Raw genomic sequence first — 72,089 nt, 5'->3', positions numbered from 1 at the left:
TGAGTATTCCGCGTGTGCAACTGTTTTGCACCCGTTGTATTTGAACGTAGAGCCTATCACACCCGATCATCACGTGGTGTCTCAGCACGAAGAACTTTCGCAACGGTGCATACTCAGGGAGAACACTTCTTGATAATTTAGTGAGAGATCATCTTATAATGCTACCGTCAATCAAAGCAAGATAAGATGCATAAAAAGATAAACATCACATGCAATCAATATAAGTGATATGATATGGCCATCATCATCTTGTGCTTGTGATCTCCATCTCCGAAGCACCGTCATGATCACCATCGTCACCGGCGCGACACCTTGATCTCCATCGTAGCATCGTTGTCGTCTCGCCAATCTTATGCTTCCACGACTATCACTACCGTTTAGTAATAAAGTAAAGCATTACATCGCGATTGCATTGCATACAATAAAGCGACAACCATATGGCTCCTACCAGTTGCCGATAACTTGGTTACAAAACATGATCATCTCATACAATAAAATTCAGCATCATGCCTTGACCATATCACATCACCACATGCCCTGCAAAAACAAGTTAGACGTCCTCTACTTTGTTGTTGCATGTTTTACGTGGCTGCTACGGGCTTAAGTAAGAACCAATCTCACCTACGCATCAAAACCACAACGATAGTTTGTCAAATAGACTCCGTTTTAACCTTCGCAAGGACCGGGCGTAGCCATACTTGGTTCAACTAAAGTTGGAGAGACAGTCGCCCGCAAGCCACCTGTGTGCAAAGCACGTCGGGAGAACCGGTCTCGCGTAAGCGTACGCGTAATGTTGGTCCGGGTCGTCTCGTCCAACAATACCGCCGAACCAAAGTATGACATGCTGGTAGGCAGTATGACTTGTATCGTCCACAACTCACTTGTGTTCTACTCGTGCATATAACATCAACATAAATAACCTAGGCTCGGATGCCACTGTTGGGTTTCGTAGTAATTTCAAAAAATTTCCTACGCACACGCAAGATCATGTGATGCATAGCAACGAGGGGAAGAGTGTTGTCTACGTACCCAACGCAGACCGACTGCGGAAGCGATGACACGACGTAGAGGAAGTAGTCGTACGTCTTCACGATCCAACCGATCAAGCACCGAAACTACGGCACCTCTGAGTTCGAGCACACGTTCAGCTCGATGACGATCCCCGGACTCCGATCCAGCAAAGTGTCGGGGAAGAGTTTCATCAGCACGACGGCGTGGTGACGATCTTGATGAACTACAGCAGCAGGGCTTCGCCTAAACTCCGCTACAGTATTATCGAGGTATATGGTGGCAGGGGGCACCGCACACGGCTAAGGAATAGATCACGTGGATCAACTTGTGTGTCTAGAGGTGCCCCCTGCCTCCGTATATAAAGGAGCCAAGGGGGAGGGCTGGCCGGCCAAGGAGAGGAGGCGCAGGAGAGTCCTACTCCCTCTGGGAGTAGGATTCCTCCCCCCAATCCTAGTCCAACTAGGATTCCTCGGAGGGGAAGTGAGAGAGGGGGGCCGGCCACCTTCTCCTAGTCCTAATAGGACTAGGGGAGGGGGAAGTGGCGCAGCCACCTTGGGCTGGCCCTTTCTCCTTTCCACTAAGGCCCATGAAGGCCCATATGGCTCCCGGGGGGTTCCGGTAACCCTCCCGGTACTCCGGTAAAATCCCGATTTCACCCGGAACACTTCCGATGTCCAAACATAGGCTTCCAATATATCAATCTTTACGTCTCGACCATTTCGAGACTCCTCGTCATGTCCGTGATCACATCCGGGACTCCAAACAACCTTCGGTACATCAAAATGCATAAACTCATAATATAACTGTCATCGTAACCTTAAGCGTGCAGACCCTACGGGTTCGAGAACAATGTAGACATGACCGAGACATGTCTCCGGTCAATAACCAATAGCGGGACCTGGATGCCCATATTGGCTCCTACATATTCTACGAAGATCTTTATCGGTCAGACCGCATAACAACATACGTTGTTCCCTTTGTCATCGGTATGTCTTGCCCGAGATTCGATCGTCCGGTATCTCAATACCTAGTTCAATCTCGTTACCGGCAAGTCTCTTTACTCGTTCCATACATCATCTCACAACTAACATATTAGTTGTAATGCTTGCAAGGCTTATGTGATGTGTATTACCGAGAGGGCCCAGAGATACCTCTCCGACAATCGGAGTGACAAATCCTAATCTCGAAATACGCCAACCCAACATCTACCTTTGGAGACACCTGTAATGCTCCTTTATAATCACCCAGTTACGTTGTGACGTTTGGTAGCACCCAAAGTGTTCCTCCGGTAAACGGGAGTTGCATAATCTCATAGTCATAGGAACATGTATAAGTCATGAAGAAAGCAATAGCAACATACTAAACGATCGGGTGCTAAGCTAATGGAATGGGTCATGTCAATCAGATCATTCGACAAATGATGTGACCTCGTTAATCAAACAACTCATTGTTCATGGTTAGGAAACATAACCATCTTTGATTAACGAGCTAGTCAAGTAGAGGCATACTAGTGACACTTTGTTTGTCTATGTATTCACACATGTATTATGTTTCCGGTTAATACAATTCTAGCATGAATAATAAACATTTATCATGATTATAAGGAAATAAATAATAACTTTATTATTGCCTCTAGGGCATATTTCCTTCACCTTTGTCATCGGTATGTTACTTGCCCGAGATTCGATCGTCGGTATCATCATACCTAGTTCAATCTCGTTACCGGCAAGTCTCTTTACCCATTCCGTAATGCATCATCCCACAACTAACTCATTAGTCACATTGCTTGCAAGGGTTGATAGTGATGTGCATTACCGAGAGGGCCCAGAGATACCTCTCCGACAATCGGAGTGACAAATCCTAATCTCGATCTATGCCAACTCAACAAACACCATCGGAGACACCTGTAGAGCATCTTTATAATCACCCAGTTACTGTGACGTTTGATAGCACACTAAGTGTTCCTCCGGTATTCGGGAGTTGCATAATCTCATAGTCATAGGAACTTGTATAAGTCATGAAGAAAGCAATAGCAATAAACCAAACAATCGAAGTGCTAAGCTAATGGATGGGTCTTGTCCATCACATCATTCTCTAATGATGTGATCCCGTTCATCGAATGACAACACATGTCTATGGCTAGGAAACTTAACCATCTTTGATAAACGAGCTAGTCTAGTAGAGGCATACTAGGGACACTCTGTTTGTCTATGTATTCACACATGTACTAAGTTTCCGTTTAATACAATTCTAGCATGAATAATAAACATTTATAAGGATATAAGGAAATATAAATAACAACCTTAATATTGCCTCTAGGGAATATTTCCATCAATGACCAACCGAGTGGCGACGCGCGGGGCGGCCGAGTGGTGATGAGGTGACCAACCAAGTGGCGACGCGCGGGGCGGCCGAGTGGTGATGAGGTGATCAACCGATTGGCGACGCGCGGGGCGTCCGAGTGGTGATGAGGTGACCAACCGGGTGGTGATGCGGGTGAGGGAGTCCTGGATTAGGGGGTCCTCGGACAGCCGGACTATATCCCTTGGCCGGACTGTTGGACTATCAAGATACAAGATTGAAGACTTCGTCCCGTGTCCGGGTGGGACTCTCCTTTGCGTGGAAGGCAAGCTTGGCAATTCGGATATGTAGATCTCCTCCCCTGTAACCGACTCTGTGTAACCCTAGCCCCTCCGGTGTCTATATAAACTAGAGGGTTTAGTCCGTAGGACAACAACAATCATACCATAGGCTAGCTTCTAGGGTTTAGCCTCTCCGATCTCGTGGTAGATCAACTCTTGTAATACTCATATCATCAAGATCAATCAAGCAGGAAGTAGGGTATTACCTCCATCGAGAGGGCCCGAACCTGGGTAAACAATGTGTCCCCCATCTCCTGTTACCATCCGCCTTAGATGCACAGTTCGGGACCCCCTACCCAAGATCTGCCGGTTTTGACACCGACATTGGTGCTTTCATTGAGAGTTCCACTATGCCGTCACGATAAGGCCCGATGGCTCGTCTTGTTGTCAGGGACAACGTTACCTCTGGGGGAGCCCTCGCTGTAGGCCAAACCCTCCGATTAGGCGGCTTCGTCGTGACCGCCCCGTCGGTCGTCGCGCCGATGATGACTTCTCGGGTCATCAAAAACAGCCTCCACGTCGGCTCGGGATTCACCGAGCAGATGGATCCAATGGAGCTCTCTTCTTTCAACGAGCTCTTGGATCGCATCGCCGCCTTGGGAGTCGCTACGGACTATGATCGGATCGGGCTTAAACCCGACCAAAGGGAGATTAACTCTCCGCAGGTTACCCATCAGATAGCGGTGGTGGAGGAGCGATGCAGCGATTCTTCCTCTATTTTGAGGACAAACTATGTCCAGATTCCCGAGCTCTCCGAACCGGATACCCGTCTACGGGAGGACATGGCCCAAGCTTCGAACCTGGAATCGAACAGTGGGCTAGTACCATTGGGCAACGTCCCAGAGCCCGAACTACCAAGCTCGGAAACTCATTTGGTTCTCAGACTGGGTCAGGGTTTGGACTTAAATCTACCCACCCACCCTCATGTAAGTGATATTTCCCATATTAGACAAGAGCCCCAAGAGACAGTACATCACTATTGCGCCAGATTCCTCCTTGCAATAAGCAAGGTGAAGGACTGTCACGAAGAAGACGCAATTTCATTCTTTTGCAAAAAAATGCACGGACAAGGTAATCCTCAACGCCATAACTCGCCGTGATATAACACACTTCGCTGACTTGGCGTCCATAGTACGGAAGTACTGTGCAATGGAAAGCACTTGGAAAACCCAAACATAATTCTGGGATCCTTCGGCTCTAACTAAACCCTCTGTCGGAACTAAAAGGGTGTACTCTCGTAAGTCACCCAATCTAATTACAAAGAAGCCAAAACCCACTACAGGGCGCGGAACCGTATTGGAGGGATGGCTCAATGGGCCATGCAAAATTCACAGTGCATCGGATACCATGCCAACACACAGCCTTAGAGCATGTTGGATACTCCGGAAGGTGGCCAGGAGCGGCGAGGATCTCTTCGTCAACAATACCGCAGAGCACCCTCCCGCGGAGAATAACAATACAGTACTGACAGTCTTCGAGACTTTCGCCTCAAACAATAGGCGCAAGTGGGTACTTCGCAGCCTCGCCGAAGTCTGCCATGTTGTAACGATAAATCCATGGAACGACACGGCCATAACCTTAAATGCCAGTGACAAACCTCAATTCCGCACGGCCCGAGCTCCAGCCGCTTTGGTCCTTAGTCCAATTGTGGACAGCTTCCGGCTTACTAAAGTACTCATGGACGGTGGCAGCGGATTAAACCTCATCTATGAGGAGACTCTTAGAAAAATGGAAATAGACAAGAGCCGCATTGAGCAAAGCAACACGACCTTCAGAGGAATCATCCCTAGTCGGGAGGCACGATGTGCGGGAAAAATCACACTAGATGTGGTATTCGGCACGCCGGAGAATTACAGGTCCGAAGAAATCATATTCCAAGTGGCCCCGTTTAGCAGCGGATACCACGCCCTTCTAGGGAAAGAGGCATTCACGATCTTCCAAGCTATACCCCATTATGGGTACATGAAGCTCAAGATGCCCGTGCCCAATGGAATCATCACTCTAGCTAGTGATCCGGACATAGCACTCCGCGCCGAAAATAAAACCGCCGCACTGGCCCTCGAAGCGTTATCCGAAGCCCTCACAGCCGAAGAACTAACTGCGCTGCGCTCTATAGTGGACAGAGATGATGTGATACTCGACAAAAGACCCAAGTCCACCTCCTTTAAACCAGCGGACAAAATAGTCAAATTCCAGGTCCACCCAACGGACCCTACAAAAACAGCATCTATCGGGGCACAACTGAACCCCGCAATAGACGCCCCACTACGAGAGTTCTTACGCGAGAATTGGGACATCTTCGCCTGGCATCCTTCAGATATGCCAAGCATCCCACGCAGGCTGGCTGAGCATAGCCTAAACATTCTAAAGGGATACAAGCCGGTCAAGCAAACTCTTTGGCGTTTCTCCGAACCCAAGCGACAAGCCATGGGAGAAGAACTAGCCAAGTTACTCGAGGCCGGATTCATTAGAGAAATAAAACATCCGGACTGGCTAGCAAACCTGGTGATGGTACAAAAGAAGGACAAATCCTGGCGCCTATGTGTTGATTTTAAGGACCTTAACAAGGCTTGCCCCAAGGATCCCTTCCCCCTCCCCCGCATCGATCAAATTATCGATGCTACCATGGGACACGACTCGTTGTGTTTCCTTGACGCATACTCCAGATACCATCAAATCAAGATGGCGGAGCCCGATCAAGCCGCAACGGCATTCATTACTCCATACGGCCCCTTCTGTTTCAACACCATGCCTTTCGGGCTCAAAAACGCCGGTGCGACCTATCAACGCATTATTCAGACATGCCTGGAAGCACAAATCGGCAAAACAGTGGAGGCATACGTAGACGATGTGGTAATTAAAACCAGACACGTCGAATCCTTGATAGACGACTTGAGGCTCACGTTCGACAATCTCCGAACATATGACATTAAGCTCAATCCGAAAAAATGCGTTTTCGGTGTACCCGCCGGAAAGCTCTTGGGCTTCATCGTTTCCAACAGAGGATTTGAAGCGAATCCGGCTAAAATCCAAGCTCTGTCACAATTGGCTATCCCAACAAACCTCAAGCAAATCCAGAAATTAACTGGATGCGTGGCTGCCTTAAGCCGCTTTATCTCCCGATTGGGAGAAAAGGCATTACCTCTTTATCGCCTTCTCCGGCACACCGAACACTTCGAGTGGACGGACGCGGCTACGTCTAGATTGGAAGAAATAAAAGCTTCTTTGGCCAGCAACCCAATCTTGGCCCGTCAAATATCGGCGAACCAATGTTGTTATATATAGCGGCAACACACCAGGTTGTAAGCGCAGTGCTCATCGTCGAACGAGAAACGGACGGACATAAGTTCCCGCTTCAAAAGCCGGTATACTACGTATCTACTGTCCTCACTCCATGCAAATCCCGGTACCCACATTATCAAAAGATAGCATATGCGGTCTTCATGGAATCCTGAAAACTACGACACTACTTTCAAGAGTGTTCAATTACGGTGGCCTCCGAGGTTCCGCTCAACGACATTGTAAAAAACCGCGATGCCATGGGCTGGATTGCTAAATGGGCTATTGAGCTCCTCCCATTCGACATATCATACAAACCACGACGAGCCATTAAGTTACAAGTACTGGAAAATTTCATCGCCGAATGGACAAAAGCCGAACTCCCTAAAGAGTACGGCACATACTCCAATTGGATCATGCACTTCGACGGCTCTAAAATGTTGGCGGGTCTGGGAGCAGGCGTCCTCCTGACATCCCCAACTGGAGATACAGTCCAATACATACTCCAAATATTATACACAGACTCCAACACCACAGCCGAATATGAGGCCATGTTGCATGGTCTCCGGATGGTAGTCTCCATGAGCATTCAACGCCTAGAGGTGCGTGGGGATTCGAACCTCGCAATGTCTCAAATAAATGAAGATTTTGATGCCAAGGACCCAAAAATGGTGGCTTATCGCAATGTCGTCCTCAAAATGTCAGCTCGATTCGAGGGGCTCGAATTCCACCATGTGGTCCGAGAAAACAATCAAGCGGCGGATATCCTCACCCGAATCGGCGCTAAGCGCGACCCTGTCCCACCTAATATCTTCTTGGAGAGGCTGTTTAAGCCATCCGTGGTGTGGGAAGGGGAGACCGGCAACAATAGTCCAGATCCTGCCACAACACCAGACCCCGAACACTCTGACGTAATCGGCGGCTCCGCCACCGAGATAACACCTTCTGCCCACGTGATTATGGTTGTCATCGCCCCATGGACAGAACCCATCTTGGCTTACCTAAATAGGCAAGAACTCCCTGAGGACCAAAACAAGGCACGTTGCATTGTGTGGTGGTCAAAAGCCTACAAGGTACACGAGGGAGAGCTTTATAAGAAAAGTGCTACCGGAGTACTGCAAAGGTGCATCTCCGAGGAGGAAGGACATCAACTTTTGGCAGAAATTCATGCTGGACTCGGCGGCCATCACGTCGTAGCTTGGGCCCTTGTAAGTAAGGCCTTCCGTACAGGTTTCTACTGGCCGACAGCTTGAGCAGACGCACAGGACCTCGTTCAACATTGCGTCGGTTGCCAGCTCTTTGCAAACCAAAGCCATATGCCACCTACCGCCCTCCAAACAATCCCCATTACTTGGTCCTTCGCGGTCTGGGGGCTTGATATGGTCGGACCCCTTATTAAAGGAGGAAGCCATAAGAAAAAGTACCTAATGGTCATGGTGGATAAATTCACCAAATGGATAGAGGCCAAACCAGTTAAAACGGCCGAATCCGGACCGGTGATAGATTTCATATCCGGGGTTGTACACCGCTATGGTGTCCCCCACAGTATTATCACCGATAACGGCTCGAACTTTATAGCCGATGAGGTAAAAACTTGGTGCGGCAACATGGGCATTAAGCTCGATTATGCATCCTTCTATCACCCTCAAACTAATGGTTAAGTCGAACGAGCAAATGATCTTGTAATGAGCGGCATTAAACCTAGACTAGTGTGGTCCTTGAAGGAATCAGATACGCACTGGGTCGAGGAGCTCGACTACATACTATGGGGGCTGCGGACCACGCCAAATCGCAATACCGGATACACACCTTTCTTTATGGTGTACGGCGCAGAGGCGGTACTGCCCTGTGACATCATTCATGACTCACCTCGCGTGCGCATGTACAAAGAGAAAGAAGCCGAGCTAGATCGGCAGGACAGTTTGGACGCCCTGGAGGAGGAGCGTGACGTGGCAAAATCCCGATCCGCATTCTATCAACAACAGGCTCGACGATATCAAAGCAGAGAAGTACGGGCCAAAACTTATAATGTTGGCGAACTCGTTCTACGCCTACCAGAGAAGAAAAAGGACAAGCTCAAACCCAAATGGGAAGGTCCCTTTGTTATTGACAAAGTTCTGACCGGTGGACCGTACCGTCAGCGGGATGCATCGAACAATCGACTCGAGCCAAACCCATGGAACGCGGCCAGACTCCGAAGGTTCTACGCCTAGCGCCGGACTCTGTGTTTGTCTCCTTACCTCCATCTATTTGTTATATATTCGTTATCTATATTTTTCTGTCTTTCTTCCTTTTCTTCGCGGCCTTCAAAGGTTAAAATGTGTCTTGTCTGCACAATTTGTACGCGCTAAGCGCACTCATTATACCTGGGGGCTTCTTATACAGAAGCTTAATATAATTATGATCCGGGCTCTATGCCTGCCGCACATGTGTTATTTTTACACATGCACCTTTTCTTTGCCATTATATGCATCGATATGACTTAAGTTTTGGCCAAGTTGGGTTGCCTGGCTCTTGTGTTTATGCCTTACGTTCCTGTTAATTCGGCTAGGGCATAAGGGGAGCACCTCTGCGGTTGTTACTGTCGGGTCAGCCAGATGTGTACCTCAGACTGGGTGAAGCCAAAAGCTAGCGTTCTTAAGGGAATATTCGGTCAGCGAACAAAGGATGACTTTTTTACTTATTAGAATACATACCCCCAGATGTTTATATCCTGCGTCTATGTCGCAGTTCGGACATGCACATTAATGCATGCGTACCCAGGGAAAGGAACCCTTAACGGAACTATTCACCCTGGAAGATGTTTCTTACTATCCATGTAATATAACATAACTAGTTGGCTACTTGTCTGTTCAAGCACTTATGACCCCTACGCCTGGTTTCCATGCGTACCCCGGTTTTTACATAACTGAGCGGGTATTTGGATACACTCCGGACTGTCGGGTCCGGAGGTCGAAGCGAAAAGGTCTGCCATGACAAATGATTTACAATCTGGCTAGGGACAATATATGTCACTCAAAGTACACAGTCACTTAGACTGACAAAATTCTTCTTCTATACCATCCAACAGGCTGTCTAGCCTACAATCCTGTTGGGAATACTTTGCGGCTAATTTCACCTGGTCATACACCAAGCTGACGGGGATCTCTTTCCCGTCAGGCCCTACAGGTCCGACCTCGGCCATATGGTTCGGGTCATCCTTGGTATATCGAGTCTTCACCATGGCCCAGGCTTCCCTTGCACCTTGTCGACAGGCAGATATCTTCCATAATCGGAAGCGCCATCGCGCTCCCTTGAGTATCTCTACAAGCTCCCCCATGCCTCCTGGTAGGGAGGCGGATGGCCACAAGGCCTGGGCAAGGTCCCGCATCACCTGCTGAACTTGTTTGTGCAGTTGTGAGAGCTCTGGCGGAAGATCTCCCGCAGACCCGGGCATCTCCTCTCCGGGACGGCCCGTCAGCATACCTACAGATATAGCTCTGTTAACTGGTTTCTTCGCCGAACTCTATAGAAGTTTGCTCAAGCACTTACTGAAAATGCCACATCAAAGCCTCTTATTCTCCTTTACGGAGTCAGCCAGCTGGGCCCGAACATCTTTCAGTTCAACATCTAGCCGGGTATTGGCATCTTGGAGATCGTTTTTCTCCCGCCTAACTTGTATAAGCACGCGCTCGCCAGCCTTCACCTGTCGTTGAGCATGTTGCTCCTCCGGATTCACTCCGGGATCATCTACAGAATCTATTGATTAGATTAGCATGCAAGCCAAATATTAACTGGTATATCTCGTTCTTTTCGATAGGAACAAGTGTTACCAGATGGGGCCTTCTTGGACTCCTCCATTTTGGCAACTGCGGCCCATAGCTGGGCTTTGCACTCCTCCAGCTCTTGAGACAACTGGGTATTCTTCTCAATAAGAACCTATGCAAAATAATGATCCTTAAATCAGTTGTGCCAACTGTTTCAAGTCTCAGGGGCTACTGGTATATATATAATTATCAGATTTTCTTACCTGTATATCCTTTACATACTGGTCCGTGGCTCTGGCAAGACCATTTTGAGCAGCTCGGATGTACGCGTCCCTTGAGTTGAAGGCATCAAACGCCTCTTCAGAAAAACTGGGGTCGCGGAGTATGGCCGGTGACGCCTGTGCTTCATGGCACTCTCCACTTTGGAATTTGTAGCGGACAGCCTATCCGCATCCTCGGCAGGAGGAATATCCGGCGTTGTCCCCACGTTAGCATCTGCCTCGAAGTCCGGCTCTGGAGCCCGGCTAGTGGAGGCATGGCCGGCAGGCTCTCCGGATACGGTCCAGCGAGCGTTTTTCCTGGTTTTGACCACGGACGTTATTATATTTTAAAGACAATAACCACGGAGCAGGGTTCTTTTTCATACCTCTGCGACGGCATCTCAGTCCTGACCGCCTTCCTTTTAAGCCTACCCGGTTTCGGTGCCCCTTGTTAGTGAGTCACTGCGGGTTCGGCATGGCGTCCCGAGGGCCTTCCCTGCAAGACACCATACATGTGAGGTGGGTGAAGTGCGAAAAAGGGGATCCTTCTTGGAATTTGGGACTCCGGTTTTACTTACATGCGATGCAGGGAGCAGCCCGGGATAATCGGCGGTGATGGCCACCAAGGCACTGTCGCGGCTTAACTGATAAAACGTCCTTTCGATGAGCTCCACGAATATGTCCGGATCTTCTTCGAGTCCGAGATCAAGGGAACGATCGGGGTCCTCTGGCTGTGGAGATGGGTTGTGAATCTCCCTCACAGCTTTTCGTAGTTCCTGCTATGAAATAGCAAGGTAAATATTTATGACAAAGAAAGCAGGAAGGTTTGGAGTAAAAAGCAGCAGCTCACCCAGTTTGGGGGGGTGTACATGGAGAATCCATCCCGCGGCTTAATACGGATGAACTCCTCTTCCTCTCCCTTATATAAATCGGACAGTATTTTCGCCAGAGCGTTGGCGGAGTCCGGACCTTTCCGGCCGCAGCGGGTGGCATCGTCTTCTCCATTGAAGTGCCACATGGGTTGTCCCCGATATTGAAGTGGCTGCACCCCCCGTATTATACATATTGACATAACCTCGATTATTGGCAGTCCTGATTCGGCCAGTGTCTTTATCCGGCTCATCAGGTAAAGGACCTCTCTGTTATCTTCCTCCTGGGGGCTCTGAGGGCGCCAGCTACGGGGTTTCTTCAAAGGGGCGTTGTTGAACTCAGGAAGGCCCATCCGAACAGGGTCTGGAAGGGGAACGTCCTCCATATAAAACCACTTCGAAGGCCAGTCTTCGGATGTCTTCTTCGGAGTACCGGACAGGTATCCGATCCCGGCGATGCGCCATATTTCGGCTCCGCCCACTTGAAATATTGACCCCTTCTGTGTACGGAGCACGAGGCAGAATAGCCTCTGCCATAGCTCAAAATGAGTTTCGCAGCCCAAAAACAGCTCACAAAGGGCAACGTAGCCTGCGATGTGTAATATGGAGGCGGGAGTGAAGTTATGTAGCTGGAGGCCATGGAACTCCAGGGGCCCACGGAGGAATGGATGGATTGGAAATCCGAGTCCCCTCGGTAAATAAGGGATGAGGCATACCCGCTCCCCCGTGGATGGGTTGGGAAAGCTTTCTGCTTGTTCCCCGCCATTATAAGTAGCAAGTCTGGTTCGGATGGGGACCATGTACGCAGGAGGAAGAAACCCCTGGGTCTGCAACTCTACTAGTTGGCTATGGGAAATAGAACACTTCTCCCAACTACCTAGCTTAGGGATACGGGGGCGAGAGGAGGAGCTGCGTGGCCGGCCATGATGGGATGGATTTTTTTTCGGGCACGCTCCGATGGATACTCGCTGTGGGAAGGTGGTGTGATCTAGATCTGAAGATCCCCGACTGTTTAAATAGAGGATTCATCTGCCTGGTTAGGGTGGTAAATGTAAAAACAACCCGACCTCTCGCATTCGCTAGACACGTGGAAGATAGCCATTATTAATTCACAGAAGCCGAGGAGTGCAACATTCATGGGAGGCCGGACACAACTCGTTACGACAGGTACTTAGGATTTGGAGGAGAACCCGCCTTGCAATGCCGAAGACAATCTGCGTGCCGGACTCATCGTCATTGAAGCCTGGTTCACGGGCTACTGAGGGAGTCCTGGATTAGGGGGTCCTCGGACAGCCGGACTATATCCCTTGGCCGGACTGTTGGACTATGAAGATACAAGATTGAAGACTTCATCCCGTGTCCGGATGGGACTCTCCTTTGCATGGAAGGCAAGCTTGGCAATTTGGATATGTAGATCTCCTCCCTTGTAACCGACTCTGTGTAACCCTAGCCCCTCTGGTGTCTATATAAACCGGAGGGTTTAGTCCGTAGGACAACAACAATCACACCATAGGCTAGCTTCTAGGGTTTAGCCTCTCCGATCTCATGGTAGATCAACTCTTGTAATACTCATATCATTAAGATCAATCAAGCAGGAAGTAGGGTATTACCTCCATCGAGAGAGCCCGAACCTGGGTAAACATTGTGTCCCCCGTCTCCTGTTACCATCCGCCTTAGACGCACAGTTCAGGGCCCCCTACCCGAGATCCGCCGGTTTTGACACCGACAGCGGGGGCGACCGAGTGGTGATGAGGTGACCAACCACGTGGCGACGCGCGGGGCGGACGAGTAGTGATGAGGTGACCAACCGAGTAGCGACGCGCGGGGCAGCCGAGTGGTGATAACTTGACCAACCGACTGGCGACGCGCGGGGCGGCCGAGTGGTCATGAGGTGACCAACCGACTGGCGACGCGCGGGGCGGCCGAGTGGTGATGAGGTGACCAACCGATGGCGACGCGCGGAGCGGGCGAGTGGTGATGAGGTGACCAATCGGGTGGCGACGCGCGGGGCGGTCGAGTGGTGATGAGGTGACCAACTGGGTGGCGACGCGTGGGGCGGCCGAGTGGTGATGAGGTGACCTACCGGGTGGCGACGCGCGGGGCGGCCGAGTGGTGATGAGGTGACCAACCGGGTGGCGACGCGCGGGGCGGCCGAGTGGTGATGAGGTGACCAACTACGTGGCGATGCGCGGGGCGGCCGAGTGGTGATGAGGTGACCAACTAAGTGGCGACGCGCGGGGCGGCCGAGTGGTGATGAGGTGACCAACCGATGGCGACGCACGAGACGGTCGAGTGGTGATGAGATGACCAACCAAGTGGCGACGCGTGGGGTGGCCAAGTGGTGATGAGCTGACCAACGGATGGCAACGCGCGGGGCGGTCGAGTGGTAATGAGGTGACCAACCGAATGGTGATGCGCGTGGCAGCCGAGTGGTGATGAGGTGAGCAACCGGGTGGTGACGCGCGGGGCTGCCGAGTGGTGATGAGGTGACCAACCGAGTGGCGATGCGTGGGGCGGCCGAGTGGTGATGAGGTGACCAACCGAGTGGCGACGCGCTGGGCGGACGAGTGATGATGAGGTGACCAACCGATGCCGACGTGCGGGGCGGCCGAGTGATAATGAGGTGATCAACCAATGGCGACGCGCGGGCGACCGAGGTGATGAGGTGACCAACCGAGTGGCGATGTGCGGGGCGTCCGAGTCGTGATGAGGTGACCAACCAAGTGGCGACGCATGGGGCAGCCGGGTGGTGATGAGGTGACCAACCAAACGGCGACGCGCGGGGCGGCCGAGTCGTGTAGACGTGTCCCGCGGAGTGACGATGCGCAGGGCGTCCGAGTGAAATAGACGCGTCCCGGGGAGCGACGATGCGCGGGGCGTCCAAGTGAAGTAGACGCGTCCCGCGGAGTGAGGGGCTTCCGAGTGAAGTAGAGGCGTCCCGCGGAGTGACGATACGCGGGGCGTCCGAGTGAAGTTGACGCGTCCCGCAGAGTGACAATTCCCGAGGCATCCGAGTGAAGTAGACACGTCTCGCGGAGTGAAGATGTGCGGGGCGTTTGAGTGAAGTAGACACGTCCCGCGGAGTGAATATGTGCGGGGCGTTCGAGTAAAGTAGACGCGTCCCGCAGAGTGACGATGCGCGGGGCGTCAGAGTGAAGTAGATGCGTCCCGTGAAGTGGCTATACGCGGGGCGTCCGAGTGAAGTAGACACAGCCCGCGGAGTGGCGACACACGGGGCGTCCGAGTGATGAAGACGCATCCCGCGGAGTGGCGACACACGGGGCGTCCGAGTGATGAAGACACATCTCACGGAGTGACGACACATGGGGCGGCCGAGTGATGAAGACGCATTCTACGGAGTGACGATGCATGGGGCGGCCAAGTGATGAAGATGCGTGCCATGGAATGACGATGTGCGAGGCGTCCGAGTGGCACGTATCCAGCTGAGCAACGACGAAGCACGAGGCGACCAAGTGATTGCTGGACCAAAACATCCCTGTCCGACTGTCATAGCGGTTTGTTAACCACCGTGGAGGCCGAGAACACGAGGCGGAGTCGGCAGCCGGGCATGGGGGCTCAACGACAAGGTTGAAGATGACAATGAAGCGGACGACGCCGACGCTCGTGCGTGACGACGACGAGGCTGATGGAGCCGGCGGCCACGCGTGGAGGCTCAACGATGACATCGCATACGAGGTGCAATCGGTTGTGCGGAGGCCGGAGACGACGACGACACGGACAATGTTGGTGGTCGCGCAAGCACTCGCTTTACTGAGGTTGGAGACGACGACAGGGCGGACGGCACCGGTGGTCGTGCACGCACTCGGCTGTACCGATGTTGGAGATGACGACAGGGCGGACAGCGCCGATGGCCGTGCGCAGAGGTGCAGCCGGTTTCCTGTAAGTGATTGGATTGATGCCTGTTTCCTTCAGCGGGAATCGGTCTGCCGCCGGTGGTTGAAAAATAACCATATGCATCATGGCTCGATAGGCACCATGCCCCACGGTGGGCGTCAACTGTCGTTGGAACGATTCCGACAATAAAAAAGGATAGGGTAAAGGAGCATGATCTATCGAGATGCAAATGGGTGACACGGTGGTTTTAGCGAGTTCGGTCCTCTCACGGTGGAGATAACAACCCTATGTCTCGTGCTCTGGAGAGGCTTTGTTTTATCTGAGTATGTATCCGGAGATTACAATGTGTGTGGAGAGAGGGGAACGGATCCCCATGCCTGAGCTAAGTCCTAAGACTAGTGACGAGAGAGAGAGAGAGCTAGGAGGAGAAGAATGAGGTCCTGTCCAAAGTCTAGTGGTGGGGGTGACTTATATAGAGTGCGCCACCCCCTTACCTCCTATGTTATAAAGTGGGGCATTGATGTCATAATGTCATATGATGCTTCGACTGCCTTGTCGACTGTTGATCTTCGCATATCCGAATGAGCCATAAACTGTCATCCAAGTGAGGCATACAATCGAGTGGTTGACTGTCTTCCGAGTGGACAGTTTGTCGATATGTCCAAGTGGAGAGTATGTTTGTATGAGATTTATCTAGACCCACATGATGTGTGGACCTCATGCTTTATGATATTTCGATCCTTCGTGGGCCTACCTGTTATGTGTGTCCCCAACATAAAGCACTAGCCAATGCCACAGCAGAGGTTATATGGGTTCAGTCCATGTTGAAAGAGCTTGGCGTGAAGCACACTCGAATCCCATGTCTATGGTGTGATAACCTTGGTGCTACTTATCTATCTGTTAATCCAGTTTTTCATGCCAGGACAAAATACATTGAGATAGACTTTCACTTTGTTCGAGAAAAGGTAGCTAATAAGCAATTGAAGATTTGTTTTGTGCACTCACGAGATGAGGTTGCACATGGATTTACAAAAGCATTACCCACAAGAAGTCTTGAGAAATTTAAGCATAATCTCAACTTGACTAAGTTGTGATTAAGAAAGGGTGTCACCCGGCTTAGCCGGCCTCCTTTCCTTGTACCAGAAGACTAGAGATTGTAATCTTAACTACTTGTAGGCAATTCAGGGTGTCGCGCCCCTAGCTATATAACACGCAGGAGTCGCCCGAAGCTAGGGTACGACGTTTCTCACAGACCGATCCTGATAAGTTGACGTCGTAGCGCATAACGTATCTATGTACACGCTAATGTGTATATGTGTCCACCTTCAGGTTATTTTCAGGGTGCAAGCATTTATATACTTATCAGTGAAAGGTGACATTTCCATCAATAACGAAGTGCATGTCGTGACTTCATCACCGCCGGCTTATTCTCTCAAGGTGCTCATGGTGTATGTAAATGTGTTCATGAAAATGAGTATATGTGTGTACGTCTGTGCCTGTATAACTGTATTGCGTTTAAAAAAATATTTATATAAAATTTCATTTAAGCGGATCATTCATATACAAATGTTTATCAAAGGTCACAAATGTTCTATCTCGCCTACAAAGGGTTTCCCTTGGTGGCCCGGCCCAATCGCACAGTTTTTGGAAAGGTTCTGTCCATCCGTGTGAACTAATTTTGGAAAGCGTTTTTTTTTGTTTTTCTACCAGTTTTTAACGGTTTCTTTTGGACTTTTTCAGTACATTTTTATATTGGTTTTATTTCAGTTTTTGTTATTTTTTTCTGCTTTTAATTTTTTTTCATTGTTAATTACATGTGGAGTTTCCTAATACAGCTTGTACATTTTACATATACACGCTGATTTATTTTTGGTACAAGTTTAATATTTTTTAAATAAATATTTGAAAAAAATACTCCCTGCGTCCCTTAATATAGGATGTTTTTTTGACACTAGTGTGGTGTCAAAAAACGTCTTACATTATGGGACGAAGGGAGTATTTGTTAAACATTTTTTAAGTACATGTTGAATTTTTTTAGTACATGTGAAATAGTTTTTAGATATACCTTGAACACTTTTTAATACATGATGCACATTTTCTCAAATAAAAGTTGAACATTTTTCATGCATTGCACTTTTTTCTTATACATGGTGAAATTTTTTCTGATATATGTTGTACATTTTTCAAATACTTGGTGAATTCTTTAGTACATGTCAAACATTTTTTATATACACCTTGGATATTTTTTTAAATATATGATGAACACTTTTCAAATACACATTAAATTTAAAATAAATACACTTGTACATTTCTTGTACACACGTTGAACATTTTTTGAATATATGTGAAATATTTTCTTGAATGGTACAAACATTTTGTAAAGAATTGCACAAACAAATTTTTAAATGTGATGAACAATTTTTTTAAATGATATGAGCATGTTTTACAAATTACAAGGACAATGCAGTCGGTTGGCTTGGTGAACACCTTGTGTGGGCTTGGCTTTTATGTGGGAGCAGCTAGCTAACGGGCACCCCTTTGGACGCAATCGCAGCGGTAACTATTCTCGCCTCTGGAACGTGCCAAGTTGTTCAACCTTAGGGATTTTGTTTTTTGCTGCATGCATTTTCTGGTTTATGTGGTTTTATTTTATTTTAAAAAATTGGTGGAGGATCCCCCTTTATGGTTTTTGACTGATTTTTCCTAGGTTTTGCCGAATTTTTTCGGGGAAGGAGCGCTTTTTGCGAGAAGCACGGTTGTGCTTCCAGAAAAGGGAAAAGTACACAGTTGTGCTTCCGCGAGAAACACAACATGTCCTTTCACGAGAAGCACAATTTAATATAATTGTACTTCTCGAGAAAAGGAAAAAGAACACAACCATGCATTCGGGTTTCAAATTTTTTGGTTTTGTATTTTTGGGCATTCTTTGTTTTTTATTTCTGGTTTTTTCATGAAAAAGGTTTGTCGTAACCTATTACCTTGAGATCTAGTTTCAAAGATCTCGACGCGAGGAATCCAACCATGAAAATGGTTCATAAATTGTACGCATGGTTCCAGAGATAAAACATTTTGAAAAAAAGGAATCTACAAAAAAAAGGAAAAACTCTCATGTTGTGACAATTGACGAACATGCAATGTTTCCTTGTCAACACCTGAGAAGGTGGAAGTGACCTTTGCAAAGGTGCCCATTAACACTGATTTCGGTTATATGTTTGATTTTCTTTATTGGCAGGCCATGGGGATGAGGTTTTACATGGTTCATCAACATATAAGCGCCCCACTATGGGCCAAGTCCAGCAGCGCAAGGCGCGCTCGTTCCAGTGTACTCCCTCCATTCCAAATTACTCGTCGTGGTCCGTTCCAAATTACTCGTCCAACCATGACGAGTAATTTGGAACCGATGGAGTACAAGCTAGGCGCTCAGAAACAAATGTATGTGTGATCTGCAATGGGGCTGTGGACAGTTGGAAACACGCCCTTATAGATTGTCACATGGCAAAGTGTGTTCAAGGCATGGTGGATGAGGAGCTAGTCTGGCTTATGGTAACAATCAAAATTGATGATGCTCGTCTTTGGTTGGTTGAACTTGCCAGTGAAGAACAGTTCATCAAAGCCAGAGTAACACTGGTTAATATGGTGGGTTCGAAAAAAGGCATACACGAACAACAATATCAATCGCTGCATTCAACCATGTGTTTCATCAACAATTATATTTCTGACTTGGTGCTTGTTCCGGTGAAGCAAAAGTTAATGCACCCGCCTAGGCGGGATCTGATCATGCAGCGCAAGAAGAAGTGGATGGCACCACAAGCTGGTTGGGCACAGGTGAATGTTGACGCGACGCTAGCTCGTCAACATGCTAGAGGAGCAATTGTTGTGGTATGCCGTGATTACACTGGACTTCTCCTCGGTGCTTTAGCTGTGGTGATTGATGATCTAACTAAACCAGAGATGCTTGAAGCCATGGCATGTAGCAAAGGTCTGTCTTTGGCGCTCAATTTAAATCTTCAGAAGGTCCAGATTGCAACCAATTGTGTTGCTACTCTCAGGCACAAGCAAAGTGGTTGTGGAGGAGATCAAGACGAAAATGTAGATGTTCACATTCTCGGAGCTAGTCCACGAGAACCGCAGATTTAATCATGAAGCGCATATGCTCGCTAAAGTTGCTACTAGTTTAGCCTGGACGCCATCTTTGGCTCACAAGAACCCCATATATTATTTGTATTCCTATGATTGTCGATTTTGAATAAAGCAGCTTTCAGCCCTAAAAAAGCTAGGTTAGCGCAGAGTTCTTTTCTATTTTTTCACATTCTTTTTGTATCACTTATCTATTTTTAGAAATGTTCTAGAAAACATATTTGGATAATTCCCGAAGAGCTATATACTCTTTTTGCTGATCAAGGATGATCACAATGTCTGGCAATCTCATCATATATTTGATCCCGCCAAGATACCTTTGCAAGGTAGATAATTTTCTCTTCAAGATTGCCACATATACTCATCAAGTTTTCATGCATTTTTATTGTTCACATAAATAAAGGTTTTGAAAAGTGGTCCATATTTAGAAAAGTATCTATCTAAATAAAAAGTGCTCGCAAATGTTTATTTAAACACGATGCATATTTTATAATAATAAGGATTTTCTTAAAGTACCAGTCGAAACGGTCTGAAACATGACTGATGAACATTTTTTAATTCGCAAAGAACATATTTTGAAATGCACAATGAATGTTTGTAAACTACATGGTGACCATTTTGTAAATATGTGATGAAACACTTTTCTAAAATGCATGATGACTAACTTAGAAAATACACTATGACCTTTGTAGAAGTTCTGAAAAGGAATTTTTTTCTGTGTTTTTCTTTCTTTCGGTTTTATGTTTTATGTAGAAACGTTTTTCCATATGTCATGAACATGTTTTCCAATATTATGCAAAATGAAGTTTTATATTTTCAAGAACATCTTTTATAAAAGTATGAACATTTTTAAATACACGTCGACATATCTTTGTTTACGGCTTGCTGTTTTTTCCTTCCGTTTTCCTTTCCAATTATTTATTTATTTTTCTTAGTTTTGATTTTCAAATTCATGACATTTTTAGCTCACAGAGTTTTTGTGTAGGAATATTATTTTTATAGTATATTATTAAAAAATTGCAAAATTGCGCAAAGAAACTTATATATTTTGATGAACCATTTTTAAGGTATGAACATTAATTTTTATATACACATCAACAAATTTTGAAGTACCAGCTAAACTTATTTTGCTAAATATTTTCAAATAAACTTTGACTTATTTCATAATACACATGGAATATTTTATGAATACATGTTTGAACATTTTTTTTACTTTTTTCATGATATTTTAAACATATTGACATTTTTGTGTATTATGAACAATCTTTGAAATGATACAAGCATTTGTTTTGTACTATGTCTGTTCATTTTTATAAGACGTTCTAGACATTCAGACATTGTTTAAAACAGTACAAAGCAACCTGTCTGAAACATCTTGTAAAAACAAACGGAGGGAGTATTTCGTAACGTTTTTACATCAAAAACTAAAATAAAGTTAGTCATGAACATTTTTCTAAATGTGCTAAAATTTTATAAATGTAATAAACATTTTTTGACTGGTAAGGTATGAATTTTTTTTAAAAGTGCGTGAATAAAATTTTAAATTACATGGAAATTTCCTAAAAGCGTCATGAATAATATTTTCCGTAGGTATGAACATTTTTTAATCGTTACAAACCTTTTCTTCTGAATGGTGTGTAATTTTTTTATTGTGTGAACAAATTTTGACATTTCATGGTCATTTTTAATGTGTAGTAACATTTTGAAAACACAGGAAACTATTTTTTTTCATATAGTAAATATTTCAGAAATATAAATAGAGTGATAAGAAAACAAGAACAAACTTCAGAATGGGACATGCACGTGTAGTGGATGCGTGGCAGAAAAGAACGCGCGCCATAGAAAGCACCGAGCAAGGCGCTCGTTCCTGTACTGGGCCTGCCCATTTAGGGAGGCATGTAGTCGCCAGACATACTGATTCATAATTATAATTGGCTCAAAAAAAGGTTGATAATTATGAGCCTGTGATATTGGAGAGTGATTGCGCGGCTCTTCAAATGCCGCTATATCATCAGAGTCTGGAACGTGATTTATGATTGGCTTGGGGATGCAGTCTGCGACGCACTTATGAAGTGTTATTGTTACGTGGCTGCTAGAAGGAAGGCGCGAGAGGGCCGGTCAGGGGTCTTTTGCCTACGGCCGGGCAAGACGGAAAGGATTTACTTCTTAATTCTTGCTTGATTAGATTGATACATCTTCTCTCCTTATATAGAAAGGTTTACTTAACCTCTAAGCAAGTGACCCTTATCTCTAATTAATCCTGAGACTAACGGACTATACCGCCAGCCCAGGCCCATTAAACTCATTACATACTCTAACACTCCATCAAGTTCCCGGATTCGATCATGTCCAGCCCTCCACCGAGTTCTTTCCACCCGCCGCCGCCGCACACCTATCCGCCGCCACCAGCGTCTTCATCAGCGTTGCTGCCCCACACAGCAGGCGCGCCGGCATTGGGCGTGTTGGCGTCCTCAGGGGCGATTGCACCCCTGGCGTCGTCCGTCCTCGTCCTCACCCCAGAGCAGATGACAGCCGCAATCCTGGAATTACGGCAGGCTGTGGCGGGCATCAGGACCTTCCTCGTCGGGCCCCATGCGCCCCAGCCACATCCCCAACAGCCACCACCTCCGCCGCCAGACCAACAGCAGTTACCCCTGCCGCCGCCACCCTTGGACGTGACCACGGCGCCGGTCATATCGTACCAGTATGGGATGCCTACGACGGGACTGCGACGACCTCGTTCCCATCAGCGCCGCCGCCGTCCCAGGGCGTCCCCATCCAGCAGATCAAGTTCCCGCCGTCGACGTCACCACTTCTGGCTTGGATTGCTACCCGCCACATGTCGGCGGCGGTGAGGCTGCATGCTGCTGCGAGCGGCCTCCTAGCGCGTCGGCGTGCGCGGGAGATGTGTGGTCTGCAGCTGTCGCTCCTCCCAGTTGCGCTTTGCTCTGCAAAGGACCTCGATCTTGTCCGTTGCGTCGGGGATCTTGGGCATACTGCTTTCCCCATGGAGAGCAACTTCAAAGTCCGCGACATCGGCGGTTGGGGGACGCACCCCTCCTCGCCATTCTCCATCGAAAGCCCTCCACTCTTCTCTGTGCGGTGAAGACCAACTGTCGTCTGGCGGGGAAAAGGCATGGTGTCACCGACAGGAGCGCACCGCATAGCACCATTGCATTCCGCCGCCGGCCGGCGTGAGGGCGCCTCTGTTGGTCGCTCTTGCGACCACTTCCGGATGGCCATACACATACACTCCTTTTGTCTAGATGGTGTCCGTGGATCCAGGTGGTTGTACACGTGCACGTCCGACATGCGGATGGTGTCCACTTTATGTTCAGGGTCCAAAATAAAGCGTCCCAGTCCATTTCAAGTTGAAGTAATAAAACAAGTCGAGATGTAAAAGGCTTGTTTTTAGGTGTTAGGTCTGTGTTGCGTCGAGTCATGGTTATAAGTTGGTTAGGTTGCAGCTCGAGGACAAGCTGCATGTCCAGGTGGGGTGTAGTGTTAGAGTACGTAATGGGCCTAATGGGCCTGGGCTGGTGGTATAGTCCATTAATCTTAGGATTAATTAGAGATAAGGGTCGCTTGCTTAGGGTTAAGTAAACCTCTCTGTATAAGGGGAGGAGATGTATTAATCTAATCAAGTAAGAATTAAGAAGGAAATCCCTTCCATCTTGCGCGGCCATGGGCAAAAGGCCTCCGGCCGGCCCTCTCACGCCCTTCTTCTAGCAGCCACATAACAGATATACAGACGGTCAAGCAATGGTGGTCTGCCACGACCTGGCTATTCTAGAAAGGCGAGAATCTCCTTGCAAATGCTTGTCTGCTGGGAAATCAGGAACGAGAGAAATGCTCGAGGCTTTCGCGACAAGGAATCTCGGCCAACGAAAGTGGTGACAATAATCAAGGAGGAGGCCAAGACATGGGTGATAGCCGAGGCTAGATCTTTAGGCAATTTAATTCCAGGAGAGTGATCCCTTTTGTTTCCATTGGACCTGTGTGGTCCTGTAAGCTTGAAACCTTGTCTAAACCTTTTGAGGTTAGTGTTAGAGCGTGTCCAATGGGTAGCCCCAGCCCTGCTGCCCCGCAGGCCAGCTCGGCTCGGACGCCATTCTGGCAGCTCAGCGGGTGCCTTGTAGATGGGACGGATGCTTGTAGAAGAGGCGGCTTTCTCGATTGATAAAGTGAGGAGAGAGATGAAAAGGCAACAGAGATATGAGAAAAGGAAGATACAGGGAGCAGACAAGGAGAGACAGGGAGCTCTCTACCTCGCACATGGTTGTCGCTCATGACGACGTCACGAAGCCATGGATGCATTGGGTAGATGCAAAACTAACCAGCGGCCTCAACTTCTTATGTGGATGGGCCGGGGCATCACCAAGGTGATGCCACCGTTGATCATGCCCTTACTGGCCACTCACGGCGTTGGTTGACAGCTTTTTACATAACTCTTGAACATAAAATACGTGACACCACCCGCACACCGTATCACTTGTTTTTTATCAATGTCCGAGAAAGTCTTCTAGTAATTTGGATTGCTTACCACATGTGTCACGTGGTAACGCCTTCTAGTAGTGTAACCCACAAGACCCATACGTTGGTGGGACACTCTAATCTGATGAGACCGTATATGGTTGTGAGACATGAATCGGCCATGACTCCGCTTCGGTAAAGCTATGTTTATGCTCTCGCTAAGAAGGCGCACAGTAACAACAGCTGCATCAAAAGATACAGCAACGTATGTACTGACTGAGTCGTATATCACGGGTACGCCGGTGTAATACAGACATATTCGGGCGGTCACGGCTGCTGCGGAACAGCCAAGCAAAAACGAAAGTATCAAATGGAGTTCAGTCCGTAGTTCCTGACTTTGTTGCGTGAGGTTCAGCGCGCGTGGTGCGTCTCCTCCACGGACTCTCAGATAGAAAAGTCCAAAGAACCTTCATCCCTCCAGCAGATTAACTATGTGAGATCCATCCAGGCGTACGTGTGAAGAAGTCTAGCTAAGACCATCCACATCCACGTCCACCCGTACGTACGTACTCTACGAGCTTTGCTCATTTTATACGGATTCCAATCTACATGGAGAGGTGGCATCAGTTAATTGGAAATTGGAGAGGGCCACAGCTAAAATCAGGGAGGAGAAAGTTTATTAGGGGAGGACACGTAATCCCGTAATGCCCTCCGTGACACCACAGCTAAAATCAGGGAGGAGAAAGTTTAGACGTGACATGCTTAAAAAACATCTAGATGTGAATTAGACAAACTGATCCCGTAATGCCCTCCGTGACCCTGATTTTAGCTGTGGCCCCCTCCAATTTCCAATTAACTGATGCCACCTCTCCATGTAGATTGGAATCCGTATAAAAATGCCCATGAGTGTAGCAAAGCTCTCTACTCCGTGGGCTCGGCCGGTCACAGGAGAGATTGACTTGTAAATCACTCGAAGATGATGATTGAACCAACACGCAAATTTATTAACGAACCACCTAACCAGTTTCGCCACTACTCTCTCGCTTTCCCAGCCATTGCCATTCGCACGCTGAGCATCCAGTACGTACGTCGTCCTCAGCGCTTTCGGTCGCACCGTCACCTTCTTCTAGCTCTAGCTAAAGCTTCCTCGCTCCGGACGGTGCGCGAACCACATCATCCTCCACTACGTACAGAACTTATCTATCACCATCACCGCAAAGACCCCTGCTGCTTTTTCTTTACCAGAAGATAAATAGGAGTAGTCAATCTCATCTTGATCGATAAGTAATATGTTACCAAACATGACAACAGCCTTTCATCTACCTTTGATGTACAATGGACGTGCGTGCACAATCGTGTTTGTTGATCTCTCGTGTAAGATAAGAAGAATGTGTTTTTTGGTGGAGAAAAGAAAAATGGCGGCCCAGACGAACGAACACCTCGATCGCAAGTTCAGAGACCGGGGACAAGGCGCGTACGTAAGCTTTTCGTCCTGCTCTGCTCTGGGACGTGGACACGTATGGTGGGTTTCCGTTCCGCTGGATGCCTCGCGGGAGTGCGTGGCAGGCCCCGCCGGTGACGGCGACAAGCACGAGCACGCACACCGGAGAGACCGACCGAGAGCACGCGCGCGTCACCGGCCGTCGCCGCGCGGCTTCGGGGAGAGGATCCAGTGCTGGCCGTGGGGCCGGACGGTGAGGCCCTTCACCCTGGCGAACAGCGTCACGGCGCGCCGGACGCCGCGGTCGTCGGCGGCCGTGAAGTAGTCGTGGCCGAACATGACGCCGCCGGGGCGCAGCACGGCCCAGGCCAGGTTGATGTCCGCCCACGCCGAGTGGAAGTCGTGGCCCGCGTCCACCTCGATGAGGTCCGCGTACACGCCCCATCGGCACAGCGCCCCGAGCGTGGACGCCGTCGAGAAGGGCAGCGGCAGCACCGCCTTCGCGGCCTCGGGCCCCGCCGCCAGCACGTTGGCCATGAACTGCGGCAGCAGCAGCGCGTCGCCGTGGCGCTGCTGCGGGACGTCGCGGCGGAAGCGGCCGCGGAACGCCGGCCAGCCGCGGAAGTCGTCCACGCAGAGGATGGCCGGGGACAGCGACAGGTTCCTGGCCACGGCCGCCATGTGCAGCGCCGAGGCGCCCAGGAACGCGCCCAGCTCCACGATCACGTCGGGGCGCACCTCCTCGATGAGGTCCGCGAACACCGCCCCCGTCGACCCCCACCCGCGCGGCCGCGCCGCCGCCGGGTGCAGCAGCTTCGCGGTGTGCTCCGGCGGGAAGCTCGCGTACGGGCTCTCGCCGTCGAACAGCTTGTCAAGAAGCGTCTTCACCACGTCCTCGGCCGGCACCGCCTCCCCGCACTTGTCCCCGAACCTGAACAGGTCATGCGGCGGCGAGCGCGGGTAGGCCGCGCCCGCGCCCGTGCCGTTCGACGAGGCCGTGACTCCGACGGAGGCCGCGGTGAGGTGCGCAGCGTGGGGCCGTATGACGGTCTGCGACGGCTTGGGCGTGGACGGGCGGGCGGACGACGAGACGATCCCTAGCGAGTAGCCGACGGAGAAGACGATGAGGAAGGCGGTGACGCGCGGGAGGTGCGGCCGGAGCCTCGCCGGCACACCGGCCGCCGCCGCCGGAAGCCCGCGCGGCTTCATGATCACCACCGGCACGCACGCGCACCTTCCTGTTGTAGGCTCTAATTCTGAACCGGGAAAATCTCAACTTTCTATTCCGTTGGAGATCAGGATCCTGGAGGTTGGTTCGGGACGTCGCATTTATAGATGGATAGAGAGCGGGAGCCGAGGGGCTGTTAGCTGGACGCTGTGTGCTCCCCTTGTTTCGGGGGAAGAGAGATGAGATGAGATGAGATATGATATGCACGAACGAAACGAGAGATGGGGAGAAAGTTTTGATCTTTTGTGTGTGTGTTGGTGAGGGGTGACTGCTCTGCTCTGCTTGGACGGGTTGGTGAGGTGTGGGTGGTGAATCTGATCACGGTTAGTTTAGGAGCAGCGGCACCTGCATCAGAAAAAGCATCAGGTAGTGGAATTGCGTGCATGCGCGGGGGGGTGGCAGGGGCCTTTCTGTTGGCAGGAAAAGAGAATGTCAGTGTGGATACTCTGTCACTCACTGACTCTGCCCTGGTCCCTGCAGAAACTGGTTCACCTCACTGCCCACGTCCTGCCTCAGTGAAGGTGCAACTAGCTCATCTGAATGTACTTCTTCATTGACCTCACTGCCCACTGAAGGTGCAACTTTTCATTTTTGGAAGGAAAAACTTCCCAACTATTCATAAAAAATAATAGAAATTACATTTAAATCCGTAGACCACCTAGCGACGATTATAATCACTTGAGTGAGCTAAAGATGCCCGCCATTATCACCCCTCCCTTACCGGAGCTGGGCAAACCTTTTATAATAGACAGTCGGGTAGTCATCGTACTAAGGCTCGGCAGGACTAGCGAACCAAAATAGCAACTGTCGCTGATGAAAAAAAGTGTAGATCGGAAGGATCCAACCTGTAGTCACACCAACATAGACGAACGAAGACCGGATCCATCAAAGACAACACCGACTGAATTCCACGATTCCACCGGAGACACACCTCCACAAGCCCTCCCACAACACTAGACGCACCGCCGGGACGGGGGCCATGCGGGTAGGATCTTATTATATCTTCAGGAACAACTACCGCATCGCCTTCTTGAGATGGACACAAACCCTAACCAACCTAAAAAATACCTAAAAGGGACCAGGTGCCCCTCCCCCCTCCCAGCAAGAGTTGGGGTCCACTACGCCTCCATGGCCCTAAGGACACGAAAGATGAGGCAGACCGACGACAACGCCGCTAGAAGGCAGGAAGATCGCCTAGGAGTCACCTTTCTTGGGGAAGGTGTGCATAGATTAACCACAGTGCGATTTGGCAAGGTGTGGCGTTGGGTCATCGGTTTGTGGTGGCAGACCAAAAGCCCTCTTAGGGTTAGTATTTTGCACAACGCGAGTTTGTGGTTGCATTGCATCATGAATTCATATGTGACTAGGTGGCCCGGGTCGGTTGCGGGCTTCGGTGTGCAGGGCGGCCGGTGAAAGCCGTGCTTCGGCTATGCCCGAGGCCCGTCAACGGCGGCGTCTCCTGGATCGGACGATAGTGATGCTATAAGCTTTGCTAGGTGTCACGTTCTCTCTTTGGGAGCATTGTTGTAGATGTATCCGGTCGTACGGACTCATGGTTCGAGGTGGTGGTCGTGGGCGGCTGTGTGACAATATCGATGGGGATGAGCGAGGTCGAGGCCACGACAAGGTTGTGGTAGTCGCCTCTTCGGCATGTTTGTGCTGTCATTGGGGTCTGTTTGCGAAGGAGTCAGAGTTGTGATGGTGATGCCTAAGTTGTGACGATGACTTATAGTGGGTGTTCTGGCTCGTCGATCCTTCACAGCGCCAACCTTCCATATTTCTTCGTTGTAGCTCGCCTTCGGACTTGGAGCTGCCTTGCCACCGGCGCTTGTGGCCGATCGTTTGGCATGGCCCAGGTGGCCAGGTCTTGTGTGCTCGTGGCGAGACGTCATTGATGGTCGAATGCACTAAAGTTGGAGTCGTTGCTCAATGAGAAGTGGTGATAACCTCAACATAGTTCTCTTTCGGTGATGCGTGGGAGTATTGTGGGCAGCCAGGTCGGCTAGTGATGCCCTGTGTGGGCGTGTTGTTCCGGTTTTTGCCCAAGTTTTCATAATTAACCAAACAATTCTATCTTTCTTAATTAAATGGATTGAGTCTCTTTCTAGTCCGGTTTCAAAAATTCGCCTGTGAAGTGTACATGTGCGGAATGTGTATGCACAGTCGTATGACCAGGCATATGAAAAAGAAAATCTGGATTTCAGAGTCTCGAAGGAACCAGGCAGTTGCTGGTCAACTACGGCGCCCTTCCCCGCTAGGAAAAAAAACACACACGGCGTCCTTCCCTTCCGGTGTGCGCTCCAGTTTGCCCGTTCTTATCTGAATTTTCGTCTGAACATGGTGAGCATACGTACGTGACAACACAACCATCATGTTTTATCAAATTGTCAACATTAGAGAGAGCCTCACCTTCAAGCATGTGTGACTTAGGGCTCAAGCATGCGTGGCTAGTAGTCAAGCTTTACCTTCAAAGTAGTGGTGCGAGTGTCAAGGAAGGGTGACGGCAGAGTGAGCTGCTAAGTCAGTGAGGGCCTGTCATGATTAAGTAGAGTTAAGTGGCTACCGGGTGTGTCGGTAGGTGGGCGCGTCGGTTCGAACCGAGCTGTCAGGCGAGCGAGCCGCACTGCTCGCTCGCTGCAGCTGCACCAGCAAGCACGGAGCTACAACGCCGGACACTCAGTGGCTGCTGAGCTCCATCGATCGGGTATCTTCTCTGCTTGAGCAGCTAACTGCCCCTCGGGTTTAAGCTCCGTTTTATTCTACTCGATCCACTGCATTCGGTCCAGAATGTCTTTACAAGTCGGTCCACCGCGCCAATTCAAACGGACGCGCGTTCGCTTTTCATCCATTTTTTGACCTATTTCCGGTCCAATTTTGAGTTGATTTACATTCGCGTGGACACAAAATGGATGTGCGCGACACACGCCTACTCCCCCCCCCCCTAGCCCGCTAGTCGGTGGCACATTGACCATCATCTTTCACCCATATCGACAGCAAAACCTCGCCCGCCCTGTCCCATCGCCGCCGCCGCCCATTTCCTGTGCCTCTGCTAGCAGCCCGTGCCGACACACCTGCCCCCAACGCCGCCACCTCCCACGTCGCTGCCACCACCGCCTCGCCGTCGGGGCACCGCAGCTTCCCCCCTCCCCCTCATCCCCACTCCGATGTCGCCACGAGCAGGAAGCCGCCTCCCTGCCCCAGCTAGCTCCTTCGTCCGACACTGCCCGCTATCCTGACGTCGGCATGCTCGTCGGACGCCGCCAAGCCAGCCACCTAGTCCAAGGGAGGCGCACGTCTCTTCGCCGGCCAGCTTCTTCGTCGACGCCCGCAAGTTGTTCAACAGTTTGCCTCAAGATACAAAATGGACTCCGCCGGTGAGTTCTTTTTCCACAATTTCTTGTGGGACTCCGACGATTCCTCGACCGATGAGGAGGAGGAGATGTTGGCTGCCGTGTTGGTCCATGACCACCTTAATAGGCAGCAACCGTTGTCCCGAGGCACATTCCGGCGTTAATCGCAACCGAGAGAGCGTTCATTTCCTTCTTTGAAAGGACTACTTTGACACAAACAACCCGCTGTTCAAACATCAGAAATTCCGGCGGCGTTTCCGTATGGCTAGGCATCTTCAACCGTATTAGAGAGAGGGTGGTCAGATACGATAATTATTTCGAGTGCAAAGAGAATGCCCTTGGAAAGATTGGCTTCTCATCTTATCACACTGCAGCCATTCGGATGCTTGCATATGGAGTGCCCGGTGATCTTATTGATGAGTACGTCTGTATGAGCGGGTCTACATGCCTAGAGTCCATGTACAGGTTCTGCAAGGCTGTGATTGTTGTGTTGATCCTGAGTACATGAGAGAGCCGACTGCTCAAGATACAGCCTGCTTGTTGGCGATAAATGCCAACAGGGGCTTCCAGGGATGCTTGGCAGCATAGACTGCATGCACTGGGAGTGGAAGAACCGCCCTTCTGCTTGGCAAGGGCAGTATAAGGGCTATGTCGGGGCTTGCATTATCATACTTGAGGTCGTGGCCTCACAAGATCTCTAGATCTGGCACTCTTTCTTCAGCATGGCGGATCGCACAATGATATCAACGTGCTTCAATGCTCGTCAGTGTTTGCAAGCCTTGCTAAAGGCAACAACCTGCCGGTGAATGTTACCATCAACGGCCACAACTACGACAAAGGATACTACCTAGGTGACGGTATCTATCCTCAGTGGACCACTATTGTGAAGACAATCCCCAACCCTATCGGAGAGAAGAGGAAAAGATTTGCCCAAGAGCAAGAGAGTGCTAGAAAGGATGTCGAGAGTGCCTTTGGTGTTCTACAGTCTTGATGGGACATCGTTCGGTATTTTGCTAGAACTTGAAGCATCAAGAAGTTGTGGGAGGTGATGACTGCTTGTGTGATCATGCACAATATGATCGTAGAGGATGAGCACCTGAAACGTATTTACAATCAAGGGTTTCAGTTTTAAGGTGAGAATGTTGTGCCTGGGCATGAAGGAGGAACGACAACGTTTGCACAGTTCACCCAATTTCATCATAAAATGCGTGATTGAGAAACTCACATGCAGCTACAAAATGATTTAGTTGAGTATACGTGGGCTCATGTTGGCAACCAATAGATTCATCTTTTTTAAATATATATGAGATAATTTAATTTTTATTCGGCTTGTAAAACTATGCTAAATTAATTTGGTTGTGAAACTATGCTATTTTTTGCTTGTGAAACTATGCAAAATGTGTGTATATTTGTTCAAAAATGGCGGCAAGCCGGTCACGCGGGCAAATATGGGTCATCGCGATGGGTACACTGCCGACTTAAATTATGAACAGGACGGATGCCGAACGGACGGCTGGCCCAAACGTACAAAAAGCGGACAAAATCACCGTCCATTTGGGTCAGCACGTTGGAGTTGCTCTTAGTACCTCTAATAATTCAATATTAGGAGGTATTCCTACACAATATATGGTGTTTGTTTATCGAAATTAATGCATTTACTTATTTCATCATAGTAAAAGTTATCATATTAATTTTCACAACTAATGCATTAAATCGGCCATAGGTGTTGTTCACACAAAAGATAGGAGTATTTGTCAACCAAAGATTTATTTGAGGATCAAAATACTGATATACTATCTCTGTACCAAAATATAAGACATTTTGTCGACACACATCTATATAACGCCAAGACAGATGAGCAATACAATGCACAAAAATATAAGTATATAAGAGCAACTCTAGCAGACCCCGCAAAACGCCCCGGCCCGCAAAATAACCGCCAAATTGCGGGTCGGGGTCAGAAAATCTGCACGAGCAGACCCTGCATCCCGCCCCGGCCCGCAATTTTTTTTGCGGGGCGCGGCAAATCTTCTCCCCCAACCTCTATATTTTTTTGCCAACCCGAGCTCAACCCCTATCCCGCGTGAGATTTGGCGGGAGGGACATTTCCGTGCGGCCCTTCCCGCTCCCCGCACCCTTCGCCACCATTGCCCCCATTCCGCAAGCTCCGGCTGCTCTTCCCCGGCCGTCCGTCGCCACCATGGACGACCTGAAGGAAATATGCCCTAGAGGCAATAATAAACTTATTATTTATTTCCTTATATCATGATAAATGTTTATTATTCATGCTAGAATTGTATTAACCGGAAACATAATACATGTGTGAATACATAGACAAATATATTGTCACTAGTATGCCTCTACTTGACTAGCTCGTTGATCAAAGATGGTTATGTTTCCTAATCATAGACATGAGTTCTCATTTGATTAACGGGGTCACATCATTAGGAGAATGATGTAATTGATATGACCCATTCCGTTAGCTTAGCACCCGATCGTTTAGTATGTTGTTATTGCTTTCTTCATGACTTATACATGTTCCTATGACTATGAGATTATACAACTCCCGTTTACCGGAGGAACACTTTGTGTGCTACCAAACGTCGCAACGTAACTGGGTGATTATAAAGGTGCTCTACAGGTGTCTCCAAAGGTACTTGTTGGGTTGGCGTATTTCGAGATTAGGATTTGTCACTCCGATTATCGGAGAGGTATCTCTGGGCCCTCTCGGTAATGCACATCATTTAAGCCTTGCAAGCATTGCAACTAATGAGTTAGTTGCAGGATGATGTATTACGGAACGAGTAAAGAGACTTGCCGGTAACGAGATTGAACTAGGTATTGAGATACCGACGATCGAATCTCGGGCAAGTAACATACCGATGACAAAGGGAACAACATATGTTGTTGTGCGGTTTGACTGATAAAGATCTTCGTAGAATATGTGGGAGCCAATATGAGCATCCAGGTTCCGCTATTGGTTATTGACCGGAGATGTGTCTCGGTCATGTCTACATAGTTCTCGAACCCATAGGGTCCGCACGCTTAACGTTACGATGACGGTTATATTATGAGTTTATATGTTTTGATGTACCGAAGGTTGTTCGGAGTCCCGGATGTGATCAAGGACATGAGGAGGAGTCTCGAAATGGTCGAGACATGAAGATTGATATATTGGAAGCCTATGTTTGGATGTCGGAAGTGTTCCGGGTGAAATCGGGATTTTACCGGAGTACCGGGAGGTTACGGAACCCCCCGGGGACTTAATGGGCCTACATGGGCCTTAGTGGAAATAGAGGGAAGCAAAGGGAGTGTGGGGCGCGCCCCCCAAGACCCAAACCGAATTAGTTTAGGGCAAGGGGGGCCGGCCCCCTCTTTCCTTCTTCCCCTCTCTCTTTCCTTCTCCTGAATCCTATTCCAACTAGGAAAGGGGAGGAGTCCTACTCCCGGTGGGAGTAGGACTCCTCCTGGCGCGCCCTCTCCCTGGCCAGCCGCACCCCCCTTGCTCCTTTATATACGGGGGCAGGGGGGCACCCCATAGACACAACAGTTGATCAAGTTGATCTTTTAGCCGTGTGCCATAGTCCACCTCGATAATACTGTAGCGTTGCTTAGGTCAACTTTATCTTTTAGCCGTGTGCCATAGTTCGCCTAAGCACCCCATACGTAGGTAAGAACGGTTCTTGCGAAGCCCGTAGCAGCCACGTAAAACTTGCAACTACAAAGTAGAGGACGTCTAACTTGTTTTTGCAGGGCATGTTGTGATGTGATATGGTCAAGACGTGATGCTATATTTATTGTATGAGATGATCATGTTTTGTAACGGAGTTATCGGCAACTGGTGGAGCCATATGGTTGTCGCTTTATTGTATGCAATGCAATCGCCCTATAATTGCTTTACTTTATCACTAAGCGGTAGCGATAGTCGTAGAAGCAATAGTTGGAGAGACGACAACGATGCTACGATGGAGATCAAGTTGTCGCGCCGATGACGATGGTGATCATGAAAGAGAGAGCAAGAAGCATCAAGATTGAGGGAGAAGATTGATGCCATGTTGCAATCCAACGAGTCGATGTTGTTGAAATCGTTGGAGATCAAGAAAGAGTTGGCCGAGAAGAAGGCGAAGGAGAAGCAAGAAAAGTGGCAGTTGCTCAAGGAAGAGGGGCTGCGGAAAGCTGCCATCGAGGAGAGAAGAGCACGAGCCGTCGAAAACAAATCAATGTCCATGTTGCTCGCCGAAGAGAACAAGATCATGTCAATGAACCGCAATGACATGGACGACCTCACCAAAACATGGCATGATATGGCAAGGAGGGAAATCTTGAAGAGAAGAATGGTGGCGTCGGCCGGTTCGTGCTACAGTTTCGATGATGTTTTCTCCGCTCCATATGGTGACAATGTGGATGATTTCGGTGCGGGAGTTGGAACAAGCGCCGGAGGTGGATTCGGTGACGCGGATGAACTCCAAGGTGGACTCGATGGCGCGGAGTGAAGATCGATCAAGATGATGCGGACATGGGCGCAAACCTTTTGCAGGGCCCTCTTTTGCTTTAGCCATAATGAACTTGGCTTCTATTTACGCGTAAAACTATTTGTGTCGTTTGAATTTGAACTTATTTGTGAAATCCTATGTCAAACATGAGATTTGCAGTTTATCTGTTTGCGGGTCGTCACGGTGGTGTCCGAGCAGAACCCGCATAGCCGACCCGTAAAAAAGTATACGGATCCATTTGCGGGGTCTACATCTGTACCAGCCCGCGCCGGCCCGCAAAAGCTGTTTTGCGCGAACTGCAAACGCGTTTTGCGGGCCGGCGTTTTGCGGGCTCTGCTAGAGTTGCTCTAAGAAGAGGAACTGGGCATAAAGGAAGTACTAGCAAGCCTCTCAAATTCTTTTTTTTGGAGTACACTTAAAATGGTGATGTCTTTTTTTTTTACGGATGACTTAAAATGGTGATGTCGAAGAAGAACACAAGCGCTCTGGTTCTGATTGCTCTCATTGTCATTGCTAGTCATGGCCACTGTCCTCTACTCGTGCATCGCAAACAATGAGGTTATGTTACATCCACCCGTTTCTCACTAGCTGTGAAGACAACTCCATGTGCATTTTGTAGCGGTGAACTCCTCTATAAAAATTATATATGTCTAATAATGCGGAAACATGAGACGGGGAATCACGGGAAATGCATGGGAGCTCTCGGGTGAGACACACCCCTATATGAATATAGTTTCAAAATGATTAGGAAATTTCAAAAAAAAAACTGGAATTTTGGGATATCAAGCATGGGTGCCCATTATACCCTTGTGTTTAGTTTCGTGAGGAATTGATACCTATGGAATGTAGTACTACAGAATATTTAGGGAAAATTACTAGTAGTACAAGATTCATAGTATAAAATCAAAAAATTCTTAAGGATTCTAATCCTGAAAATGGCTTGAATCAAAGGATCCTGTGTATAGTTATAAACTCCGAAATATTTGACTAGCACCAACTCATAAAAGTAGTTACTAGTAGTACATTTTTTACGGTGAAAATATATTAGGATCCACTGGGGGATTAAGAGATCCCTAGGCTATCCTCTCCCTTATGACGGACAAAAGGGAGATCTGCCAGTGGCTTGCGCCTCAAACGTCAGAACCCACTTTGCGGCATTGGGACGCCACGCATCGCATCGGCGCAAAAGGTCAGAGGACTCGATCAGCATCGTCGGGATCGACGTCCGATCCGGTCTAATCATAGCTGCCTCATTAGCCTCGATCCCGAGCAGTACTGGCCAGCTCCATTTTCCCTTCACCCCGGGCAGGGGGCACAGGCTTCCATCACGGAAATCGGGAAGAGGAAAAATGAGAGAGTGCTACTCCCGTAGGGTGATCGCATCGATGTGATGGCGAATGGAAAAGCAACCCCCTATCTTAGGACTCACGAATCTGGCTTTCAGGTAAGAAAGGGCTTCCTCGACCACGAAAAGGAGCACCAAATGCTGTAAAAAACCTGGAGGAAAAACTTTCTATAAAGGACAGAGAAATGCCACCATGTAAAATCGTCGTGACTTTGACTAGTCGGCACACGCGGCTAGCCAAAACATACCCGGACATGTGAAGCTGAGAACGACCCTAGCAAAAGAGACTGCCTCAGACAGCGATGCTAAAACTTACTAGCCAGCATCTAAAAAAAAACTTACTAGCCAGTAAATTAGTCTACACTGCGGTTTCTTTGATTCGTAGGAATACAAAAATGCAGGAATGATAAAAGCATATGATTGCAAAGTCATGTTCATCTCAATTCTACCTCCGTCCCATAATGTAAAACGTTTTTTGACACTGAAAGGAGAACATGATTTTGGTTTTTTTTGCTTGCATCAACATAGAAAAAAAAGGACGACACAGTGACGCAATACGACACTGCTACAGTCTGCATCAGTAGGCTGGGGATACTGTACAATGCAGCGAGCCATACATCACTTGGAAAATGGAACTTGCTTCCAAAGAAGGTCATTTCAACAGAGCGACGGAGAGTGGCTCCATCATGTAATAAAGACGATTATGTCCTATTCTAACAAGGGACGCACTCACTAGAAGTGAAATTTCTATCTCAAGCTAGTAGCCAACTTGCTTCCCAGTTAAGAAAAGCAGCTTAGCTGTCCAACATTTTACCCCGTTCTTCTTTCTGAGGAGTTTCAGAACAAAAAAGGTCAGACGGTAACATAGAGATACACCTCACATCACAGTGGAAACTACTCGCATGATCTGTGATAGTTCCGCCGTTCCATATCAGAAAATTGCAGACAAACTGCATTATGATCAAACATTTCTTTTCTCCACAAGACGATGCACCCTCTCATTGACTGAATCTACTCGTGTGCTGAGTTGGTTCCTCTATCCTATCGTGACTCGCGAGGGAAAAAAATACATATGATTCTACTGGAGATCAAAAGCATATATAGAACAAAAGATGTCTTGTAGTCACAATTCGGCTACAAGTTTTAACTGGATAAGGGAGTTCACATGCACACCATCAATACTCACATGCACACCATCAATACCCCTTGTTCCCACGTATCCGGGCTCGCATGTCAACCTGTTGCAGCGATTAATAAACTTAGCAATTTTCCACTTGCAAACTTGAGTAACAAAAAGGGTACAGAAGGCCTAAACAGAACAACGATCAAATTTAGGCAATCAAGATGCTACCAAAGGAAGTTAAGCATATGGAACAATAGAATTAATAGCCGTCTAAAAAGGAGGGATAGAACATCAAGCATTCATATCTAATGCAATAGTAATGGGCCAAACCCGCAAAATATTCTTAAAGTAGGCTGTATGTCGCATTCATAGCTTGTACACCAAAGGACGATGGTTTACCATAACTGTGGAGCATATGGATATAAGATTATATCTATATAGGAAGAAATGAAATGAGCTGTTAATGAGAAGTAGTACTAGTATCCACAATTCACACAGAAGCTGCATATGAATCAATGATGAAAGATTTGAAGCAGCATATAGCAATGGAATTTGAAGGTTAGTACCAAACTACTATGAATTAAAGAAAACATATACATGGTATGTATCATTTTTAAATCTTCACGTACTCAAGTTGTCATACTACAGCCTTTTGTATAGCTAAATCTGCTCCTTCGATAAATATGGATATTTCAAGATATGTAGCGTACGGGAGTAGTTACAGAGAGATTTCGATTCTGACCACCAGCCACAGGTCCACTATTATCATTGTACGAGCAACGTGAAAGGGAAAAAAGATTTTTGCATTTGACAGCCCATACAATTGTAGTTTTCTCCTTGTATTGTCACACGTCTTTTGTGCACAGACTGTTCTACCACAACGAAATACTAGTCTCTTATAAGTTGTACGATGCATAGATACTATAAAAAGAATACATCAAAATTAAAAAGGGCCAAGTACTACAGGCATTTCTAGCTAAATCTCTTCCTTTAATATATGATAACAGGTATTTAAAGGATATTTAAAAGATATGTGGTGTAGAGTAGTTATAGAGAGATACTAATTCTGTCCGCCAGAGCAGGATATACTTTTCTGATTCTACAAGCAAGGTGAAAAGGAAAAAAACATTTTGGTTGCTGTTTATAGTTGTAATTTTTTCCTCACATTGCCCACTATATTTTGTGAACAATCTGTCTGTCGACCAAAAATATAGTCTCTTATAAGCCGTATGATGCATAGATATACTAAAACTAATGCATCAAACATGAAAAGGGCCCATTTCTTAAATGCTTGTATATTACAGTTCAAAGGAAGGAGCTTCTAGTGATTTAACTTTGTAGGTATCATAAGCTTGATCGACGCTGTATATCTGGTCAAAGAATCCCATATTTCGATTTAAAGTAAAATCAACGAAGCATACCTATTGACGTTTAAAATTCACCTTCACTCTGAAATCTTGGACATACAGAACAGAAACAAATAAAACCTAACCTATCATACCCCAGAGATATTTGCCTCAGGCATTGTTGTATTGATCTGTAGCATACAAACTAAGTAAATGGCAGTAGCGCACCCCTGGACGTCGGTTGCGAGGGCATTATACAGGCATTGTGGCAGGCCCCAAACGTGTTCAGTTGGGGGTCATCCGCCAGCTATATGAACTGTACCACCAGAAGCCAGTTCATAACAATACATCACTTAACAAAGCTGTGCCCACAAGGGAGTGGACCAAGTACCATCTCAAGTACCTAACAAGTGCTGGACGCCGGATTCGCAATAAATCGCAGAGAAGCTCATCCCCTATAGATTCAGCAAGCTAATCACATCCACGCATAATAGTAATATCTTAACAGCGCAACAGAACAACGATTTGCAAGCAAAATCATCAAGGGGAACCAGTATAGCTGATGCACAACGAAACAATGGGTCACAACTGGTGTGGCTGATGCACAGCGAGCGATTGAAGACATGCCTGGCCCCTTTTGCAGTTGAAGTAGGTCTCCCGCAGGCCGACGCACTCGCTGGTGATGTTGGGCGCCTTCTCCCCCGCGCACTCCTTGTACGGCCTCTTCTGCACCTGCGCGCGGAAAACGCATCAGGGGAAGAAGAGCAAATCGGCCGGCGGTACAGCAATCTCGCACAGAGCACCGCAGGCTACAACAGCGGCGCAAAATTCATACGCTAAACCGAATCGGACCAAGGGGGGAGGCGGCGGCAAGAGGAGGCGAGGCCCGGGGAGAAAGGGGGCGAGAGAAGGGGAGGGGGGGACCGCGGCTGACCTTGACGCAGTCGGTCTCGCTGAGGCACTTGACGAGCTCCATGGCTAGCCCCTTGCACGACTTCGACATCTCCCACCTCCACCTCCGACTCTCGATCGCTCGGCTGCGGTGCGGCTTGCGGGAGGGGAAAGAGGCGAGACGGCGGCGTGTCTCTCCTCCTCCCGGCGGCCGGCGCAACAGGTCGGGTGGGAGATGGCTTTGGTTGGGCCTTCGTGGACCATTTCCCGGCCTGATTCAGGTAACTGGCCTTCCATGGTCCACATAGCAGAGCTAGAATTGTCTCAGAAAAAAGCAGAGCTAGAATTCTACTCCTAAAAAGAAAGAAAAGCAGAGCTAGAAGAGGGTCATAGGGAGATAGAGAGAGTCATAATCATATGATGGTTGCAGGGGCTGTCTAAGAAACTTCAGGTCGCTCTGATTTGTACTTCATTTAGTGGGAAAGACGCCTACATGTCGATGTTGAAATGTCTGAAATCCGTCTAGATCGGCCTGCTGCGAACTATGAGAAGACATTCAACACTACTCTAGATCAAACAAGATGAATGGGATCTTCCACCTGGTGATATTTTTAAGGTGGATATCGATGCATTTTAAACCTTGATAGCACGGCCATGAAATTGGGAGTTATAGCCTGAAAAACCAAGGTCAATTACATGACACGATAAACAAGCACCAAAATTGCATAAGGCTAAGCCATGGACTAATAGACATGGTATATTCTTTGCCACTCAAGCAGGTGTAACCGTGTGATGTTCAACCCTGTTTGTGTCGAAGTCGTCAAGATGATAAATGAAATGCATGATATTATCGACCTAATACTATTATTATTTAATCCGATACCACGAAAGGGTGATGTAAAAACCTCTTAAGCTATGATTTTTTTGCGGGGGCTCTTAGGCTATGCTTGAATGCAAAGTAATTTGAAAACCGCACTCATGGGAACAAAATACCATCGTAATGTATGAATATCACATGAAGAGCAACAATGATAAACCGAGAAGTATCAACAAAGTAAACATTTATCGATTGGAAAATAAAGAGGTGGAGAGTAGATATGTAAATACTAAAACCTTGGCATTAAGAATGCCATGACTTGTAAGATGACTATTTCTTGGAAATAATCACAGTATCGCAGGAGTTAAAAAAATGTTGATGGTGTGGAGTAGAGGGGTATGCGGTGCAGTCTTGCTATTGAACATATGGGCATTTCTCTCATTTGAAATGATCCAACAAATAAGATTAGGGATAGAAGCTATGTCACTTCATTTTGGTTTATTATCGCTTGACATGTCGATCCAACGTTGCTCGATGGAAGGCTTTGCCACCCAAAGAGATGTATCAAGACTTTCAAGCGAAGCTAATCCTTACAACATCTCTCGTTGATCTCCTATACTTTAACTCCTTAAAGCATCCTCCAACTTAACTGCCTAAACTTTTAGGAGTTAAATAGTAGCCAAACCTAACTAAATCACCATATTTAACTCCCTAATTTTTTTGACTAATTCTTCTATCCCTTTGGCACATACATTTCAAGCAATTGGCGGTATTTCATCAATCATTTCAATGATTCGGATTCGGCATACGCAAAAAATCAACCATAACATACATATAGTTAATCCAATCGAGCAATTCAAACTAAAACATGCATACAATTTATCCAAAAGCCACCACATCGATCAAGTTTTATCCAAAAAAAACCACAACATGACATATCTTGTGTTCTGGACCAAGCCCTACCAAATGCATACACGAACTCAAGCACCTCCGTGCTCATCACCACCGCCAAAGAAACCACCATCACCCCCGACGGCCACCACCATCTCCCCCACGACCACTACCATCACCACCACCACGTAGGCTAACCTCCTTTTGGGACAAGATCTCCACACGAGTGAGCTCCCAATACTTCCTTGCCATGGCATTCATCATGCTCGGGGCCATGAAAATGGTAGCATACTCATCAGCCTTCTTCTCTTTTGCAAGCATCTCCTCAAGTGCTACTCTACTTCCGCCATCTTCGCTTGAGCCGCCATCTTTGTCTTTCACTTCTAATCCTCATGAACTTGACTTCATTCTATCTTGTCGCCTTATCTTCTTTGCGTTCGGGCGCCAAATCTTTCTTGGTCTCAATCATTGCACAAAACTTCCCGTCATCCGCCTGTTGTAATCTTTGTACCATCCGGTCTTTTGCTAGGATTTTCATCCTCCTCGTCATCAGCTTCAATGGATATGCTAATCCGTGATATCTTTGGTGTGGTTTTGAAGTTCCTTTGGATCCACTTTTGATTGCCAACTAGTTCCTTGCAGTGATGGTGCAATATGAAGGCCATGTCGCTGCCCTCTTTGTTGTGTTGCTTGTATAGCTCTTGGATGACCGGGCCATACTCCGTGACTGGCACCCCACTTTGTGGAAAATTATTCACTTGATCAATACAATCGGACCATCCATTGCATTGCTCTCGGGTCACATGACACCGGTGTTCAAGAGACTTGAGTGTGGTTGGATAGGGCGGTCATCGTATTGCAATGGTAGTCTTCAATCCTAGACCAAAGCTTCTAATTCAATTGATCCATCGAAATTTGTTCATGTGGTTTGCTTGTGCATTGCGCGATAGTTTGACGCAACAAGCAACGAATAAGAAATATGCCAAGGGACCTCCTATGGGGTGGAAAGTGATGAAACACATACCCTAGTCCCCCGCGCACCCTCGTGACCTGGCCCACGTGCGAGGCGGGTCACCCTTTTTTCGTCTGCCCCTTTTCTTTTCTCATTTTCCTTCTTGTTTTTTCTTCTGTAAATCAAATTCGATATCTCATAAAATGTTCCAAATTTTTAAAAGGTTCACAAATTTTAAAAATTCCTAGATATTAAAAATACTCCAACTCTTCAAAAATGTTCATAGCTAAAAAAATTCATGGATTGCAAAAGATTATTCATGAATTTTTAAAAATGAACAATATAAAAATTGTTCACTAGTTTGTAATAATTTGGCAAATTGACAAAATGTTCATGAATTTTGAGAAATGTAGGATGGCTCAATTTTTTTTGAGAATTTCTAAAAAGTGTTCCCAAAGTTTTAAAAAGTTCATTGATTCAAAAAATGTTCACAAATTCAAAAAATCATGCATTTCGAAAATTGCTGCCAAACTTCAAGAACTTTTTGTCGATTCTATTTTTTTGTAAATTCCACAAATGTCACGAAAGTCAAATTTTCCCAAACTTTAAAACAAGATCCATCTTTAAAAAAATCATGAACTGATTTTTTTACATGTTTAAAAAATTGTTCATCAATTTGAAAAGATGTTCACTTATATGAAAAAAATCAAGAACTTGAAAATTGTCCTTGAATTTGAAAAAGGCCTGGAGCTTTAACAAGTTCATAGATTTTTATAAAGAAAATAATTTAGAAGTAAAATAAAATGAATAAGGAAGATGAAAAAAGGAAGAAAAACAAAGAAAAATGTGGTTGAGGGAAGGTTATAGAATCTTCCCAAAACCTGTGGGTGGAAAACTGAAAATGGGTTGAGCAAGTTGAAGCAGCGCTCGCTTCAGGGGGTTTGTGTTACATCGCTATCCCCCGGGTACAACATGGGCTCGCCCTGCCACACTGACTTCGCTTTTGTTTCTTCTTTTTTTATTTTAGTTATATTTTAAATAAATATATTTACTTAATTAAGACCGTTAATCATGTACAGCAAAGAGTTAAACATGTATAAGATTTTTCTTCTCATGTGTACCAAAAAAGTACAATATGTATGAAAAAAAGTACCCAAATACTGAATCGTGCAGCTGCGTCCAATGGACCTCGCGAGCGCATGCTATATACGGACATGGCACGCGGTGCGTCTGAGCAGGCCTACCATAAAAGGTAATTAGCATCCCTTGTCATCATTACATTATAAAAAAGGAAAGTATCTTGTCTCCATCCCTTCGAATGCTCCCTACATTACATAAATCAGTCAAGAATGAAAAAGTATGTGCATTTATTTGGGTTTTACAAAAAATAAAAAGTTATAACTTTTGGTTCGAGTATCGAAATTTAGATTCGTTTTCAACGTTGGGTTTCTCGCGACGAGTTCTTTAAAACTAGATCTCACATGGATATGTTTCGACAAACTTTATTTTTAGAGCAACTTTGAGTGCTGATGAGGCAACTTTAGTGCTATAGGAAAGCAACTTCTTTGTTTGCCTACTGTGATTGCCTATCAACGAGAAGTCCTTATAAGTTGCCTCCCACGACTATCATGTTCACTAAATTGACATATAAGTTGTCTACCACACTATCAAGTATGCTAACACTATGTTTCAGAGTATAGGCAATATGAGCTACGCCGACAGACAACTTCTCCTAGTATATTAGCCAACTAATTAGCGAGGGCATCATTGTTAGGCAGTTGCTCGGATTTGTTTTGAATAGGTTTTTGCATTTTTTTTAATGCAGTTGCTTGGTTTTCCTAGAACAATTGCTTGTTTTTTGCTATAACAGTTTTTCATTTTTGTGTTTTCTTTGTAATTGAGTTGTTTTGGATTTTTGCTAGAATAGATAAGTTGCATTGGGAGGGGGTGGGGGTCAGATAGTTGTCCACAAAGCCAATTCAAGTTGGTCATATGTTTTTTTGCCTGAAGTAGACAATTCAAGTAGTAATGCTAGGGACAGTTTGCTTGGTTTTGCTAGGACAATTTTCCCATATATGTTTTTTAGTAATGCAGTTGCTTGGTTTTGTAGGAGAATTGCTCAGCTTTGCATTGTGGTTTGCTAATACATGTGCTTGGTTTGCTAGAAACAAGCATTGTGTTTTGGTAATACAATTGCTAGGATTTGCTAGGATAATTGTTTATAGGAATAGTTGCTTTGGATCTTTGCTAGAACAATTGTGTGGATTTCTGCTAGGGGGAAGTTGCTGAGAGTTTGCAAGAACAATTTCTATATGCAGATATGTATAGTTGCATACATAAAATATGAGTAGGAGTTGCACATAGTGTGACATCGAGTTGCTAGGGGGGATCAGGAGTTGCATAGGGGGCATATCTGAAAGTTTGCCCACAAATCTATGTAAGTTGATCATATTTTTCGCACCAAGTTCCCTACAAAAATAGTATAAGTTAGATAAGCCTATGTGTTTTTTGTGATGCCATTTTTTACTCTTTCTATGATGTGACGTTTCACTACTTTTGTGCCTAAATTAGTAATGCTAGAGTTCTTTCAGGTTTTTTAACTATCACACATGTGATGAGCAGGGTTGGAGAGGAGTGGGGTCGAGAGGTTGACGCATACATGAGTTGCTCATAAGATGGGAATGAGTTGCTCGCACAACGAGAAGGAGTTGCTCAAAATGTGAGGACCAGTTGCATAGTGAGGGAAGATGAGACCTAAGTTGTCCATCAAGGGACCTAATTTTCCTACAATCTTGAAAAGTTTTTGTGGGATCTAAGCTATCTATCATGATTCCAAATTTCAAAACTATATTGGGATGGATGGTTGCCTTGTGCATTCCTTTTCTAAGGGAGTCTCCCCGGAATACTACTGAGCGTGTGAATGTTGGCTATCCAGGTCATGGGTGTTGAGTAGTTGCATAAGTGGGGGCATATGAGAACTTGCATCTAGGGTGATGAGAATTTTTTTATATATAGGGGGTGGATCAGACAGTTGCCCACAAACATACACAAGTTGTTCGAAAATTTTGCACGAGTTGCCCGTGAAAATTATTGAGATCTTCAGATATAATAATGGAAAAAACACATGAGTTACTTGTCGAATGCACTAGAGTTGCACAAAAACACCTCAAAAGTTGCTAACGGTTTTTGTGTGGTACTCAAATGCATAACAATCTGAAAGTCATTGTCCTTGTTTTGCCTCCACTAACTTCATCAAGGGAGAACTTAGAATTTTCCCTATATCATTGCTTTTGTCTAGATACCAAGTTAGACCGAGAGTACACATTAATTGCCTTGTGATAACAACTCCATAATATTCTAGGCAATTAATTTGCAAAGTTAAAAAACTAAGCAGCAATGATAGGCAACTAATTACCAATAGCAGGCAACCGTGCATCAATGGTAGGCCAATTTTCATAGTATTGTTGGCAACTGGGCATCAGTGGTAGGCAACTAACCAACCACAGTAGGCAACTGAGCAAACACGATAAGCAAGTTGGGATAATATTAGGAAAATTTCATTGATACACATAGTGCGCAATGAAGTTGCTTATATGTGGCACTAAGGTACCTCATGTTTTGTGTGATTTTCTCATTTTTTACACAAACCAACCTTATAGGCACATCTACAAGGCAAAAAAATGAAGTTGCTTTCCTATAACACTAAAGCTGCCTTCATCGTACCCAAAGTTGCCTCGAAAAAAAGTTTAACGAAACCTATCGATATGAGATCTAGTTTTAAAGAACTCGTCGCGAGAAACCCAACCGTGAAAGCAAAACTGGATTTTGATGCTTACATCAAATGTTACAGTATTTTAAACTTTTTAAACCCCCAAATAAATGCATGTATGGACAAGATTCCTTTTCTGACGGACTGTATAAGGCACGCTTGGCTGCTCCTTCCATATATGGACAAGCGCTTGATCCCACCAACGGGTGCTCGGGCGCCTGCTAGCCACATCCAAAAAAGTATATATCAAAATATATATACATAAGAAACGCAGAAGAAAACCGGATCAAACCAGGAACATCATACGAGTCAGGGAAACACACAGAGAAAAATTGGGTGTCAACACCTTCATGAGAGAGAATTCAATACCAACACCTCACCCCGTCCCCCGTGTCGCCCCCCGCTAGGGCGGCTCGGGCGGAACCCTAGCCCCTCCGCCGTCGGGCTCCCAACCCCTCCCTCCCCTGCCCTCCGCCGCCGTTGGAGGAGGCCGCCGGGAAAAGCCCCGGACGGCGGACAGCGACGGCGGAGGCCCCCTTCCCTCCTGCGTTCCTTTGGGTGAGGCGGGTGACCCGGGGCGCACGGGCCCTCCTCCCCGATCTGAGCTGTCGTCGCGGCGGCGTGACCGATCTGACCGCCAGCGGCGCTTTGGCGGTGTGGTGATGGGAGGAGGCGGCCGAGCGGCGGGCTTCGTGGAAGATCTGGTGGTGCCGGTGTTGGGGATCGTAGCAGAAATTTAAAATTTTCTACGCATCACCAAGATCAATCTATGGAGTAATCTAGCAACAAGGGGAAGGAGAGTGCATCTACATACCCTTGTAGATCGCTAAGCGGAAGCGTTCAAGTGAACGGGGTTGATGGAGTCGTACTCGTCGTGATCCAAATCACCGATGATCCTAGCGCCGAACGAACGGCACCTCCGCGTTCAACACACGTGCAGCCCGGTGACGTCTCCAACGCCTTGATCCAGCAAGGGGAGAAGGAGAGGTTGGGGAAGACTCCATCCAGCAGCAGCACGACGGCATGGTGGTGAAGGAGGAGCGTGGCAATCATGCAGGGCTTCGCCAAGCACCGCGGGAGAAGAGGAGGACTTGGGAGAGGGGGAGGGCTGCGCCAGAACTTGGGTGCGGCTGCCCTCCCACCCCCACATATATATAGGGGCAAGGGAGAGGGGGGCCGGCCCCCTCAGATCCAATCTGAGGAGGGGGCGGCGGCCAGGGGGGTTGCCTTGCCCCCCAAGGCAAGGGGGGCGCCCCCCTTTAGGGTTCCCCAAACCCTAGGCACATGGGCCCTAGGGGGGGAGGCACCCAGCCCACTAAGGGGCTGGTCCCTCTCCACACACAGCCCATAGGGCCCTCCGGGGCAGGTGGACCCTGCCGGTGGACCCCCGGAACCCCTCCAGTGGTCCCGGTACAATACCGGTAACCCCCCCGAATTATTCCGGTGACCGTATGATGACTTCCCATATATAAATCTTTACCTCCGGACTATTCCGGAACTCCTCGTGACGTCCGGGATCTCATCCGAGACTCCGAACAACATTCGGTGACCACGTACATACTTTCCCTATAACCCTAGCGTCATCGAACCTTAAGTGTGTAGACCCTAGGGGTTCGGGAGTCATGCAGACATGGCCGAGACAACTCTTCGGTCAATAACCAATAGTGGGATCTGGATACCCATGTTGGCTCCCACATGCTCCACGATGATCTCATCGGATGAACCACGATGTCAAGGATTCAATCAATCCCGTATACAATTCCCTTTGTCCATCGGTACGATACTTGCCCGAGATTCGATCGTCGGTATCCTGATACCTTGTTCAATCTCGTTACCGGCAAATCTCTTTACTCGTTCCGTAACACATCATCCCGTGATCAACTCCTTGATCACATTGTGCACATTATGATGATGTCCTACCGAGTGGGCCCAGAGATACCTCTCCGTTTACACGGAGTGACAAATCCCAGTCTCGATTCGTGCCAACCCAACAGACACTTTTGGAGATACCTGTAGTGAACCTTTATAGCCACCCAGTTACGTTGTGACGTTTGGTACACCCAAAGCATTCCTACGGTATCCGGGAGTTGCACAATCTCATGGTCTAAGGAAATGATACTTGACATTAGAAAAGCTTTAGCATACGAACTACACGATCTTTGTGCTAGGCTTAGGATTGGGTCTTGTCCATTACATCATTCTCCTAATGATGTGATCCCGTTATCAACGACATCCAATGTCCATGGTCAGGAAACTGTAACCATCTATTGATCAACGAGCTAGTCAACTAGAGGCTTACTAGGGACATGGTGTTTTCTATGTATCCACACATGTATCTGAGTTTCCTATCAATACAATTCTAGCATGGATAATAAACGATTATCATGAACAAGGAAATATAATAATAACCAATTTATTATTGCCTCTAGGGCATATTTCCAACAGCCGGCTGCTCGGCGGGCGTGCTTGGTCATGGCGGCGTGTGTGGTCGCAGTGGCCGGCGGCTTGGCCGGTCGGCGACGGCGGAACATGGCCGATGGCAGCGACGATGTTCTGCCTGGATCCCGGGGCGGCGGCCCTGGAGGGTGGCGGCTCATGAAGCTAGTCCCTATCCAAGGCAGATCTGTGACGACGATCTGCTTTAGATTGGTTCGGATCAGAGACGGTGACGAGTGCGCATGATTCATCTATGCGGCTCTCGCGGCTTGGTGATGCGGGGTGGGAGCCCTCCTCCTAGGCTCCAGTGGTGGCACACTCAGGCTGTGGCCGCTGCGCCAAGGCTCCTACGGTGGCACTGTTGCCGCGGGTGGTCGCCGGATCTAGGCGGCTGGATCTGGGGCTTTGAAAGCGGTCGAGACGGTGCACATGTTGTCGGGTGGATTTCCTTGGACGGATTCGGGTGAAAACCTAGTTTTCGGCCAATGGCTGGAACCGGTGATGACGATGTCCTTATCATCGTTTCCTTCATGAAGGCATCATCGAGGTGAAGCTCCTAACTCCACTCAATACCTCCGGGGGAAACCCTAGATCAACTAATCGGATGCTGGCGACAAGTATGTGTCGTCACCCCCTTGGGGGCAGCATTCTTGGAGGTGCACTCGGCTTCGCGGGACCAGCGGACATCATCTTTGGTGGAGCGGTGCTTCATCCTACACATTGATGGCGACGGATCTCGACGTCGTGGCGCAGTGCAGATTCGGAGTTTGATGTGCGAGGATGGTCTCGCGCAGGAGGACGACCCTGTCTGGCATCGTGGTGGTGTCGATGGCAGAGAGACCTGGCACGGTTGATGCAACAATACAGCTCTGAAGATGGATTAGTGGCAGGTGGCTGCGGCGACCTCATACCCGGCAGGCGTCCTGGTTGAGGAGTTCGCTAGACTGATAGGTTCCCCATACCCGACAGGCGTCCTGGTTGGGACCTTAAGTCTTAGGCTGTGTTTGGTTCAGCTTCTTTTACCAACTTCTGCTTTGAAAAGCCAAAAGCTAACCAAAGGGGTAAATGTTCAAAGCAGCTTTTGAGAATCTGTAGCTTCCCCCTAGTGTAAATTTCAAAGCTGGGGGTACCCTAACTTTTCAGCTTCCAGCTTTTCCACAACAGCTTTTCCACAACAGCTTTTTCAGAATCTGCAGCTCAACCAAACACAGCCTTAGATGTTTAGGTTTGGCTGCGATGTCTGTTTGGTATTAGGCCCAGGCTATCTGCACCCCTTCATCAACTGGATAGGTGTAGCGACAGTTTGTTGCTTAGACGGCGGCCTTAGTCTTACTGTTGTATGACTTTGTAAGGTCTTGTGCGAATAATTAATAAAGTGGTCGTATGCATCGCTCAGATGCAGATGTCGGGGGTCATCCCCCTTTTCAAAAAAAACACCTTCATGAGAGAAGAGCATAAGCGAGTATAGCTCGCGCGCTATCCCCGGACCTACACACTAAATACGACCGGACATCTTTCAAAGCCTCAATGTTAGAGTTTTACCAAAAATCAACATAGAAACTGTACTATGAGGAAACTACAAAAATACTTTGTATCGAAGTAGCTAATCCAGCCCATGTTGTTGAGGATAATGTTCGGCTTCGCTAGCCTACTTGTAGAATGGCATGGCTGTGGTTAATTCAAAAAAATTACTTCTTACCGCTAGTAATAAGTATCTTGAGCCGACCGTGCTAATTGAGTACGGACCTCCAAAAAAGAAGACAAATTTGAACTCAATAATGACAGAAAAAGGAGCATCTTAGAAGAGACGATGGCAACAATCCAACAGGGTTCCTCGAAGGAAACAATGAGATCCAACGGCACGGGGCCTCTTCTTCTTGGCTTCTTCTCCCCGGCAAAACACAATCCAGTTCGTACCGCTGGATAAGTAACGAAAGGTGAAATAGAGAGACAAACGAACATGCATGGTTGTATGTGTGTCATCGATGTACGTGTGTGTTTCTGTCTCCATGTATATACATACATACAACAGTATAATAAGTGTAGGTTAGGCTACCTGTTAGTGTATGGTTGAGCACCTGGGCTTGTTTATTCCGGATGGCGGCTAGCTCTTGGCCCCAACAACTACCAATCGATCGATCCATGAGTTCCTCGATCCGACGAAAATACCCGATTTTGCTATTTGAATGCATGCATGCTGAGACGTTGATGCGTCGCCTGTAAAGTGTAAACGGCAGCCGTCTTCACATGGTCCTAGCTGCCGCGAATATATACCGAATCCGCCATAGATTAGTGCATGTTGATCCAGCAGGAGCCTCCTCAACCAGTTGAAAATTCGGCTGCAGCTGTCGTCTTTGCATAGTTAACTCTGGCTCGTGATCACACGGTCTAGTCTCCTCCTGTACTGGTAGGCTAGGAGTATAAGAGACATGGCGATGTCGATCCGTTTCGTCTCGTCAAGAAACCTCAACGTGCTGCCTGACAGCCTGAGAGAAGCAAGAAAGCAGTAGGCACCACACTCTTGCTCGCTAGCTCCGGTGCTAGCTGCAGATCAGGGAGCGGGGGAGAGAGATGCCCGTGGTGGGGCTCATCCCGTTCGTGTACGCGGCGATCAAGAGGAAGCGGAGGTCGTCGTCAGCGAGGGCGGACCGCTACGCGGAGATCGCCGCCAGCGCCGCCGCTGCGCTGGGGCGGGAGCGCGCGCGCTTCGACGGCGGCGGTGCGTACCTGTCCCAGAGCTGCCATTTCGTCGTGCGTCCACCTTCGCCGCCCGACGAGCTCGGGTTCTCGTACGACGGCGGCGACAGCCGCCCGCCACCAGAGAGTCTCTTGCGGAAGCTTTCCTCGGCAGATCGCTACGAGCTCTTGCTGCCCACGTGCGGGAGGGAGGACGCGCGCTTCGACGGCGGCGGCTACCAGTCCCAGAGCTGCCGGTTCGCGGCCCGTCCTTGGACGGCCGACGAGGTCGGTGTACAATGCGACGGAGGCTCCACTCGCAGCACGCAGCCGGAGGGCGCACCACGCCAGCTGCTTCCTCCGGCCAGCAGCCGAGAGGACCCCCTCCCCACAGACGAGACGAGAGGACGGGATAACGCGCGCTTCGACGGCGGCGGTTATCAGTCTCAGAGCTGCCGGTTCGCCGTGCGTCCTTCGCCGGTCGACGAGCTCACTGTTTCGCGCGACGAAGGCGGCGCGTCCCGCAACCCGCCGGCGCAACCGGAGGGTCTCTCGCGGCAGCTGCTTCTGCCGGCCAGCCGAAAAGACCCCCTCGGCACCGGTGAGACGCGCTGGCGGGAGCGAGAGCACGCTCGCTTGGACGGCGGCGGTCACCAGTCTCAGAGCTGCCGGTTCGCCGCGCGACCTTCGGATGCCTACAAGTTCGAGCTCAGTTTCTCGCATGACGAAGAATACGGCGTCGCCAGTCAGGCGCCGGAGGACCTCTCGCGCAAGCTGCTGTTGCCGGCCGGCCGGAGGGAGCGCGAGGTCTCCAGGTCCCTGAGGTTCAGCAGCAAGCGCGTGTTCGCATGGGTCAGTGGCGCCTAACATGCCTTGTTGCTTTCTGTCGAGCAGTTTGCGTGCAGCTCCAGACCGTTGCGAAACCCGCGGTGAGCTTTGAGTGCTTTGACGTGTCGGGCATCTGAATATATTCGACGCATATTTCAAATTTGGAACAGTTGTTTGATCAATGTGTCTATATTTTTTATTTTAAAAATGTGTCTACACTTTTTTTTTATTTCGTGATGGTCCACAAAAGAAAATGGTTGAAGAGTGACTAGGACGCCAGCATAAGAATCGGAGGAGCACGTAAACAAACGTTGTTTACTAACAGTGATATCTCCAGTCCATCAGAGTTTAAGTGTTGGTGCTCGCATTTATCTTGAATTTATTTCAGAATTTTCAGTGATGCGCGTTTAATGAGATACGATGTCTCCGTCGACTACAAGGCGCCTACGGTGACTTTCGTAAAATCTTAAGATAATATGCCGGTTCAATTTTTCGGAGGTGATTATATGAGTAGGGTATGTATGCGCGCGTTAATAGGGGTGGGTGTATGTATGTATATATAAACGGCTGCATCTGTACAGTGTTAAATAAAAAGCTCGACAATGTGGAGACTCATTTTTAGTTAATTTTTTTGTTTGTAAATATAAATATGGGCCTAATATTATACGCGAGCAAAATGATGAATGTGCTTAGAGATGCAGCCCTATGCTAGAGAGCATACGCCATTTTTCGACAAGGGTGGATTTTATTGACTTAAAATAAATCATGGATACAAAATACAATGAGTACACATCCGATTTCTACATAGTTAAAATGTACACATCCAACATTAATACACGTAAAAATACATCGACAAATAGCAAAATCATATAAGACTCTTGCTCTTTCTTTCTCTTGTGGATACCCACCCACAGAAAAGTTAGTACCTTACTTGTTCTTGAGCTGGTCAACTATGTCCTCCGTAGTGAAGACTCCTTTATTTCTTCATCATCTTCAAAGTCTCCCATTGTAGCATCATAACATGGAAGAAACCCTTGAGCAATATCGGAATGGCCCTAGAGAGAACCCCATTCTTTCAAGAAAGTTCTAATTAATCTATACCTACTATTAAAGAGAATAGGTATTTTTGGTTTGGTTTAGTCCTTTTCGTTTGGTTTGAGTGCACGCTAAGTGACCTGATCCAGATACTTGTACGTTGATGGGCCTTTTATGGGCTTTTATAGAGACCGCGAAAAATAATTAGGTCAAAATAAATCAATATTGTCGAAATTGATCACAGGAACTCCTATCTGGATGTTTTATGTAACAACCAACGACCTATACGCCATTCACATTTACTAATCTCAACTCGTTCTAAATATATGAGTGGCAGTCCTCGTGTATAGGGCGAGCTAATTAAAGGAAGGACTTGAGGTAAAAAATATAGCATAATTAAAAAAAGATTTGTAGGCTTTAATGTGTTGGACTACTAAATTAGAAAATGAATAATTTGATTCCCGACTAAAACGGGTGAGGACGTCATGGTAACTAAAGGAAGAATTTTACTTAAATGGAATCAGTGGAAGATTATGCCCGGCAAAGAAAATATAACACGGCTAAATTGCATCGTATTTTTTTATGTTCATTTTATAGAAGGATGCTATGAGACATTATGCTTGAACAAAATATCATTCTTTTCCCATTGCAACGCATGGGCATATGTGCTAGTTATGTCAAAAATAAATAAGGAAAATAGGAGTAAGCGAGTAGGGTCAACAAGATTCTAAACGAATACCACAAGTGACGGAACCGACGATGATGAAGAGATAAGGGGCGAAGGATATTTTTTCTATTATTCCAATTCTTATTTATTGGAGCCGTTTAGCCTCCAGGCCGCGCTCTACCTCCATGTCGTGCTCTGTCGCCTCCCGCTCGGCTGCCAGCAACCGCCCCCACACATAGAGGTGTTGTCGCTCCTCCTCCCCCTCCTCGGTCGCACCCTGCCAAACGGGCGGGCACAACACGTAGATGGGAAGCACTCTCGTCCGCTGGTAGACCTTGGACCCGAGCGTGGGCGCGGGTGGTGGCGGTGTGTTGGCCTCGATGCCGGCCGCCGAGTCCGCCAGTGCCTTCTCAAGACCAGGCCACCTGGCCATCTCCTCGTGCTCAGACTCCCCGAGCGCCCTTCGTGTCAGTCTCCTTGAGGGCCGCCTGGAACACGGCCTCCTCCTCTACGTGCTCTTGCTTCACCACCATCGGCGGTGGTGGAGCGCGGGCATCCATCTGGACGATCCCCTCGCGGCGCACATCGTGCTCTGTGGTGAACCGGACGTCCCAGTTCGGGGAGTCCGCCATGTAGGCTGGGTCTGACGCGCAGGCGAGAAGGCAGCACGATGGTTGCGGATCTCGGCCGCACGCGCGCGCTCGGACTGCGGTACCGCCAGCACCGGAATCATGCTGGGGTCGAGGTGCCAGCCGTGTGAGAGGTTGATGTCCGACCACGACAAAGGGGTGCGGTGCTCACAATGGTAGTGTGCCCGGCGCATGGGGAGGTATAACCGATCGCGCTCGTGTCACAGTCGCATCCGCCCCCTGCCACCCTGATGTCTACTACACAACTTTATTCTTATATACGTTGTTGGGCCTCCAAGTGCAGAGTTTTGTAGGACAATAAAAAATTTCCCTCAAGTGGATGATCTAAGGTTTATCAATCCATGGGAGGCATAGGATGAAGATGGTCTCTCTCAAACAACACTGCAATCAAATACAAGAAATCTTTTGTGTCCCCGATACACCCAATACAATGGTAAATTATATAGGTGCACTAGTTCGGCGAAGAGATGGTGATACAAGTGTAGTATGGATAGTAGATATAGGTTTTTGTTATATGAAATAATAAAAACAGTAAGGTAGCAAGTAACAAAAGTGAGCACAAACGGTATTGCAATGCTTGAAAACAAGGCCTAGGGTTCATACTTTCACTAGTGCAATCTCTCAACAGTGCTAACATAACTGAATCATATAACAATCCCTCAGCGTGTGATACGTCCATTTTGCATCATGCTTTTATATCGATTTTTATTGCATTATGGGCTGTTATTACACATTATGTCACAATACTTATGCCTATTCTCTCTTATTTTACAAGGTTTACATAAAGAGGGAGAATGCCGATAGCTAGGATTCTGGGCTGGGAAAGGAGCAAATATTAGAGACCTATTCTACACAGCTCCAAAAGTCCTGAAACCCTGAAACTTCACGGAAGACGTTTTCAGAATATATAAAAAATACTGAGCGCAAGAAGTTCACCAGGGGGGCCACACCCTGCCCATGAGGGTGGGGGGCGCGCCCTACCCCCTAGGCACGCCCCCTACCTCGTGGGCCCCCTGGTGGCCCTCCGATGGCCATCTTCTGCTATATGGAGTCTTTCGATGAGGAAAAAATCACAAGACATCTTTCCGGATGAGACTCCGCCGCCACGAGGCGGAACCTTGGCGGAACCAATCTAGGGCTCTGGCGGAGCTGTTCTGCCGGGGAAACTTCCCTTCGGGAGGGGGAAATCATCGCCATCGTCATCACCAACGCTCCTCTCATTGGGAGAGGGCAATCTCCATCAACATCTTCACCAGCACCATCTCCTCTCAAAACCCTAGTTCATCTCTTGTATCCAATTCTTGTCTCCAAGTCCGGGATTGGTACATGTGGGTTGGTAGTAGTGTTAATTACTCCTTGTAGTTGATGCTAGTTGGTTTATTTGGTGGAAGATCATATGTTCAGATCCTATATGCATATTAATACCCCTCTGATTATGAACATGAATATGCTTTGTGAGTAGTTACGTTTGTTCCTGAGGACATGGGAGAAGTCTTGCTATTAGTAGTCATGTGAATTTGATATTCGTTCGATATTTTGATGAGATGTATGTTGTCTCTCCTCTAGTGGTGTTATGTGAACGTCGACTACATGACACTTCACCATTATTTGGGCCTAGAGGAAGGCATTGGGAAGTAATAAGTAGATGATGGGTTGCTAGAGTGACAGAAGCTTAAACCCTAGTTTATGCGTTGCTTTGTAAGGGACTGATTTGGATCCATATGTTTCATGCTATGGTTAGGTTTACCTTAATACTTTTGTTGTAGTTGCGGATGCTTGCAATAGAGGTTAATCATAAGTGGGATGTTTTTCCAAGTAAGGGCAGCACCCAAGCACCGGTCCACCCACATACCCAATTATCAAAGTACCGAACGCGAATCATATGAACGTGATGAAAACTAGCTTGACGATATTCCCATGTGTCCTCGGGAGCGCTTTACATCATATAAGAGTTTGTCCAGGCTTGTCCTTTGCTACAAAAAGGATTGGGCCACCTTGCTGCACTTTATTTACTTTTGTTACTTATTACTCGTTACAAATTATCCAATCACAAAACTATTTGTTACCTATTATTTCAGTGCTTGCAGAGAATACCTTGCTGAAAACCGCTTATCATTTCCTTCTGCTCCTGTTGGGTTCGACACTCTTACTTATCGAAAGGACTACGATAGATCCCCTATACTTCTGGGTCATCAACGTGCAACAAAGAATCACTCCAAATTTTCTATCTGAGAAAGTAGGACGAAAACATGTATCAACCTCTATGCCTAGATTACCCCAATGTCACCACAGAAATCCGCAAGTTGATTACAAAACATACATCAAGCGAATCAATAGAATACCCCATTGTCATCATGGGTATCCATATGCAAGACATACATCAAGTGATCTTAAATCCAATATTTAATCCAACATAACGAGAGCTCAAAGAGCAAGACTCAATTCATCACAACAAAGATAGAGAGGGAAGAACACCATATGATCCAACTATATTAACAAAGCTCATGATACATCAAGATCGTGCCAAATCAAGAACACGAGAGAGAGAGAGATCAAACACATAGCTACTAGTACATATCCTCAGCCCTCGGGGGTGAACTACTCACACATCACCATGAGAATGGAGGAGAAGTTGGTGGTGATGGTGATGGAGGAGATGTCCCCGGCGGTGTCTCGACACAACCGTGGGAGAGGGGAAGGGACCCCTCCTTCTTTTTCATTGGCCCTCCGGGGGTGGGGGTAGGGATCTCTCCACTAGATTGGATATCTATGTTTTCTTCTATTTCTCGCTACTTTTTTGTGGCCGAAAACTGTTTCTTATATTTCCGGAGATCCTCCGATTGGGCCGAAATTTTGAGGGGATTTTAATTGGGAAATTATCTTTCTTGCGGATAAAGAATGCTCCAACCGACTTACGAGGTGCCCACAAGGCATCCCGGCAAGGCTAGGGGGTAGGTCGCGCCATGTTTCCTTGTGGGGCCCTCGAGCACCATCTTGTGTTGATTCTTCCTCCCAAAAATCACATATATTCCATAGAAATCTCTGTAAATTTTTATCGCATTTGGATTTTGTTTAGTATGGATTTTCTGTGAAACGAAAAACATGCAATAAACATGAACTCACACTGGGCACTAGATTAATAAGTTAGTCCATAAAAATAATATAAAAGTGCACCAAAACCATATAAAATTATTGTCAACATGGCATGAATACTTTATAAATTATAGATACGTTGGAGACGTATCACGCCCCAATGTGAAGTTTGCCACGCTTGTTGAAGAAGCCCATAGCGCCGGCGGCGGCTAAGGTTTGTGTCAGCTGGTCGGGGAGCAAGAAGCTAGATGTGGACAGGACGGGCACGTGAGACTTCCTGTGGCCGACGTGTGGGCCCGGGTGTGTGTGTGACATTTAATTGGGCCAACATTGGTGGTTGGGCGGCCGACACACGGACCTAAGGCAGACACCGAGTGGACGCGCAACGTGTCTGTCTCATGTCCACATGGACACAAATCTGGGCAAAATTTGGATAGCAAATGCTTCCAGACGGACATTCAAGTGGACATATTTTGGGAACGCGTTGGCGCGTCGCGATCGGACGAAATGTGTCAGCGCATTGGAGTTGGCCTAAACGGGTGCCCTAGGACATTTGAGGCCCTGTGCAACTCCGCTTGTTGCACATGCCCAAGGCCGACCCTGCTTGCATCCCATGTCGACAGCCGTCTACCGTGACTGGCGCCTCAGTGTTGAACACCCGTCGTGCATCAACCTCAGTAGTGGTGCCTGCCAGAGCCTCATTGACGACAAGGTGTGCCTATTTTCCATGCCTAGCCATAGCCTCATCGACTTCGACGTATCGACACACATCATAGGAGTTGCATCACTTAGATCTGCCCTGTCCCCGCGCGCCCCGTTGCTAGTACACTGCTCCATGGCCACTTCTCTTGAGGTCGGCCCATCCTTCCCAGCCACTGCATCGTTGTTAGCAGCATAGCCGCGCGCCACTTCTGGCTTCAGATCTGACGCCTCGAATGCATCCAACATGCTGGCATCGCAGTCTCCCATCACAACTTGGGTGGTATCGATGTCAATCGATGTATCCACAAGATGCAGCTACAACCTTGACGACGCACCATCCCATGACGAGAGTGTCCTGGCATTTCCGAAGAAGACCTTGACGTGATGGTTGTTGAAGTGCACAAGCACCATGCGCAAGCAGCCATTGCTGCTTGTATAGGTGCTTGTTGGTCCGAGACGATGAGGAAGACAGAGCGGATCTCCTGATCATGCATACCCATGTATGCACCGATGGTGGCCATGCCAGAGCCGTCGGGCGCTGCTAGCCCATGCAGGATGCGGCAAACCTCCGTCGTGGCGCGGCCCTCCGGGTCATGCAGCACCCCATGAGCGTCGATTCAGGCTACAAGTGGGAGTGGATAATAGTGCGACTAACTTAGCCCATCCCACTTAAACTGTTTAGTCGACACCCGTGGGGCATCACAAATTTTAGACGGGCTATCCCTTTTTTTTATAAAAGTGAGCCCGTCTCTCCGATTTCTATTACCAGGAACCACCAAGTTCTTACAAGGGACCAAACTAAAGGAGAAACAAAAGGGAGCAGCACCTTGATAACCCACAAGTATAGGGGATCACGACAGTCTTCAAGGGTAGTATTTCACCCAAATTTTTTGATTCGACACAAGGGAGCCAAAGAATATTTATGAGCCTTAGCAGTTGAGTTGTGAATTCAACCACACGTGGGAAATAATATTTCTACAGCAAAGTGTTTAGTAGAACAGTAGTTTGATAGTTTCGATAGTAGCAGTAAGTCAGTAACAGTAGTAATAGTAATAAGAACAGTAACAGAAGTAGTTTGTGATGATTGTAACAGCAGCAGCAGTAGTAACTTAGCAAAGATGAATACGGGAAAAGTGTAGACATTGGATCAGCGATGGATATTTGTGTTTGATGATATTCATCATATAATAGTCACAACCTAGAGAGATACATGAGAGCTTCAATTCATCAATGTATGTAGGCATGTATTACGTATATAGTTATACGTGCTTATAAAAAGAACTTGCATGACATCTTTTATTCTATCCCTCCCATGGCAGCAGGGTCCATAAGGAAACTAAGGGATATTAACGCCTCCTTTTAATAGAGAACCGGAACAAAGCATTAACACATGGTGAATACATGAACTCCTCGAATTATAGTCATCCCCAGAGAGTATCCCAACTATTGTCACTTTGGGGTCTACGAATCAAAACAATAACAAGTGCATATAACTAGCAGATAAGATCAAGAACTCAAATATATTCAAGTGCATATAACTAGCAGATAAAATCAAGAACTCAAATATATTCATGAAAATATAGAGGGTTCAGATCTGAAATCAAGGCACTTGGGCCCTAGTGACAAGCATTAAGCATAGCAACGTCATGGCAACATCAATCTCAGAACATAGTGGATACTAGGGATCAAGCCCTAACAAATTGACTCGATTACATGACAAATCTCATCCAACTCCATCACCATCCAGAAAGCCTATGAAGGAATTACTCACTCCCGGTGCTGAGCATCATGGAATTGTTGATGGAGAAGGGTTGATGATGACGACGTCGACGAATACCCCTCTCCGGAGCCTCGAACAGATTCCAGATCATCTCTCTTGATGAAGAACATGAGGTGGTGGTGGCTCCGCCTCGTAAAACACGATGATTATTTCTCTCTAATTTTTTTTCTTCACGAGACTTTACTTATGCAGTTGGAGTTAGGGCTAACGGAGGCATGTGGGACCCACGAGCTCACAGGGCGCACCCTAGGGGGCGCTGCCTAAGCTCGTGACTCCCTAGTGGCCCCCTCCAATGGGTATCTTCACCAATATTTTTATATATTCTGGAAATATTCTCCGTCAAGTTTTAGCCCAATCCGAGAACTTTTATTTCTGCACACAAATAATACCATGGTAGTTCTACTGAAAACAACATCAATCCGGGTTTGTTTCATTCAAACTATGCAAATTAGAGTCCAAAACAAGAGCAAAAGTGTTTGGCAAAGTAGATATGTTTGGGACGTACCACACGTACTAACGACACATCTAATCCCAACTAAGAAAGGTCAGAAGGGGAGCCATCCCTCCCCCACAACCCCCCCCCCCCGCAAAGGACCAGATCTACGGCTTGGGCTCAAAATCGTCCCAGAACCTACGAATCAAGTATCAACATTATTACATGCATTTTAAAGTAGGAGCGATACGTTCATTTTTATTACAGGACCAGCAAGTGAAAAGAGTAGAAGAGAAGAGCCTTGAAGCAACATGATACGTCCATTTTGCATCATGCTTTTATATCAAAATTTATTGCATTATGGGTTGTTATTACACATTATAGCACAATACTTATGCCTTTTCTCTCTTATTTTACAAGGTTTACATAAAGAGGGAGAATGCCGGCAGTTGGAATTCTGGGCTGAAAAAGGAGCAAATATTAGAGACCTATTCTGCACAACTCCAAAAGTCCCGAAACTTCACGGAGAGTCATTTAGGAATTAATAAAAAAATTGGGCGAAGAAAGCACCAGAGGGGGGCCACCAGCCATCCACAAGGGCGGAGGGCGCGTTCTACCCCCTAGGCGCGCCCCTGCCTTATGGGCCACATGGCAGGCCCCCGATGCCCATCTTCTGCTATATGATGTGTTTTGACCTAGAAAAAAATCAGAAAAAGCTTTCAGGACGAAGCGCTGCCGTCTCGAGGCGGAACCTGGGCAGAACCAATCTAGGGCTCCGGTGGAGCTATTCTGCCGGGGGAACTTCCCTCTGGGAGGGGGAAATCAAAGCCATCGTCATCACCAATGATCCTCTCATCAAGAGGGGGTCAATCTCCATCTCCATCAACATCTTCACCAGAACCATCTCCTCTCAAACCCTAGTTCATCTCTTGCATCCGATCTTTGTCTCAAAACCTTAGATTGGTACCTGTGGGGTTGCTAGTAGTGTTGATTACTCCTTGTAGTTGATGCTAGTTGGTTTATTCGGTGGAAGATCGTATGTTCAAATCCTTAATGATAATTAATACTCCTCTGATTATGAACATGAATATGCTTTGTGAGTAGTTACATTTGTTCCTGAGGACATGGGAGAAGTCTTGTTATAAGTAATCATGTGAATTTGGTATTTGTTCGATATTTTGATGAGATGTATGTTGTCTCTCCTCTAGTGGTGTTATGTGAACGTCGACTAAATGACACTTCACCATGATTTGGGCCTAGGGTATGGCATTGGGAAGTAATAAGTAGATGATGGGTTGCTAGAGTGACAGAAGCTTAAACCCTAGTTTATGCGTTGCTTCGTAAGGGGCTGATTTGGATCCATATGTTTCATGCCATGGTTAGATTTATCTTAATTCTTCTTTCGTAGTTGGGGATGCTTGTGAGAGGGGTTAATCATAAGTGGGAGGCTTGTCCAAGGAATGACACACCCAAGCACCGGTCCACCCACATATCAAATTATCAAAATAACGAACGCAAATCATATGAGCATGATGAAAACTAACTTGACAATAATTCCCATGTGTCCTCGGGAGCGCTTTGCTTTATATAAGAGTTCGTCCAGGATTGTCCGTTGCTACAAAAAGGATTGGGCCACCTTGCTGCACCTTATTTACTTTTGTTATTTGCTACCCGTTACGAATTATCTTATCACAAAACTATCTGTTATCAATAATTTCCGTGCTTGCAGATAATGCCTTGCTGAAAACCGCTTGTCATTTCCTTCTACTCCTCGTTGGGTTCGACACTACTACTTATCGAAAGGACTACGATAGATCCCCTATACTTGTGGGTCATCAAGACTCTTTTCTGGCACCGTGGCCGGGGAGTGAAGCGCCTTTGGTAAGTGGAATTTGGTAAGGAAACATTTATATAGTGTGCTGAAATTTACTGTCACTTGTTACTATGGAAAATAATCCTTTGAGGGGCTTGTTCGGGGTATCTTCACCTCGACGAGAAGAACAAAGAGTTTCCCCTCAACCTACTGCACCTACTGAAAATATTTAGTATGAAATTCCTTCGGGTATGATAGAGAAACTGCTAGCTAATCCTTATGCAGGAGATGGAACATTAGATCCTGATATGCATCTAATCTATGTGGATGAAGTTTGTGAATTATTTAAGCTTGCAGGTTTGGCCGAGGATGAAGTCAAGAACAAGGTCTTCCCTTTATCTTTGAAGGAGAAGGCATTGACATGGTATAGGCTATGTGATGATATGGGTCATGGAACTACAACCGATTAAAATTGGAATTTCATCAGAAGTTTTATCCTATGCATCTGGTTCATTGTGATCCAAATTACATATATAATTTTTGGCCTCATGAAGGAGAAAGTATCGCTCAAGCTTGGGGTGGCTTAAGTCAATGTTATATTCATGCCCCAATCATGAGCTCTCAAGAGAAATTGTTATCCAGAATTTTTATGGCCGGCTTTCTCATAATGATCGATCCATGCTCGATACTACTTGTACTGGTTCTTTTATGAAGAAGGATGTTGAATTCAAATGTGATTTATTGGAAAGAATTAAACGCAACTCTGAAGATTGGCAACTCAACGAAGGTAATGAGTTAGGTATAAACCTTAAGTTTGATTGTGTTAAATCTTTTATGGATGCCGATGCTTTCCGTGATTTTAGCACTAAATATGGACTTGACTCTGAGATAGTAGCTTCCTTTTGTGAATCATTTGCTACTCATGTTGATCTCCCTAAGGAGAAGTGGTTTAAATATCATCCTCCCATTTAAGTGAAAGTAGTAGAACCTATTAAAGTTGAAGAAGAAACTATTACTTATAATGTTGATCCTATTGTTCCTACTACTTATATTGAGAAGCCACCTTTTCCTGTTAGAATAAAGGATCATACTAAAGCTTCAACTGTGGTTCGTAAGAGTTATACTAGAACACCTACACCCCCTGAACAAATTAAAGTTGAACCTAGTATTGCTATGGTTAAAGATCTCTTGGTCGATAATATTGATGGGCATGTTATTTATTTCTATGATGAAGCTGCTAGAATTGCTAAACCCGATACTAAAGATAAACATAGACCCGTTGTCGGCATGCCTATTGTTTCTGTTAAAATAGGAGATCATTGTCATCATGGCTTATGTGATGTGGGTGCTAGTGTGAGTGCAATTCCTTATATCTTATACCAAGAAATTATGAATGATATTGCACCTGCTGAGATAGAAGATATTGATGTTACTATTAAGCTTGCCAATAGAGATACTATATCACCAATTGGGATTGTTAGAGATGTTGAAGCCTTGTGTGGGAAAATAAAATACCCTACTGATTTTCTTGTTCTTTCTACCCCACAAGATGATTTTTGTCCCATTATATTTGGTAGACCTTTCTTGAATACTATTAATGCTAAGATAGACTACGAGAAAGATATTGTTACTGTTGGTTTAGGGGATATGTCTCATGATTTTAATTTATCTAAATTTTGTAGACAACCCCATGATAAAGAACTGCCCAGTGAGGATGAAATTATTGGTCTTGCTTCTATTGTCGTACCTCCTACTGATCCTTTAGAACAATATTTGCTAGACCATGAAAATGATATATTTATGAATGAAAGAAGGGAAATAGATGAAATATTCTTTAATCAAGGGCATGTTTTGAAACACAATTTGCTGATGCGGCTTGAAGCTACGTCGGTATTTCCTCAAAGAGGAAGGGATGATGCAACACAGCGACGGTAGGTATTTCCCTCAATGATGAAACCAAGGTTATCCCAACCAGCAGGAGAACCAAGCAACAATACGTAAATGACACCTGCACACAAATAACAAATACTCACAACCCAACATATTAAAGGGGTTGTCAATCCCTTTTGGGTAACGGCGCCAGAAATTGGCAAACAGACGTGAATAAATTGTAGTAGATTGATAGATCGAATGCCAAATAAAATAAAGTGCAGCAAGGTATTTTTGTATTTTTGGTTTAATAGATCTAAAAATGAAAGCAAAGGAAAATAGATCGCAAAGGCAAATAATATGAGAAAGAGACCCGGGGGCCGTAGATTTCACTAGTGGCTTCTCTCGAGAAAAATAGCAAATGGTGGGTAAGCAAATTACTGTTGGGCAATTGATAGAACTTCAAATAATCTTGACAATATCCAGGCAATGATTGATAACCCACAAGTATAGGGGATCGCAACAGTTTTCGGGGGTAGAGTATTCAACCCAAATTTGTTGATTCGACACAAGGGGAGCCAAAGAATATTCTCAAGTATTAGCAGCTGAGTTGTCAATTCAACCACACCTAGAAACTTAGTATCTGCAGCAAAGTATTTAGTAGCAAAGTAATATGATAGTAGTGGTAACGATAGTAAAAGGTAATGATAGCAAACGTAATATTTTTGGTGTTTTGTAGTGGTGATAACAGTAGCAACGGAAAAGTAAATAAGCGAAGAACAATATATGGAAAGCTCGTAGGCAATGGATCGGTGATAGAGAATTATGCCGGATGTGGTTCATCATGTAACAGTCATAACCTAGCGTGACACAAAACTAGCTCCACTTCATCAATGTAATGTAGGCATGTATTCCGAATATAGTCATACATGCTTATGGAAAAGAACTTGCATGCCATCTTTTGTCCTACCCTCCCGTGGCAGCGGGGTCCTAGCGGAAACTAAGGGATATTAAGGCCTCCTTTTAATAGAGTACCAGACCAAAGCATTAACACATAGTGAATACATGAACTCCTCAAACTACGGTCATCACCGGAAGTGGTCCCGATTATTGTCACTTCGGGGTTGCCGGATCATAACACATAGTAGGTACTAGACTTGCAAGATAGGATCAAGAACTCACATATATTCATGAAAACATAATAGGTCCAGATCTGAAATCATGGCACTCGGGCCCTAGTGACAAGAATTAAGCATAGCAAAGTCATAGCAACATCAATCTCAGAACATAGTGGATACTAGGGATCAAACTCTAACAAAACTAGCTCGATTACATGATAAATCTCATCCAACCCATCACTGTCCAGCAAGCCTATGATGGAATTACTCACGCACAACGGTGAGCATCATGAAATTGGTGATGGAGGATGGTTGATGATGACGATGGCGACGGATTCCCCTCTCCGGAGCCCTGAACGGACTCCAGATCAGCCCTCCCGGGAGAGTTTAGGGCTTCGCGGCGGCTCTGTATCGTAAAACGCGATGAATCTTTCTCCCTGATTTTTTTCTCTCCGAACACGAATATATAGAGTTGGAGTTGAGGTCGGAGGAGCTCCAGGGGGCCCACGAGGTAGGGAGGCGCGCCCCCACCCTCAGGGCTAGGGTGTGGGCCCCCTGGTCTTGATCTTTTGCCAGTATTTTTTATTATTTCCAAAAATAATCTTCGTGAAGTTTCAGGTCATTCCGAGAACTTTTGTTTCTGCACATAAATAACACCATGGCAATTCTGCTAAAAACAACGTCAGTCCGGGTTAGTTCCATTCAAATCATGCAAATTAGAGTCCAAAATAAGGCAAAAAGTGTTTGGAGAAGTAGATACGCCGGAGATGTATCAACTGCCCCAAGGTTAAACCTTTGCTTGTCCTCAAGCAATTCAGTTGACATACTGAAAGTGATAAAGAAAAACTTTTACAAACTCGGTTTGCTCTTGTTGTTGTAAATATGTAAAGCCAACATTCAAGTTTTCAGCAAAGATTATAAACTAACCATATTCACAATAACTTTTAGGTCTCATGTTTACTCATATCAATGACATAATCAACTAGCGAGCAATAATAATAAATCTTGGATGACAACACTTTCTCAAAACAATCATAATATGATATAACAAGATGGTATCTCGCTAGCCCTTTCTGAGACCGCAAAACATAAATGCAGAGCACCTTTAAAGATCAAGGACTGACTAGACATTATAATTCATGGTAAAATAGATCCAGTCAAGTCATACTCAATGTAAACTAACAGTAATGAATACAAATGACAATGGTGCTCTCCAACTAGTGCTTTTTAATAAGAAGGTGATGACTCAACATGAAAGTAAATAGATAGGCCCTTCACAGAGGGAAGAAGGGATTTGTAGAGGTGCCAGAGCTCAGTTTTGAAATAGAGATGAATAATATTTTGAGCGGTATACTTTCATTGTCAACATAACAACCAAGAGATGGCGATATCTTCCATGCTACACACATTATAGGCGGTTCCCAAACAGAATGGTAAAGTTTATACGCCCCTCCACCAACAAGCATCAATCCATGGCCTGCTCGAAACAACGAGTGCCTCCAACTAACAAGATTCCCAGGGGGAGTTTTGTTTGCAATTATTTTGATTTGATTTGCATAAAGCATGGGACTGGGCATCCCGGTGACCAGCCACTTTCTCGTGAGTGAGGAGCGGAGTCCACTCCTCTTGAGAATAACCCGCCTAACATGGAAGATACGGACAACACTAGTTGATACATGAGCTATTCGAGCATACAAAACATGATACTTATTTGAAGGTTTAGAGTTTGGCACATACAAATTTACTTGGAACGGCAGGTAGATACCGTATATAGGTCTTGATAACCCACAAGTATAGGGGATCGCAACAGTTTTCGATAAGTAAGAGTGTCGAACCCAATGAGGAGCTAAAGGTAGAACAAATATTCCCTCAAGTTCTATCGACCACCGATACAACTCTACACACATTGACGTTCGCTTTACCTAGAACAAGTATGAAACTAGAAGTACTTTGTAGATGTTGTTGGATAGGTTTGCAAGATAATAAAGAGTACGTAAATAAAAAGTAGGGGCTGTTTGTAAGTAAAGAAGCAATAAAGTAAATATAGTGAGTGTGGAAAAGTGGTGGTAGGAGTTGCGAAATTGTCCCTAAGCAATTGACTACTTTACTAGACCGATATCAAGTATTATGTGGGAGAGGCCACTGCTAGCATGTCATCCCTGACTTGGAATTCTATGCACTTTGATTGGAACTATTAGCAAGCATCCGCAACTACTAATGTTCATTAAGGTAAAAGCCAACCATAACATTAATATATATTGGTCCCCCTTCAATCCCGTATGCATCAATTTCTATGCTAGGTTGAAGCTTCTGTCACTCTTGCCCTCCAATACATAGTCCTATCAACATACAACTAACCCTAGGGTGTGATCCACGCGCGCAATCATATGATGGGCACCAAAGGACAACAACATAACCACAAGCAAATTAAATCAATCATAGCAATTCATCAACCACCGATAGGACAACGAAAATCTACTCAGACATCATAGGATGGCAACACATCATTGGATAATAATATGAAGCATAAAGCACCATCTTCAAGTAGAGGGTACAACGGGTTGCGGGAGAGTGGACCACTGTAGATAGAGGGGGAAAGGTGATGGAGATGTTGGTGAAGATGGCGGAGGTATTGGTGTAGATCGCAGTGATGATGATGGCCCCCGGTGGCACTCCGGTGCCACCGGAAGCGAGGGGGAGAGAGCCCCCCTCATTCTTCTTCTTCCTTGACCTTCTCCCTAGATGGGAGAAGGGTTTCCCCTCTGGTCCATGGCCTCCATGGCACGGGAAGGGCGAGAGCCCCTCCGAGATTGGATCTGTCTCTTTATCTCTCTCTGTTTCTGCGTTCTCAGATTCTTCCCTTTCACCGTTTCTTATATTCCCGGAGATCCGTAACTCCGATTGGGCTGAAATTTTGACACGATCTCTATCCAGAAATTAGCTTTCTTGTGGCGAAAGAAGGGCACCAGCCGCCTTACGGGGTGGCCACGAGGGTCAGGGGTGCACCCCCTACCTCGTGGGCCCCTCGAGCATCGTCTCGCGTGGATTCTTCTTCCCAAAAATCATATATATTCCAAAAAAATCTCCGTCAGTTTTTATTTCGTTTGGACTCCGTTTGATATGGATATTCTGCGAAACAAAAAACATGCAACAAACAGGAACTGGCACTGGGCACTGGATCAATATGTTAGTCCAAAAATAGTATAAAAAGTTGCCAAAAGTATATGAAAGTTGAATAATATTGGCATGGAACAATAAAAAATTATAGATACGACGGAGACGTATCAGTATCCCCAAGCTTAATTCCTGCTCGTCCTCGAGTAGGTAAATGATAAAAAAGATAATTTTTGATGTGGAATGCTACCTAGCATAATCTTGATCATATGTCTAATCATGGCATGAATATTAAGACAGGAGTGATTCAAAGCAATAGTCTATCCTTTGACATTAAGACAATAATACTTCAAGCATACTAATAAAGCAATCATGTATTTTCAAAATAACATGGCCAAAGAAAGTTATCCCTACAAAATCATATAGTCTGGCTATGCTCCATCTTCACCAGACAAAATATTCAAATCATGCACAACCCCGATGACAAGCCAAGCAATTGTTTCATACTTTTGACGTTCTCAAACCTTTTCAACTTTCACGCAATACATGAGCGTGCCATGGACATAGCACTATAGGTGGAATAGAATATGATGGTGTAGGAGACAAAAAGGAGAAGATAGTCTCACATCAACTAGGCGTATCAACGGGCTATGGAGATGCCCATCAATAGATATCAATGTGAGTGAGTAGGGATTGCCATGCAACGGATGCACTAGAGCTATAAGTGTATGAAAGCTCTAACTGAAACTAAGTGGGTGTGCATCCAACTTGCTTGCTCATGAAGACCTCGGGCATTTGAGGAAGCCCATCATCGGAATATAAAAGCCAAGTTCTATAATGAAAATTCCCACTAGTATATGAAATTGATAACTCAAGAGACTCTCTATATGAAGAACATGGTGCTACTTTGAAGCACAAGTGTGGAAAAAGGATAGTAGCACTGCCCCTTCTCTCTTTTTCTCTCATTTTTTTATTTTCTCTTATTTTCTCCCTTTTTTTGGGCCTTCTCCTTTTTTGGCCTTTATTTTTATTTTTTTATTTTTTTCATCCGGAGTCTCATCCCGACTTGTGGGGGAATCATAGTCTCCATCATCCTTTCCTCACTGGGGCAATGCTCTAATAATGATGATCATCACACTTTTATTTACTTACAACTCAATATTACAACTCGATATCTAGAACAAAGATATGACTCTATATGAATGCCTCCGACGGTGTACCGGGATGTGCAATGATCTAGTGTAGCAATGACATCAAAAAACGGACAAGCCATGAAAACATCATGCTAGCTATCTTACGATCATGCAAGCAATATGACAATAAATGCTCAAGTCATGTATATGATGATGATGGAAGTTGCATGGCAATATATCTCGGAATGGCTATGGAAATGCCATGATAGGTAGGTATGGTGGCTGTTTTGAGGGAGGTATATGGTGGGTTTATGGTACCGGCGAAAGTTGCGCGGTACTAGAGAGGCTAGCAATGGTGGAAGGGTGAGAGTGTGTATAATCCATGGACTCAACATTAGTCATAAAGAACTCACATACTTATTGCAAAAGTCTATTAGCTATCGAAACAAAGTACTACGCGCATGCTCCTAGGGGGATAGATTGGTAGGAAAAGACCATCGCTCGTCCCCGACCGCCACTCATAAGGAAGACAATCAATAAATACCTCATGCTCCGACTTCATCACATAACGGTTCACCATACGTGCATGCTACGGGAATCACAAACCTCAACACAAGTATTTCTACTAATCCACAACTACCCACTAACATGACTCTAATATCACCATCTTTATATCGCAAAACTATTGCAAGGAATCAAACATATCATATTGAGTGATCTACAAGTTTTATGTAGGATTTTATGACTAACCATGTGAATGACTAGTTCCTATCATCTCTCTAAATAGATATAACTGAAGCAAGAGAGTTTAATTCTTTCTACAAAAGGTATGCCCACTCTCTAACAAATATAAATGAAGCAAAAGAGCATTCTACAAATGGCGGTTGTCTATGTAAAGAGAAACATGCAATCCAAACTTCAAATGATATAAGTGAAGCACATGAAGCATTCTATAAAGCCATACTCAAAAGATATAAGTGAAATGCAAAGAGCATTCTATAAATCAACCAAGGACTATCTCATACCAGCATGGTGCATAAAAGAAAAATTAAAACTAAATGCAAAAGACGCTCCAAGATTGCACATATCGCATGAACGAAACGAATCCGAAAACATACCGATACTTGTTGAAGAAAGAGGGGATGCCTCCCTAGCATCCCCAAGCTTAGACACTTGAGTCTCCTTGAATATTTACTTGGGGTGCCTCGGGCATACCCAAGCTTGAGCTCTTTTCTCTCTTCCTTCTTCTCACATCGAAACCTTCTCAATCATCGAACACTTCATCCACACAGAACTTCAACAGAAAACTCGGTAAGATCCGTTAGTATAATAAAGCAAATCACCAATATAAGTACTGTTGGAAACCAATTCATATTTTGTTTTTCCATTGTGTCTACTGTAGTATACCTTTTTCATGGCTTAATCCACTGATATAAATTGATAGTTTCATCAAAACAAGCAAACTATGCATCAAAAACAGAATCTGTCTAAAACAGAACAGTCTGTAGCAATCTGAACATTCACCATACTTCTAATACTTAAAAAATTCTATAAAAATTAGGAAAAATAAAAAAATTGTATAGGAAGACAGTGCAAAAAGAATCAGAACCATTTGACGTTCCAGCTAAAAATGTAAAATCGCGCACTACAGCCAAAGTTTCTGTCCTGCACCGTACAAACCATCAAGCAAATGTAAACACCCTAAAGGCAAACCTTGGCACATTATTTTTATAATACAATGGAATTGTACAAGGGGATAATTATTTTTTTGAAAAGTTTCTGTAATTAAGATTCACAAAGTTGCCGTGATCATGAACAAAGTTCAAGGAGCTCTCCCACTTCAACAATGCTTGTCTTTCTCACTTTCACTTTCCTTTTTGAAAAGTTTTGGGTTCCCCTCTTTATTTTTGTTGTTTTTAAACTATATGAAAGCACTCAACAGAAATAAATGAATCTCTAAAACTTCCGGGTTGTCTCCCTGGCAGCGCTTTCTTTAAAGCCATTAATCTAGGCATATAGTGCTCAAGTAATGGATCCACCCGGATCCCAAGGTATATCAAAGCCAATTTTAATTAACAATGATTTGTAATTTAGTAGTGAGCACAAAGTAACATATATCATGCAATGACGAAGTCTAACTCTCTTCCTATGCATAGGCATGTCATAAAAGAACAATTCATGCACACAAAGTAAAGGCCAATGCATAGTATAAACAGTTTCTTGCAATTTTATCGTATTGGAAACATAGAGAGGTGGAGATATAGTTCCTCTCTCATAATAATTGCAAGTAGGGGCAGCAAGCACATGCATATTATATTCATCAAAATCATCATGTGCAACGGAAAAAGGCAACCCAGCAATATAATCCTTAATAAGGGCAAACTTCTCCGATATAGTGTAGTCGGGAGAATTCAAAAAGATAATAGGACTATCATGCGTGGGTGCAATAGCAACAATTTCATGATTAACATAAGCAACTATAGCAAATTCATCTCCATAAGCATAATTCATATTGGCATCTTGGCCGCAAGCATCATCAAAAAGGGATATTTCAAGAGAATCAACGGGATCATAACACTCATCATAGCAATCATCCTCCGGTAAGCGCGAAGGGAAATTAAACAATGTATGAGCTGAAGAGTACTCTCATTAGAAGGTGGGCACGGGTAGCTAATCCGCTCTTCCTCCTTTTGTTCTTCGCTCTTTTCCTCATCTTTTTCATCCAATGAGCTCACAGTTTCATCAATTTCTTCTTCCATAGACTCCTGCAAAATATTAGTCTCTTCTTGGACAGCGGAGTAGTACTCAATATATGGTTCAACAT

General features: G+C 46.3%; 3 protein-coding genes across 3 annotated transcripts; 1 reads left to right on the top strand and 2 right to left on the bottom strand.

Annotated features, from left to right (window-relative positions):
• Positions 1 to 25,525: 25,525 nt before the first annotated feature.
• LOC125510048 lies at positions 25,526 to 27,200 on the bottom strand. The gene has a single exon (XM_048675136.1). It carries the CDS (start codon positions 26,920 to 26,922, stop codon positions 25,906 to 25,908), a length of 1,017 nt encoding a protein of 338 aa, XP_048531093.1. The 5' UTR covers positions 26,923 to 27,200; the 3' UTR covers positions 25,526 to 25,905.
• A 9,837-nt stretch (positions 27,201 to 37,037) lies between these two features.
• On the bottom strand, positions 37,038 to 39,778 carry LOC125510047 (cytochrome c oxidase assembly factor 5-like). Its single transcript, XM_048675135.1, has 3 exons — positions 39,533 to 39,778; positions 39,226 to 39,330; positions 37,038 to 37,367 (listed from the first exon to the last, which is right to left on the bottom strand). The coding sequence occupies exons 1-3, from the start codon at positions 39,599 to 39,601 to the stop codon at positions 37,326 to 37,328; spliced, it is 216 nt and encodes a 71-aa protein (XP_048531092.1). The 5' UTR covers positions 39,602 to 39,778; the 3' UTR covers positions 37,038 to 37,325.
• Positions 39,779 to 50,780: 11,002 nt separating this feature from the next.
• On the top strand, positions 50,781 to 52,370 carry LOC125556409. Its single transcript, XM_048719149.1, has one exon. It carries the CDS (start codon positions 50,926 to 50,928, stop codon positions 51,895 to 51,897), a length of 972 nt encoding a protein of 323 aa, XP_048575106.1. The 5' UTR covers positions 50,781 to 50,925; the 3' UTR covers positions 51,898 to 52,370.
• Positions 52,371 to 72,089: the final 19,719 nt, after the last annotated feature.

This window comes from Triticum urartu, chromosome 5 (genome assembly GCF_003073215.2).
Source record: "Triticum urartu cultivar G1812 chromosome 5, Tu2.1, whole genome shotgun sequence".
Classification (NCBI taxonomy): Eukaryota; Viridiplantae; Streptophyta; class Magnoliopsida; order Poales; family Poaceae; genus Triticum; species Triticum urartu.
Note: the sequence above shows the minus strand (reverse complement) of the source record. Positions and strands in the feature narration are given on the sequence as shown.

Bases quoted from the DNA above. Each gene is read 5' to 3' on its own strand.
- LOC125510048 (XM_048675136.1), bottom strand. From the start codon at position 26,922: ATGAAGCCGCGCGGGCTTCCGGCGGCGGCGGCCGGTGTGCCGGCGAGG.
- LOC125556409 (XM_048719149.1), top strand. From the start codon at position 50,926: ATGCCCGTGGTGGGGCTCATCCCGTTCGTGTACGCGGCGATCAAGAGG.
- LOC125510047 (XM_048675135.1), bottom strand. From the start codon at position 39,601: ATGTCGAAGTCGTGCAAGGGGCTAGCCATGGAGCTCGTCAAGTGCCTC. The intron at 39,331-39,532 runs GTCAGCCGCGGT...TTCCGCGCGCAG, and splicing joins GCGAGACCGACTGCGTCAAG to GTGCAGAAGAGGCCGTACAA. The intron at 37,368-39,225 runs GCATGTCTTCAA...TCGCTGCAACAG, and splicing joins TCAACTGCAAAAGGGGCCAG to GTTGACATGCGAGCCCGGAT.